This window comes from Melozone crissalis, unplaced genomic scaffold, assembly GCF_028551555.1.
Source record: "Melozone crissalis strain CALT ecotype California unplaced genomic scaffold, PUWL_Pcris_2 ptg000073l_1, whole genome shotgun sequence".
NCBI lineage: Eukaryota > Metazoa > Chordata > Aves > Passeriformes > Passerellidae > Melozone > Melozone crissalis.
In genome coordinates, this window is record NW_026535850.1 from 2,279,789 (window position 1) to 2,350,580 (window position 70,792).

General features: G+C 51.0%; 2 protein-coding genes across 2 annotated transcripts; both read right to left on the reverse strand.

Annotated features, from left to right (window-relative positions):
- Nucleotides 1–21,914: 21,914 nt before the first annotated feature.
- LOC128946040 (olfactory receptor 14C36-like) lies at nucleotides 21,915–22,748 on the reverse strand (the record flags this gene model as incomplete). The annotated part of the gene is made up of 1 exon (XM_054289976.1): nucleotides 21,915–22,748. A coding segment is annotated over one exon (834 nt), but the record flags the coding sequence as incomplete, so codon positions are not given.
- A 42,566-nt stretch (nucleotides 22,749–65,314) lies between these two features.
- LOC128946063 (gastrula zinc finger protein XlCGF17.1-like) lies at nucleotides 65,315–67,868 on the reverse strand. The gene is made up of 4 exons (XM_054289991.1): nucleotides 67,807–67,868; nucleotides 66,880–67,070; nucleotides 66,353–66,728; nucleotides 65,315–66,184 (listed from the first exon to the last, which is right to left on the reverse strand). Exons 1-4 carry the CDS (start codon nucleotides 67,866–67,868, stop codon nucleotides 65,722–65,724), a joined length of 1,092 nt encoding a protein of 363 aa, XP_054145966.1. The 3' UTR covers nucleotides 65,315–65,721.
- Nucleotides 67,869–70,792: the final 2,924 nt, after the last annotated feature.

Below are 70,792 nucleotides of genomic sequence, written 5' to 3' on the forward strand. Positions count from 1 at the left end.
TGCTTTTGCTTCTGCTCATTAGTTAGTTTAGCTAAGCACTCCGAATTTTTGCCTGGACTGTTTTCCTTTCCCTTTTTTGGAACCACTCAAACCTGCTCTGGACTGGGACCTGGGAAACACTGAGGGTTTGCCCCTTGTGGCTGCAGCAGCTGCCCCAGCACCGGAGGTACTGATAACAGAGCGACCACTCCCAAGAGAGACTTTCTGAATTTGTCATCTTTTTCAGAGTGGTGAAAGAGTGTTGTCACCTGGTATTGTTCATTTTGTGTGCTGGGGGTGCTTTGTCTGTTAAATGAACAGGTTCTTTCCACTTCTCTCCAAGGAATCCTTCCCGACCCGGTTAGGGAGAGGGGCTGTGTGTGTTTCCTTTCTGGAGGGGCCCCTTTGGAGGTTTTCTCCCAAATTTGCCCTAAACCAGGACAAAATTTGGTGCCCAATGCATGGGGCTTGAGAGAGAGTGAAAAAAAACCTGTTCTGACTGCATTTTGGTTGCCATTACTCTTGTGTTTGTATCAAGCAGTTAATGGCCATGTTTTCTGAATTCATAATGTCTCTTGGGGTGGAGGCTTGCATGCATTTCTGGTCCCTAAGTGCAGAGGATCATTAACGGGATATCACAGCATGATCAATATGATCAAGTGAAGCCAATTTATTACAAAAAGCAAGCCATTTTTACACTGTTCTCTATTGTTCACACCTCAAGCTAATATGTGATTGATTGGTTAAATCCTTTTTACCCATGCATTTTGACATTTCAGTTAATTTTAGTTAGTCTTTCTTCTTCATGCATCTTGCTGCAGGTTTTCTTGTGTTCCTTTGCATCCTGAACCATCTGCTGCTAAACATGTTCTTCTCCTTTTGTGTCCTTCAAGGGCATAGAGACCTTACTCAGTTTCTATGAAGGCTGGATTGTGCATATGTTGCATATGTCCATTGTGCTGCAAAAAACCCTCAGCACTCCTCCCAAGTTTTTCTGGTCATTCAAGTGCCCTTCAGCTGACTGGTTCCATGCTTTGAGCTTCAGGGAATTGCCCAATCTTTCTGAAGCTCAAATAAATATCATATTAGTCAACATCTTAATTGTGTTTATATCTCACAGAATTACCTTTTCTTTTGTGTTTGTCTGAAACTGTTGCTGTACAGAAATCTCTGGGTGATGGTGGACATGTCAGATGTTGCTTGGATATCCCAGAGCACGTGGACCTTGGCTCTGCACAGGAGAGCTCTTCATCTTCTTTCTCTCTTTTCCTCCCTCTGGGCATGGAGGGAGCTCCTGACTTCAGCGTGTGACTCGTGTGTGCAAAGAGCAAATCTGGGCAGAACTGGGGCAGGGAGGGTTTGGGGAGACCTTGGGATCTGTGCTGGGCACAGAAGATGTTTTCCATTGCTCTGAGACTGTCTGCTGTGGAAAGTGGATTTATTATCCCACAGAGGAATGACTGTTGCATTGATGGAGATTTGCCTTCCCTTGGCTTTGTTGGCTGACAATAAATAAACATCCCTCTGTGTCTCGGGCAGCTCCTTCTCCAAGGAAAGCAGGTAGGAGCTGGAACCAAGGAGCTGAAAGCTGCAGGTTCAGCCTGGGCTGGAGGGAGCTCAGATTTGCACAAGGCTGCTCTGAATGCCAGGCCTTGGATGGGGGCAATGGTGGGGTGGGGGTAGGGACAGAGTCTGATTGATTGTAAGCCATGAAGGGTCTTGATTTTCATATCTATTCAAACTGCATGAGGAGGTTCTTGGATTTAGTGTCAATTGGAGATTGCAGATATCAATTTATGAACAGGGAAAAAAACCTAAACGGGACCTAAGAAATCTTTTCTCACTGTTTTTAAAAAAAGAATATATTCAGTTTGAATGCACTTCTGAAATCTGCCTAATTAACCACACACAAGATTTGAAAACTGAAATCAAATTATCCCCAGAGGCTTGGCTTGTTAAAGTGTTCTGAATGTTAATGAGACCTGGGACACTGAATTCCTGCACTGAAGAGCTCAAGGCTGAACAAGCCTCTGCAGAAGGAAAATTCAGCAGCAGCCTCCAAGTTGCTGAGGATGTCAGCAGCCCCCACTGAGGCCATCCCTGCCCAGAGACCGTGGGGGAATGGGCAGACAAGGAGAGCGTCCCTGGGGCTGGGGCAGCACAACTCAGAGGCACCAGAGGCTCCAGCTGGGCAATGGAGTGTGGAATGTGGCTGGGAGCTCAAAAGAACAAAACAGCCTTTACTGGGAACTTTAGAAAAATCAGAGAAACTTTGGCAAAAGGTTTAGTATGACGTTCAATCAACAAAAACCAATTCTCAAAGCACTGACTTGGCCCATTCACCTTCACAAACTCTTAGCTTCATCAATTTTAAGTTGCTCAAATTCTACAAGAAGCGTGAATTAAAAAGAGAGAAAGACAAAGAAGATACAGAGGAGCACACACACAGCTACCAGCTCCTGGATTCCAGCAGTGTTCAGATAGAAGTTCCAAGAGGAGGTAGGGTCAAGATGTGTGCTTGCCTTGTGGTCAGCCTTAAATACCCCTTGGTCTCCCTGGGCCCTTCCCCCAGGTGGGCCTTGGGCTCATTTGGTCCCTCAGGAGCTGGGCTGGGGGCTGCAGAGGTGGCTGTGGAGCATTGCCTGTGCTGTGCCAGGGACTGGCAGACACTGCTGGGCTGGGATGGAGGCTCTGGGGGGATTGGGGTTCCAGGGCAGGGCAGGGGTTCCAGGGAAGGGCAAGGCTGGACCTGCCCCTTCTTCCCCCACACACAAAATGTTTCGAGCCAACAATCTCTTCCAGTCTGTCACTACAGGGAATGCTGGAAGTGAAATCCCATTTGTGGCCATGGGCACCTGGTTCAGAAGGACAGTTCTTTTCCATAGGAAGGAAAGCACAGAGCTCCAAGGTTTGGAAGGCAGGTGAGAGCCTCAGTAGGCCAAGGCCAGCCAGACGTGTCAGGAATGGCAGATTTTTTTTGGAAGCAGTCTTTGAATTTAGGGAATTTTGGAGGTGGAAACCCAATCTCGGCCATGGGCACCTGGAGAGGCAGGACAGTTCTTTCCCATGGGAAGGAGAGCATGGACCCTTCCTCAGTGTTTTGGGGACAGATGAGAAGTGACTATTGTGAAACCACTGCCAGCCAGACTTGTTCTGGCAATATTCCTATGGGAACAATCTCAGGATATATGGAAATCTGGAGGTGAAATCCCAATTCTGGCCATGGGTGCCTGGAGCAGAAGGACAGTTCTTTTCCATTGGGAAGGAAAGCACAGAGCACCAGTGTTTCAGCAGCAGATGAGAAGTGACCCTCAACATGCACAGGTCAGCTGGACCAGTCAGGCAGTCCATGGGAGGCCAAACCACACAGAGCTGTTCTGTGTTTCCTTGGTTTTGTGGGGCTCCATAGTGTCACAATGGTGCCTTGGATCCATGGAGCCCTGCCGTGTCATCATGGTGACTTGATTCCATGGGTTCCAGCAGTGTCACAATGGCCCCTTGATTACAAGAAGACCTGCAGTGTCACACTGGCCCCTAGGTTCCATTGGGTCCCACAATGTCACAGTGGCCCCCAGGTGTCATAAGGCCCCACAGTGTCACAATGGTCCCAAGGATTCCATGAGCCCTTGCAGTGTCACAATGGTCTCCATAGTTCCCCAGGCCCCACAATGTCATGGGACTCCTCTGTTCCATGAGGTCTGCAATGTCACAATGGACCTTTGGACCCTGGGGCTTTGCTGTGTCACAATGGTCTCCTTTAGTTGCCCAGTGTCACAATGGACCATTGATTACAGGAGGCACTTTGTGTTGCCCTGGAGCTTTGGTTCCATGCAGCCCTGCAGTGTCACAAAGGCCTCTTGATTTCATGAGGCCCCAGAGTATCTCAATGGTCCTCCCAGGGCCACCATGAGGAGGTCCATAGTATCACAATGGACTTCCTCATGGTCTCATTTGTTCCATGAGGCCTCCAGTGTCCCAATGGTTTGCTTATTCCACGGGGCCTCTTAGTGTCACAATGGTCTCCATGTTTCCATGAGGCCCAGCAATGTCACAGTGCTCTCCATGATTCCATGGTGCCCCACAGTGTCACAATGGTCCCTTGATGTCACAGGGCCCCACAGTGTCACACTGGCTCTTTGGTCTGACAGGGCCCCACAGTGTCACAATGTTCCCTTGGTCTCAAAGGGGCCCACAGTGTCACAATGCTCCCTTGGTCTCACAGGGCCTCACAGTGTCACAGTGGTCCCTTGGTCTCACAGGGCCCCACAGTGTAACAATGGTCCCTTGGTTCCATGGGCCCTGTGCTGCTGCATTCCCCCCTCCCCTTCTCAGGCCGCCCTGCCAACTGAGAAATGCTCCTTGGGGCTCAGCCTTGGCCAACAGCCCCTGGGCTCAGCCCCTCTGCAGCTCATCACAAACACTGTCTGCTCCAGCCACTGCTGCTGCCCAACCAGCTCCTGGTTCCTTTAGCAGCAGCCCTGGGAACTGTTTTTGTTCCCTCAGTGGCACAACATCCCTGTTCTCACACTGCCAATGAAAGCTGTTGATGCCAAGTGCGGCCAGGATGAACCATTGCTGGGACTGAAGCCCCTCTCTTGGGGCCCTGCAAACAGCGCTCCAAAAGGAGCCCTTGGAGCTCTCCTGGGCCAGCGACTCCCTCTGAGTGGGGCCTCTCCCAGCCGGGAACTCTCCCGTTTGCTGCACTCGGGGATCCCGAACAACGACGGAGCCTGGGCCGATCCCCCCACTCCTCCAGGCTCAGCCCTTCACCCACAGGGGAGATGCCAAAGGATCCACAGGGAGCATTTCCTGCCCTCAGGGGAATTTCTCACAGGTGCCTTGCCCTGACTCTTTGTGTCTGTGTGCACACAGGAGTGCCTGTGCTGGGGAAATGGGGCAGAAATGCTGCTCTCTGAGGGGCTGGAGTGCCTTGGATGGCTGAGTCAATCAGGCCTGTAGGTAAGGCTAAATCACAAGGTCTAAGCTATGTTAAATGCTGCTAAGAGTTATTCTTTTGCTAAGTCGTTATGTTTAATATAAGTTATAAGTTAAGTTGAATATTGTTAAGTGGTATTCCTCTGTTAAATTGTTAAGTCATAGTTTTTAAGTTACATTAAATACTGTTAAGTGCTGTTCTTTTGTTAATTTGTGAAGCCGAAGCTTAAGGTGTAAGTTAAGTCCTCTTAAGTTTGAACTCTGTAAGCTTTTGGGCCATATTCCTTTTTTCCTTGCCCTTGCTGTCCTTGTGTCACACACACACACACACACACACACACACACACAGGGACAGTTCTCAGTTCATTTCTGGTTTGATTGCCTGGATTCTGTTTGGTTTTGCTGTTGCTTTGTTTCCTTGCTGTGCCTGAAATATTCCAGTCAGGAGCAAAGTGACTCTTGCCAAGGAATTTCGTGGTGCTGTCGCCTAATATTAAATCTGGTTTTTGCTGCTCCCTTGCTGGGGATTTTTTCAGCGCTCTCAAGGCCTCGTTCGTAACAGGGTGAAGGAGCCCTGGCCCAGGCACTGGCCCTGGGGGACACTGGGACTCTGCCGGGGGGTCCCTGTCCCCCTGTCCCACCCCCAGGGCCCTGTCCCCCCGTCCCCAGGTTGGTCTCCTGGAACATCCTCTGAGGGAGGCTGCGGGGCCGGGGGTGGGGGGACCCAGGGGCACAGGGGACCCCGCTGTGCACGAGCAGGGTTGGATTGCTCTGGGGGGAGCTGTGAGGGGGGCCAGGGCAGAGTGACCTCCCCAGTGACCTCACACAACCCCTGTGATGTCACCCAGGCATTGTGATGTCACACAGCCATCTCTGTGACCTCACACAGCCCCTGTAATGACACATCACCATCTCTGATGTCACAGCCCCTGTGATGCCACACAGCTCTTTTGCGATGTCACATATTCATCTGTGATGTAACAGTCCACTCCGGACGTTACAAGGCCCCTTGTGATGTCACAGAGTCAACTCTGGGATGTCACCCTGGAATTTCAGTGACGCAGCTGCACTGTGATGACACAGAAAACACTGTGATATCAGAAAGCCAGTCTGTGATGACACTGTCTGTTCTGTGATGTCATAGCCTGCTCTGTGATGTTACCAGCCGCCCAGTGATGTCACAACCCTCTCTCTTATGTCACAAAACCCTCTCCGTAATGTCATACTCCCACTCTGTAATGTCACAGCACACCTTTTGAACACAAAGCCCACTCCATGATGTCACACAGTCATGCCATGATGTCACAGCCTGCTCTGTGATGTCACAGAATCCCCTCTATGATGCTGTAGCTGCTCAATGACCTCACACAACAAAATCTGTGATGTCATAGCCCAATCTGTGACCTCACACAGCCCACTCTGTGCTGTCATACAGCCCCTTGCTGACATCCCAGCTGCTCTGTGCCTCTGTGAGACAGCCCCAGAGGTGTTGCTGTGACACAGCCCCCTCTGGGCCATCCCACAGCCCCTGCCAGTGCTGAGCCCTTGTGAGCTCTGTCTGTGCCCTGCTGGTGTCCCTGAGGGGCCCTGGCAGTGCCCCAGCCCTGCTGGGCTGTGCACAGGAGCTGCTCCTGGCCAGAGCTGTCTCTCTGCAGCGCTGCCCTTGCCAGGAGCTGCCTCTGGGCCAGGAGCCCGGCCCAGCTCAGCAGCACAGACACAGCACAGGGACTTCAATGATCCTCTGGGACTTTGGTGCTCTTTGCATCAGACTCAGTCCCTCAGAGAGAGCTCAAAGAACTTCTCAGGCCCTCAAAATCAGATTCAAAGTCCAAATTTTCTTTTGCTTTTAATGGGTCCTATTGAGGGACACAACTCATGTGAAAGTGTCCCCAGGTTCCAGGTAGAGCAGAACACTGGAAGCAGTGATGACAGGTGGGGACAAACAAGGCAAAGGTGTCTCCGGTGCTGAGCAAACCTGGATGTGTTTCAGGAATGCAAAGGGCCAAGGCCTGAGCCCCAGCCCCTGGCCAGGCAGATCCTGTCCCTCCCTCCTTGCTCAGGGCTCTTCCCAGGATGGGCACTGGCATGTGGGCATGTGCAATGGCAAGGGCAGGAGCATGGGGTGGCCCCTGCCAGGCTGCTGAGCAGGGACAAGGAGGCAGGGATTACCCCACTGTTTCAGGTTGCAGTGTAAGATGTAACCAAATGCATGTTTTCAATTACCATCTTCATAAACTGTTATAAACAGGTGGGGCAGTGTTCTTTATCTCTTGCATGACTCAGCCCTGATAACGCCTTCCAGGGGAGATATCTTCTGTAAATGGGTCATTGAGTGTCACTGCAGGACTGATAAAATTCCATCATCCCATTGTGGGATGCTCCACCCAGGGGGAGGAGCCAAGCATTCCTACCTGGATATAAGCTGAGGCTTAAAATACCAGGAGCAGCTTGCCTACTGGATTCCCAGAGGACAAGATCTCCATAACCACCCCTGGACCTTCAGAGGAAGACCAGACCCTTCTATAGGATCACTGCTTCGACAGAATCATGTTCATCACTCCAACAGGGCTGCAGCCACCATTTAATGGGACTGCTGCCATCACCCTGACCAACAGGGTGTCAGGTTATATCCTGACTCTGTCAGTTTAGGCAGTGTTTCTGTATCATTGACTTGATCTAAATTTTTCTTATTAAATTGTAATTCTGGTTTAGACCATCTCCAGGTTTGCCTTTAAACCAGTACAAAAAAAAATTTGCTCATCCCTTGTTTTCCTCCCAAAACAGGATTTCCCACCCCCAAATCTTTGCCAGATGGAGGAGGAGGCTGCGAGGAAGAGGAAGGAGCCCTGGGACACCCAGGCAGGTGAGGAGGAAGCCAGTGCTCCTTTCCCCCTCTCTCCTGCTCCATCTCCCAGCCCAGCATGGCCCCTGGCTGCAGGACAACCCTGCTGCCAACGCCATCCTGCTGGAGGGATCTCCTTCCCCTTCCCTGTGGCATTGGGGCAAATTCCATCCTCTCCTTGTCCTTCCTCCCCCAGACAAGGAACTGAGGTTGGAGACTAGGCAGGACAAATCCCCATGGCAGAACCTCAAGGAAGAGGCCATTTTGAGTGACTCCAGGGAACTGGAATCCAACAGGGAAGAAAACTCAAAGAGACCCTGCATGAAGATGGGCTCCAAACGCAGCACAGGATGCTCTTAGGAGGAAAGACCCACCCTGAGCCAGGAAGGTGGACAGAGCTTGAGCCAGAGCTCGGAGCTGGTGGTCCATGAGCAGCTTCATGATGGGGAGAAGCCCTACAAGTACTTGGAGTGTTGGAAGAGCTTCAGGCAGAGCAGCACCCTGATCTGTCACCAGATAATTAAACCAGAGAATGGACCTGTGAGCGTGGGGAATGTGGGAAGGGCTTCAGCTGCAGATCCACCCTCGTCACCCATCAACGCATCTATACTGGGTAGAGGCCCTTCAAGTGTCTCCAGTGTCGGAAGAGGTTTCAGACCAGCTCCGATCTCTACAAGCACCAGCAGATTCACTCAGAGGAGAGGCCGTTCTGCTGCCCTGACTGTGGGAAGGGCTTCAAGCACAACTCCCTCCTCATCAGGCACCAGCAGATCCACACTGGGGAGAGGCCCTCCTAGTGCCCCACCTGTGGGAAGAGGTTTCAGACCAGCTCAAATCTCTGCCTGCATGAGCGCATTCACACCGAGGAGAGGCCCTTCCACTGCCCTGATTGTGGGAAGGGCTTCAAGAAAAAATTCACCCTCATCAGGCACCGGTGCATCCATACTGGGGAGAGGCCCTATGAGTTCTCCACATCATGGGAAGAGCTCCTCCATGAGCTTGGACTTGATCAGACACCAATGGAGTCACCAGTAACGGAAGTTCTGTAAGTGCCCCAACTGCAGGAAGAGCTTCATGCCCAGCTCCAGCTTCTTTCCCCATTGGAAGTCACATGTTGGGAAGAGTTCTGGGGACCCATTTTCCCTCTGGTCCATGCTAGGAAGACGCCTGTCCCTTTTCCTGCTCCTGCCAATGACATGATGTGGGGTGGAAGAGCATGAGGGTCTGGCCATGGCCCTGACATTACATTCACTCTCACCTCAGGTCATCACCAAGGGCTGGAAAAGGACTCTCTCCTGAGGAGAAGGGTGTCCTCTCCAGGAAAGGGAAATTGTGGCCAGGAAGACCCAGTGAGTTGTGTTGTAGTTTTCCCTTATCACTTCTGTTATCAGTATGGTTTCAGTTCTTGTTTGTTCCTAATCTCATTGCTGTTCCTAATAAATTGTTTATATCCCAGCCCAGGATCTTTGCCTTTTTTTGCTTTCCATGGGAGGTGGGAGGGCAGTGAGGGCAGCGCGGTTTTATACCAAGCAGGAAATTGGGGAATCCCATTCCCGAACCCTGGCCTGTGGAAACCGAGCATCTCAGCTGGTCCCAGCCCTGGTGGCCATGGCAACAACCTTGGGAGCAGGTCCCTGGCTTGAGCTGTAGGGACTTCTTCCCTCGGGTGCCCAGGGACAGGAGTGGAGGGAACGGCTACAGCTGAGTTGGGGCAGGCTCAGGTTGGATGTCAGGAAAAGGTTTTTGCCCAGAGGCTGCTGGGACCCTGCCCAGGCTCCCCAGGGAAGGGTCCCAGCTCCAGGGCTCTCAGAGCTCCAGCAGTGTTTGGACAGCGCTGCCAGGCCCAGCCTGGCATTGTTGGGGTGTCCTGTGCAGGGCCAGCAGTTGGACCGGAGGATCCTGATGGGTCCCCCCCAGCTCAGCCAATTCTGTGGTTCTGGGATCCCATGAGCCTGGGGATGGGGCTGCCAATGGTTGCCATGGCAAAAGGATCTGGATGCAGGCCTGAGCTGGTGTCCATGGCAACCACCCCTGGCATGGGGTCTCCATGGAGCTGCCGAGGGACTGACCATAGCAACAGGGGCTGGGGATGGTTGCCATGGAAACTGACCATAGCAACAGGAGGCTGGTGATGGTTGCCTGCTAAGGATCAGATTGGATACAGGCCCTAAGAGAGGTTCCATGGGGACTTTCCAAGAGTCTCCAGGCTGTTCCAGAGCTGGAATGTCACAGGCACAGACAGGGGCTCCATGGAGACCTCCCAGGTTTTTCTGGGGATGGTAAAGAGCCCTGTGGTCAGAGGCAGTCACAGCCATTCCATGGTGACATCCCAGGTGACCTTGGGCCGCAAAGGCACTGATCTGTCACAGGCATTCACGGGGGCTCCACGGTGACATCCCAGGAGTCCCCAGGCTGCCAAAGGGCCGGAATGTCCCAGACACTCACAGGGGGTCCTGTCATGGGCACAATGTGAGCTTCAGGAAAAATCTTTATTTCTTTATTGGAAAAATTCCTGCTTAATCATGAGGTGGAGAAATGACACTGAACAGCCACCATGGATCCTCAAACCCCTGCAGGGCCCCTAGACTTCTAAAATTCTTTCAAAGAGAGGAGACTGGGAGTGGCTGGATCCAATCCCAGCCCCAGAATTTGTCAAAGGTATAAAAGATTGAACAGGTGGAATTGAACCTTTAACCCAATTTGTCCCACAGAATTAATGATGGAATACCCGATAGATTTTTGTAAATATTTCTCTGATTGATTCTAATCATGATTAGAAGAAAGAACTTAAGCACATTCATTTACTCCACAGTTCAGGAGCTATAACAATTATTAGAATATAGTGCTTTAGGAAGCAGTTTTGAAGTTAACAGGGCCCTGCTGGAGTTGTTGGAGCCCATTGCAGGCAGAGCCTCCTGGTCCAGCAGGAACTGCCTTTCCTGTGCCATGAGCAGGGCAGGTCCCACTGCAGGAAAAGCCCCAGGCCAGCCCCAGCACAGGGAAGGCCTCGAGCACAAGGGCAGAGTGCCGTTCTGGGAGCTGTGCCAGGGAGAGCTTGAGGCACCAAAGGCACCTTGGCAGCAGCAGCTGCTTGCAGGCCATGGCCAGAAGCCTCCCTTGGCAGCCCAGCCTGGTGGCCACCACTGCAGAGCTGCTGCTTCAGGGCTCATTCCTGGCTGGGCCCTGAAAAGCCACTTCTGCTCCAGGAGCCTGACTGGGAAGCCATTGGCCCCAGCACCTCGGGGACAAGATATTAATGACAAAACTCTTCATGCCAGCAGAGCCAAGGCAGGGGCAGAGGAAAGGGCAGAGCCAGGCCCAGGGGACAGGGCTGCCATGGTGATGGCTGTGAAGTCACTGCCCCTGCAGCAGCCTGGCTGCCCTCAGCAGACCTTCTGGCCAGAAGCGCTGTGAGGGCACCCAGCACATCAGAGAACTCACAACAGGAATTCTGTCACTGGAGAGGGGAGGGTTTCACTGGGTCAGGTTGCACAATGTTCGTGCTCTTGGACAATTCCTGGGATGGAGAATGCACTTCTCTGGAAAATCAGCTGCAGTTTCGAGCCACCCTCTTACTTGTAAAATATTTCCTCCTTCTAAGATAAATAAATCCACCCTCATTCAGTTTAAAGATATTGGCCCTTGTTCTGTCATTGCAAGATTTGGGAGAAAATAACTTTGATCACTATTTTTCCATTTTCTCAGACCTTGGAGAAGACACAAAAATCTCCCAGGATGGGGTTTGGAGGCCTCATCACAAAACTAGCTGGTAGAGTGTGATGGCTCTGGGCTCAGTGGTGTGGAGACTGAGGGTAGAATAGGAGTAGCCTGGAAGGGATGGAAGGGTGGTTTCAGAGAGGCTGGAGCTTTTTCTTCATAGTGGGAATGAGCCTGAAGAAGACATATTAGCACCAAGGGCAGCTGGGGAGGCCCAGACTGGCACCAGGAGAAAGGAATTTCCCTGCCAGGGCAGGGCTGTGGTGCAGCACATCCCCCTGGAGCCTGGAGCAGCCCAAGGCTTTGTGTGGGCAGGCAGAGGCAGGCAGGAGGCAGAGCTGTCAGCAGAGGAAGGGGCCAGCCAGGTGGGGCAGCCGGGGGATGACGACAGCCTGCAGGGACAGAGGCGCAAGTTTGCTCAGTTTCAGAGACACCTTTCCCTTGCTTGTCCCCACCTGTCATCACTGCCACCTGTGTTCTCCTCTACCTGGAACCTGGGGACACTTTCTCAGTCCTGTCCCTCAGAAGGATCTATTTAAAATATGAGAAACTTCTGTGTTTCAATTTCTTTTTGAGTCCCTGAGAAGTTCTTTGAGCACACTCTGAGGGACAGAATCTGATGCAAAGAGCACCAAAGCCCCAGAGGGTCATTAAAGTCCCTGTGCTGTGTCTGTGCTGCTGAGCTGGGCTGGGCTCCTGGCCCAGAGGCAGCTCCTGGCAAGGGCAGCGCTGCAGAGAGACAGCTCTGGCCAGGAGCAGCTCCTGTGCACAGCCCAGCAGGGCTGGGGCACTGCCAGGGCCCCTCAGGGACACCAGCAGGGCACAGACAGAGCTCACAGGGGCTCAGCACTGGCAGGGGCTGTGGGATGGCCCAGGGGGCTGTGACACAGCAGCACCTCTGTGGCTGTGTCATAGAGGCAAAGGGCAGGTGGGATGTCAGCAAGGGGCTGTGTGACAGCACAGAGTGGGCTGTGTGAGGTCACAGGTTGGGCTATGACATCTCAGATTTTGTTGTGTGAGGTCATTGATCAGCTACAGCATCATAGAGGGGATTCTGTGACATCACAGAGCAGGCTGTGACATCATGGCATGACTGTGTGACATCATGGAGTGGGCTTTGTGTTCAAAAGGTGTGCTGTGACATTACAGAGTGGGAGTATGACATTACGGAGAGGGTTTTGTGACATCACTGAGGGAGTTGTGACATCACAGAGTGGGCTGTGACATCATAGAGTAGGGTGTGAGGCCGTAGAGCAGACTCTGCCATCATAGAGCGTGGCTCTGTGACATCAGAGTGTGGGTTGTGACATCATCAGGTGGTTGTGTAACATAATAGAGCAGGCTGCAGCATCACAGAACAGATTCTGGCATAACAGAATGACTTTGCGACTTCACAGTCTTCAGTGACATTGCAGCACTGCTGTATGGCATCACCGGGTGACATTATAGAGTTGGCACTGTGACATCTCAGATATGGCTGTTTGACATCCCAGACATGGCTGTGTGACATCCCAGGGGCTGTGTGACATCACAGGGGCTGTGTGAGGTCACTGGGGAGGTCACTCTGGCCCGGCCCGCCTCTCAGTTGCCCCCAGAGCAGTCCAACCCTGCTCGTGCACAGCAGGGTCCCCTGTCCCCCCAGGTCCCCCCGCCCCTGGCCCCGCAGCCTCCCGCAGAGGATGTTCCATGAGACCAACCTGGGGACCGGGGGACGGAGCCCTGGGGGTGGTAAAGGGGGACAGGGACTCCCCGGCAGAGTCCCAGTGTCCCCCAGGGCCAGTGCCTGGGCCAGGGCTCCTTCACCCTGTTACGAACGAGGCCTTGAGAGCGCTGAAAAAATCCCCAGCAAGGGAGCAGCAAAAACCAGATTTAATATTAGGCGACAGCACCACGAAATTCCTTGGCAAGAGTCACTTTGCTCCTGACTGGAATATTTCAGGCACAGCAAGGAAACAAAGCAACAGCAAAACCAAACAGAATCCAGGCAATCAATCCAGAAATGAACTGAGAACTGTCCCTGTGTGTGTGTAACACAAGGACAGTGAGGGCAAGGATAAAAGAAATATGGCCGAAAAAGTTAACAGAGCTCAAACTTAACAGGACTTAACTGATACCTTAACCTTAACTGACACCTTAAACTTCACAATTTAGCAAAGAACAGAGCTTAACAGTATTTAACCTAACTTATAACCTATGACTTAGCAATTTACCAGAGGAATAACACTTAACAATGTTCAACTTAACTTTTATTAAACATAACAACTTAGCACAAGAAGAATTCTTAGCAGCATTTAACTTAGCTCAAACCTTGTGACTTAACCTAACTTACAGCTATCCAAGGCACTCCAACCCCTCAGAGAGCAGCATTTCTGCCACATTTCCCCAGCACAGGCACTCCTGTGTGCACACAGACACAAAGAGTCAGGACAAGGCACCTGTGAGAAATTCCCCTGAGGGCAGGAAATGCTCCCTGTGGATCCTTTGGCATCTCCCCTGTGGGTGAAGGGTTGAGCCTGGAGGAGTGTGGGGATCGGCCCAGGCTCTGTCGTTGTTGGGGATCCCCGAGTGCAGCAAACAGGAGAGTTCCCGGCTGGGAGAGGCTCCACTCAGAGGGAGTCGCTGGCCCAGGAGAGCTCCAAGGGCTCCTTTTGGAGTGCTGTTTCTAGGGCCCCAAGAGAGGGGCTTCAGTCCCAGCAATGGTTTATCCTGGCCACACGTGGCACCAACCGCTTTCTTTGGCAGTGTGAGAACAGGGATGTTGTGCCAGTGAGGGAACAAAAACAGTTCCCAGGGCTGCTCCTACAGAAACCAGGAGCTGGTTGGGCAGCAGCAGTGGCTGGAGCAGACAGTGTTTGTGATGAGCTGCAGAGGGGCTGAGCCCAGGGGCTGTTGGCCAAGGCCGAGGCCCAAGGAGCATTTCTCAGTTGGCAGGGCGGCCTGAGAAGGGGAGGGGGGAATGCAGCAGCACAGGGCCCGTGGAACCAAGGGAGCATTGTGACACTGTGGGGCTCTGTGACACCAAGGGACCATTGTGACACTGTGAAGTCTTGTGAGACCAAGGGACTGTTGTGACACTGTGGGGCCTCATGGAATTGTGGAGAGCACTGTGACATTGCTGGGCCTCATGGAACCAAGGGGACTGTACTGACACTGTGGGGCTCCATGGAGTGTAGGGATCATCGTGACACAGAGGCCCCATCAAACCAAGGTCCATTGTGACACTGCAGTGCCTTATGGAACCATTATGACTCTCTGTGGTGTCATGGAACCAAGGGGCTATTGTAACCCTGTGACACCCCATGGAGCTAAAGGTCCATTGTGACATTGCAGGGCCTCATGGACCCATGGAAAGACCATTAAGAGACTTCACAGCCTCATGGAACCACTGAGACCATTGTGACCCTGGGGGTGCCCACAGAACTAAGAGGACCATTCTGAATACTCTGGGACCTCATGATACCAAGAGGCCTTTGTGACACTGAAGGCTGCATAGGGGTCATGGTGACATTGTGGGGCCTCCTGTCATCAGGGGTCCATTTTGACACTGTGGAGCCAAAGAAGACCATTGTGACACTGCAAACCCCCAGGGTCCAAAGGTCCATTGTGACATTGCAGGGCTCATGGAATAGGAGCCACATGACATTGTGTGTCTTGTGGAACCACAGACATCATCGTGGCACTGCAAGGCCTCATGGAATCATTGGGACAATTATGACACTGCAGGGCCTTCTGGAACCTTGGGGCCATTGCAACACTGTGGAATCCAATTGAAAGCAGGGTCTCTTTTGACACTGCTGGACCCCATGGAATCAAAGCACCATTATGACACTGTGGGGCCCCATGGATACAAGGTACCATTGTGTCACTGTGGGGTGCCATAAAAACAAAAGAACACGGAACAGGGCTGGCTTTTTTGTCTTTCTCTGTTTCTGTGCTCCTGCAGATTTTGATTAACATTAAATTGAACAGGCTTAGAGTTTGTGAAGTTGAATGGACCAAGTCAATGCTTTGAGAAGTGTTCTCTGTTGATTGAATATCTTACGTAGTTTGACATAAGAAGAATTTTAAAAAGTATTACAAAACTTTTTTGTGTAACTGACAATCTGTTGAACCACTAAGATGCTGAATATGCCTCTGTGAAACACATATGTTAAAGATTAAAAAACCCAGGAACCTCCTCTTTCTTTTCCAGTCAGCAAAGAAACAGTGGCCCCAGCCCTTGCCCCCAAAACTCTTTTTCTTTATAACACATAAAACTACAGAAAAAATTCAAATTAATGTCAAACAAAAAACCTCCATACTTAAATAAACAAATGTTAAAATAACTGTAATTTCATAAAAAGTTTAAAGAGGGTAAAAAAAATAGTCCAGTATCCTCAAAAAAAGATCTCTATTCCCAGAGATAAAAATAATTTTGAACTTAATAATAAAAACATTTACCTTTAAATGACTCATACTTAAAGCAATACCCCATAAGTCGACATGGCTCATCAACAAGCTGTAAAAAAGCTTGTAGCAATAAAAGTAACTTCACAATAACAAAGTTCTATAGACAACTGTTATCCATGCGAGAATTATGAGCATCAAAAAAATCCATTTTTTTCTCTTGTAAAAAAATCTCCATAATCTTAATAAGAAAAACTTCTCTCCCAAAGTAAACTAAAAAAGACTATTCTAGAAATAGTACCCTAACTAGAAATTTTAAGTTTAGTTTCTTTTCATTGTCAGTAAAAAAAAAAGTTGTAAAGAAAAAAGTGTTCTAAAGAGTTTAATTCTTACTACTTTTTTCTTTTTAATTTTACTTTTAAATAAAAATTTCTTTATATACTCTTAAAATTTTAGGCCTACTGTACCTTTCTCACAATCCTATCTCACAACAAAATTAATACATAAATAATTAATGGACACTAAAACCAACCACACTCATCAATACATTACTTAAGAAATCCCAGGATTTGAAAAATCTTAAATTAACAATCCAAAACCATTACAAAGCTATAATAAACCTTTTGCCAAAGTTTCTCTGATTTTCTAAAGTACCCAGTAAAGGCTGTTTTGTTCTTCTGTGCTCCTCAGAATCTCTTGTATTGGTATTTCTCCAGTGCTCCTAACTCAGAGCACACAAACAATTGTAATTCCTTTTAAATGTCTCCTTGAGAGAGTTGTTTGGGGAATAGGAATCAGGTCTTGTCTGTCCTGCTTGGCCCAGCCCAGGCAGGGCTTTCCCAGCCACATTCCACACTCCATTGCCCAGCTGGAGCCTCTGGTGCCTCTGAGTTGTGCTGCCCCAGCCCCAGGGACGCTCTCCTTGTCTGCCCATTCCCCCATGGTCTCTGGGCAGGGATGGCCTCAGTGGGGGCTGCTGACATCCTCAGCACCTTGGAGGCTGCTGCTGAATTTTCCTGCTCCAGAGGCTTGTTCAGCCTTGAGCTCTTCAGTGCGGGAATTCAGTGTCCCAGGTCTCATTAACATTCAGAACACCTGAACAAGCCAAGCCTCTGGGAATAATTTGATTTTAATTTCCAAATAACTTGTGGTTAAGTAGATCTCTGTAATGTATTCAAAGTCAATATATTCTATTTAAAAATACAGTGAGAAAAGATTGTTTAGATCCTGTTTAGTTTTGTTTTCCTGTTAATTTATTGTTATGTGCAATCTCCAATTGACAGTAAATCCATGGACCTCGTCATGCAGTTTGAATGGATATTAAAATTAAGACCCTTCATGGCTGACAATCCATCATACTCTGTCCCTACCCCCACCCCACCATTTCCCCCATCCAAACCCTGGCCCTCAGAGCAGCCTTGTGCAAATCTGAGTTCCCTCCAGCCCAGGCTGCACCTGCAGCTTTCAGCTCCTTGGCTCCAACTCCCACCTACTTTCCTTGGAGAAGGAGCTGCCCGAGACACAGAGGGATGTTCATTTCTTGTCAGCCAACAAGACCAAGGGAAGGCATAGCTCTGTAAAATGCAAAAGTCATTCTTCTCCCTACCTCTGCCCTGCACCTGATCCCCACAGCCTGTCCTGTTCCCTTCAGGAAAAAGTTTCCAGTCCTGGGGCAGCATCAAAGGCATGGGCATGCTGGGCTGCAGGGCACCTTATCTTCTATGACTTTTTTTTTTTTTTTTAGATCGTGGAGGGGCCCTCCCCTGTCTTTGCTGGGTGTTCCTAAAACAATGATAGGGGAGTTCCAAGGGCTGTTGGTTTTGGTGATGCGGCCCTTGGCAAGCTGCTCCTCCACGAGGGCCTCCAGTGCACGTAACTTTGTGTTAGAAAGAAAGGGGCCACTGGTCATTCCACACTGGATGTTGTTGTTTCCAGGTGAGTTGTGGGATGGTGGGTTTCACACACTTCACAGTGGCCCCCACTAAGAATCCCTACTGGGAATTTTTAGAGAGGCGCCCCATTGGGCTAGAAGGTCCCTGCCCCAAAAGGTGATCAGTGCCCTCACCACGAATGGCTGGATGGTTGCCATCTTGCCCTCGGGACCTTCTACTATAATATTTCTCTTACTCCTTACGGAAACCACTGCCCTTCCAATCCCTGAAATCATCCCCGCCACGGGCTGTAGTTCCCAATTTGCTGCCTATTCAGAGCGGGCTATGATGGTAACATCCACCCTGGTGTCCAGCATGCTCAGGCAGTAAATCTTCTCCCCTTTGCAGAACAGGCCACACTCCACGACAGGTTTGTTGGAGGCCACAACCTGCACCCACATGATGGTGGGGTTGAGGGGAACCTGTCCTGGATTGTCTTTAGGTAACGGGAATGCTTGTGCAATAGGAGTCCCTTGTGATAGATAAAAAGGAGGTTCTGTGCAACAGAGCTGTACGAAAATTTCTTCCCCTGGGCCAATGATCTGGACTTTGGAAGTGACATAAATTTGTCCAGGTCCATGAAAAGTGCCTCCCAGAATGAATATATTGGAAGGACCATCGGATGGCCCACATCTTCCCGTTGGCACGCGGTGAAGCATTCCCTGTTAGAGAAGTCTATGGACAGCTGAGTTACCAGCTGGTGCCGGGTTCCCACCTGTCCCGCTCCATGCGTTGGATCCCGCTGATGTCCCTTGGGATCCCTGCAGTGATGATGCTGCTCATGGTCGGCCTGCAGCTCCTGATGGGTGTCAGTTGTCACCATCTGTTCATATGAATGGGGGTTGTGATGGTTTGCTTACTGCTCTTGGAGTGCAAAACCAACACGGAAAGGGGATTGCAGTATCAATCAAAACAAATGCACCTTTATTGAATGACCACAGCAAATGTGTTAATGGAATTAGAGAAAGGAAAAGAATAGAAAAGAGGTGGAGAGAGAGAGAGGGAGCTACCAAACGTAGAGAGAAAAAGTCCTTGTAGTCCAACTGATGGAGTTCGCCTAGTCACATTGGGGAGATCTCAAAAGTCCTGGTAAACTCAAGGTTCTATTATAGTCCATTGCTGAGGAGGGGAACAAATCTTGAAATTGTTGAGGGGGAACAGATGCAATAAAGAATAAGTCTATTGAAATTGCTGAGGGGGAAAGAAGGTATTGAAGACAGGTACAGACAGTCTATGTTCTCAGCAGTAGGTGAGAACCATTGTCTTCTTGGTCCAATGGCCATACCTGCAGGCAAATACCTGGCTTTGGTCAGGTCAGCTCCCCCACACACCTCCCCCATGTTGAGGGTTTCAGTCTCAGTCCTTGGGAAGGGGGAGCTTCTCCATATAGGGTTCTCATATCTCAGTCCTTGAGGGAGAGTCTTCTCCCATCTCAGTCCGTCCATCAGGGTGGTTGAAAAGCAGATGATGGCTCTTCTGTGGGAGGGGGACCACCAAAGGTTACCCCAGAAAAGTCCAACCAGGCCAAGAGGTGGGGAAATCCACAAGCTATTGTCACAGAGCAGGTGCAAGTACATGGGGTGTGTCACCCCCTGGCAGGCCCTGCTAGAAGCAGTCACTGTAGACACAGCTGCAAACAATCCCTTGGCAGGCCAGAATTCTGCTCAGGAGCCTCAGGATTATTTGGCGTTCATCCACCACCGGCAGGCCAGAATTCCAATCCAGGTCCTCAGGGTCTCAATGTCTGTCCTGGGGATGGTCGTGAGGCAAATGAGGGGAACTGCAGACCATCTCTCACACCTTCATGTGCATGCTCTGGGAAGCCAGGAGCAAGCTGCTCCAGGTGCAGTGCCCCCCCTGCCTCCCCGGCAGGGCAGGGGTCAATGAGCCAGTGGTGGCTGTCCCTAAACAGATCCACAGCTGGCTGTAGCAGAGGGGCTGGTGGCTGCCCATGCCGGGGGACGCGCTCCTCCAAGTCTGACTGGGATGTGCCTATCAAGGTGGATTCGCTTTCCCATGGGGTCTGGCCCCTTAGAGTTCTGGAAAGCATTGACCAGATTGATAGTAGTCAAGGTACACTCACATCTCACCTCAGTTCCCCCAGACACAGAGACCCAGTGAGTCCCAGGCCTGCAGATCCAGTGAGATTTCCACATCCACGGGGAAACCATGAATTTTGGCCTAACAGAAAAGCCTGCAGAGAACATCTTGCAACATAGGAAGTCTCATGACAAGTCATAAGTTCCCACACTGCAAGGGTTTCATCTTCTGACATAGAAATTTGGATGCCCATTTCTGCAGGCACCTTTTCCCAACGCAAGCTCCCCCAGGTCACATCGGGGTTCACCTCTTGCCGTAACCAGGCGTCCCCAAAGGGGTAATATTTAGCATTGACTCCACAATTCTCAGAAGGCTGATCAATCACTTTATTATACTATGCCTTTTAAGACACCCATCGCCCTTAGAGACAGTCACCATACAGGTGGACCTAATTGGTCCTTGAATCCAAACACCATCACCAGTGGCCAATTAAGAAATCACCCTTTGGTAAACAAATCTTCATAACACATTCTACATGTTCACAACAGCAGGCGCAGCAAGTGAAGATAAGAATTATTTCTCATGAATTTCTCTGGTCTTCTCACAGCCTTCCCTAAGACAATACCTGGCTAGTTGTGCCTTGCTCCCTGTGGTCAGAGAGCTGCTGCCACATGTTTGCAGACTGCTTCCATGTCTGCCCTTCCCAGGTGCCCAGGATCCTCTGGGATGGCTCTGGCCTTTCCAAGAGCTTTGAGAGAAGTCTCACAGTGACACTGCCCAGCCTTCTCAACATCCCTGACACCAAAAGCCTTTTCCACATCCCTCAGTGCCAGCTTAGTGCCCAGGACACAGCAGAGCCCTGTCCAGGTCCTCAGGGTGGTTCAGAAGGGAGGCAGCTGTGATTTCTCCCCACAGAGTCACCACTCCAATGTCTCTCTGTGCAGTCTATGGCGGTCCTGAGCATTTTCCCTGGAGCCTCCCTGCCCTGGATGTTTCTTTCAATGCAGTCCTCAGCACAGCCAAGCAAAGAATTTAGGTGGTTTCCGAGAGGACATTCCTCTTGAGTGAAGTGGCCTCAAGGCACTGTTTGTGCCACTGGAATTGTGCCACCCCCGGGTGCTGCTGATGGTGTTTGTACTCACTGGGGTTCATCTCCCCACACACACATGATGCACTGCTGAGTTCTCCTCAGTACAGAGCAAACATGGCCTGCTGGCCTGGTTACTTGGTGTCCCTCTGTGCAGTGACAAACAACCTCCTGTAGGTAGGGAGAGGCCAGTGCTGGAAGTGGTGGTTGCAGGGGCTGGTGTGGGACAATTGCCCTGGGCCACCTTCCCAGGCTGTCCTGGAACAAGGACAAAGCCCAGGCCCTGCTCTGCTTCTGCCTCAGGTCCATGCCAGGAGCTCTGGCTGTGCCAGGACTCTGCTGTGAGCCCCCCATGCACACTCTCCCCCTGCCCCAGGCACTGGGCTTTGCTGTGCCAGGACATTCCTGGGGCACATTCCTGACAGCAGGAAATGGAGAGAGGGCAAAGCCTTCCTGCTCTGCCCTCAGGGGATGCCCTTTCCTGATGGAGCTGCTGTGCTTGAGCCCAGCTGTGTCCCAGCAGTGCCCATGGCCTGGCCCTGCCTGTGGTCACAGCAGGGACATGCAGCAGGACAGTGACCAAGCTGCCAGAGCACTCTGGCCTTGCACCCACAGCAGGGCTGGGAAAGAGAGTGTGGACTTGGGAAGAGCAGCTCTGAAAGGACCAAGTGCTGCTGCTCCCTGGCAGTGCTGCTGTGTTGGGACCCTTCCCTTTCCCCCCTATAACTTCATGCAGGTCCCAGAGTTGAGATCCCAAAAAAACAAGGCACTGCAAGGTCGTTTATTTTGTTCAAACAAAGCAATAGTACAGCTCCTGGATTACAGAGCTTCTGGATCAAATTCAAGAGGCAGACAGGGAATTAGGTGAGGGATGAATAGAAACATTTAATTGAGCACATTATGGCAAGAAGAATCCATCGGCATGACCAAATACCTGAGAAGGCAGAGACTGGGCCAGTCATGAGTTCCATTCTGAAAACTAAGCAGCAGAAAACAATCACTTCTTTGCTTCTGAAAAGTACCCAGTCATCTTTGTCCTCAGGGCATCCTTGAGCTCCTGGTTCCTCAGGCTGTAGATGAGGGGGTTCAGGGCAGGAGGCACCACCGAGTACAAAACTGACAGGGCCAGATCCAGGGATGGGGAGGACATGGAGGGGGGCTTCAGGTAGGCAAATACTGCAGTGCTGATAAACAGGAAGAGCACGGCCAGGTGAGGGAGACAGGTGGAAAAGGCTTTGTAGCGTCCCTGCTCAGAGGGGATCCTCAGTACAGCCCTGAAGATCTGCACATAGGAGAAAACAATGAACACAAAACAACCAACTAACAAAAAAGTACAAACTATGAGAAGCCCAAGTTCCCTGAGGTAGGAATTGGAGCAGGAGAGCTTGAGGATCTGAGGAATTTCACAGAAGAACTGGCCTAAGGCATTGCCATGGCACAGGGGCAGGGAAAATGTATTGACTGTGTGCATGACAGCGTAGAGAAAGCCACTGGCCCAGGCAGCTGCTGCCATGTGGACACAAGCTCTGCTGCCCAGGAGGGTCCCGTAGTGCAGGGGTTTGCAGATGGACACGTAGCGATCATACGACATGACTGTGAGAAGGGCAAGCTCTGATCCAGAGAAGAAGAAAATCAGAAAAACCTGTGCAGCACATCCAGTGTAGGAGATGGTCCTGGTGTCCCAGAGGGAATTGTGCATGGCCTTGGGGACAGTGGTGCTTAGGAAGGCCATGTCAAGAACAGAGAGGTTGAGCAAGAAGAAGAACATGGGCGTGTGCAGGTGGTGGCCGCAGGCTACGGCGCTGATGATGAGGCCGTTGCCCAGGAGGGCAGCCAGGGAGATGCCCAGCAAGAGGCAGAAGTGCAGGAGCTGCAGCTGCCGCGTGTCTGCCAATGCCAGCAGGAGGAAGTGGCTGATGGAGCTGCTGTTGGACATTTGCAGTGTCTTGGCATGGGGATCTGTAAAAAAAGTAATCATGGTATAGTTGTGTTTGAAGAGGACTTTAAAAATCCCAGCACAGACTGGGGGCACTTTCCCCCCACTTCCTGCTCAGGGCTCTGCTGCCTGGAACTGTCCATGCCAGCAGCTGCTTCCCTGTGCCCAGGACTGGGCCCTGCCAGTGCTGCCAGAGCCCAGCCCAGCCCTGGGGACTCAGCTCTGCCCTGCAGACCCCTCCCAGCTCTGGCACTGCCCAGGGGCAGCTCTGGCTCTGCAGGCTCTGATCGCAACGTCAGAGCAACCCTGAGGAGGCTGGAAAAGCAACAAAGATGCCGCCGTCTGAGGGGCCCTGTGATGATTTCTGTCACTGCATGGTTTATTCTGGTCTATTGGGTTTTTTTTTATTTATTCTCCACCTGAACTGAGAGATGAATATCTATATGCAATTTCCCATTCAGGCAAAACAGAGCAGTAGAATAAAAACCCAGGCTTTTCCCATTTATTGAAGCCATTCATTACAATGAACAGTAGTTTCTGAGAAAGAAAAGAATTAAAAGACCTGAGGAATAAAAGAATTAAAAGACACTCTATCAAGGGAAACACAGAAGTTAATAAATAACCTAAAATACATTGTTTGGGAAAACTTTGATTAGATAAGTTAATAAATAATCTAAAATACACTCACAAAAGAGACTTTGGAGTTAGAATATTTGAAGAAGCGAAAGTAGAAGCCAAAAAGTTAAGGTGACCTGCCAAGCCGTCAGAATCAAGCCAAGTGCAACAGTGATTTCTGCCAAGTCATGGAAAAACATGCCAAGGATGACAGGAAGATGCCCAAATTAGGAGAAGCTTAAAATTTAACTAAGGAAGACCAAGAGTTCCTGGAAAACCCCGCCTATACTCCTGCCTGCTTATTAATATGCATATAATAAATGATGTAATCCTTGTTCAAAATTGTATAAAAACCTGCTTTTGCTGTACCTGATTTAGAAATCCACTTGGTGATTTCTCCAACGCGTTGTCAATAAATACCTCCTGCCTATAGACCTCAAATCTAGTCTCTGGGCAGCTTATTATCGCCTTTTGGGGCAAAATTCGGCATCATTTTTGGCGACCGCGGCAGGACAGAAAGGGTCCTCCCGAGCCTTGGCTCGAGGGGGACCGGGATCTCTTCGGGGCCCTTGACGGAATTCTGTCAGAAGGGATCCCCATCCCCCAGCCAACGCGCAACGGTGGACAAGAACTTTCTGCATCTCCTGCTCCAAATTAAGAGGTATTTATCTTTGCTTAAGGGGTTTATGGTAAAGCGCTTTATTGGGAAACGAGGGTCAGACGTGACCGCTCGAAGGGAAGCCGGGGGACGCCCTGGTAAAGAATCCCAGTTGTGTTAGAGGTACGGTAATAGTAACGCAGGTTAGAGTCCTGCTGTGAGGAATATTTGTTTTTCGTAACGCAGGTTAGAGTCCTGCTGAAAGGAGTATTTGTTTTTCGTTTATCTTGGTATTCTTTGGAAGGAATATTGTTTTTCGTTTATCTTGGTATTTTTGGTTTGTTCTTATTATGTGGGAAACCGTTTTAACACTGTGTTTAATGTTATAATACTGTGAATTAAGGGTCAAGAACTGAAATTGTTCTCTGAGACCGGAAGAGAGGTCGGTCAGTTCGTGGTATTTTTGTGTCTGCTCTATGTGTCTGTTGCAAAATCTTACAGGAGGCGTCTTGTCACTCTTCATGTAATAGACGCACGTCTCAATCCCGGGAAGAAATTTGTCACCCCCTGCAATTGTTACGGTGCTTTGCGATTGCATGAATCTGGCAAACCGGTATCTCACGGTCTGTAGGCGACCTCTCGTGACCCTACCTGGTAAACAATCCGTTCTGATATAGACCATAAGGTAGGAACTATTTCATAAAGGTGTGTGGGTGAGAGTGAATGAGACGCAGCATCGCTGCGAAGCGAGAGGGAGTCCCACTCCGCATTTCCTGTTCTTCGCGAGAAGCCAGGTCGGAAACGGACAAAGTGATTGGAAATTGCGTGTATGAAGTGTTAAAATCAATTGGCATATAGTATTTGCGAGAAAGAGACTGTTCCGGTTAAACAGAAAACGCAGACACAGGAAATAGCAATGGGAGGTCAACAGAGTAAGGACGTAAATATGAAAACCCCCGTAGGATGTATCCTAAAGCACTGGAAGGACTTGGGAGGGATTCCGGGGGGAAACATAAGTAAAAAGACGCTCCTTAAATATTGCACACAGTGGTGGCCATTGTATAAGTTAGATGACGATGAGAAATGGCCACCGGAGGGAACAACTAATTATAACACTATTTTACAACTGATGCTTTTCCTCCGTCGACTTAATAAATGGGATGAAGTGATGTATGCTGACATGTTCTTTACCCTAAGAAATAAACCAGAGTGGTAAAAAAGAATGCGGGGTAAATGTAGCACCTCAGGACCCCCTAGTACTAGCTCTAGAAAAAGATAAGAAAGGTTCAAAGCCTAAAGAACGTTGCTGTGATGCATGTAGCATTGGGGAACAATGTCTTAAGCTAATGAGAAGAGATAGTGGAAAGGAGAGCGAAATAAGCCTGTGGGAATATCATCCATTCGCCCCAGGACGGGAAGGGCCTCTACACAGGCCAAAAGAGGAACAAGGGGGCCCTAGCCCATTAAAGGAACTGGAACGATGGTGGAAATCTAAGTTTGGGCGCAGCCCTCAGAAGCTAGACAACAGTTGGCAAGAAGGTAGCCCATCAAAATCGGGGGTTGAAAAGAGGGAAAGCAGCCCGCAGGGACCAGATAGTCCACAGGGGTCGGGGAGCTACAGGGATGCTGACAGCCACCCAGACTAGAAGTTGAGAGGGAAGAAGCCAGTCCACATGGAGCTGAAAGCCGAGGGGAGACACGCAGCCTGCCCGAACTAAGTCCATGTAGGGCTAGTAGCACACCTAAGGATGGAAGTTTAAGGAAATCAGGTACCTGTAGAATGGAAACTAGCACACCAAGGACTAGAGACAAAAGTAGCTCACTGGGAGGTGATGTCTCTGAGTTGAAATATAGTGAGAAGAATGACAATGAGGCATGCGAAAGAGAGGCAGAGAACAACTCACAAAAGCTGAATATAGTAATCCAGATAGAGGATAAGAGAGACGGAAGGGGAACAGAAGATGAGGAGGACAGTAGCCCGGAACAGGACAGGCGTCGGCAGATGCGGGAAGAAAGGCGACAGATGCAGAGCGAGAGGCGGTTGGACTGTGTAAACCATGTTAGGGGAGTAGTAGGAAAAGAGTTGACAGAAATTGAAAGTGAAGATGAAGAACAGGGAAAGGGAAAGAGAAAAGAGAAGAGAAAGAATAGGGAAGACACTGAGGCGCAGGAAGAAGATCCCGGGGAGGGGATCAGTCACTCGTATTATACCAGACCTGTGGCACGGAGGGAAGCAAAGCAAAGAGAGGAAGGTAATCATACGATAGCTCCTCTCCGACAAATTATGCCAATGGTAGGGGAAAGGACTAGGGTAAAGGTGCTGTTCTCCACGAGTGACTTGAACAATTGGAGGGATGAGGCAAGGAACTTCAGGAGGAATCCAGAGGGAGTAGCAAAGAGGTTTGAATTAATGGCGAAGAATTTAGATATTGATTGGGAAGACATAGAGGTGATGCTTTCAGAATTGACAGATACCGAAAGGGAACTCGTATTAGAAACAGGAAAACGACATGCTCAAGTATTATCAGGGAGACTAGAAGATAATTTCCCCAGCAGTAAACCAGAATGGGACCCGGGCAACGAAGAGCACTATCGGAGGCTGGTGCAGTATAGAAAACTGATAGCGATGGGCTTGCGTAATGCGATCCCCAAGGCTATCAACTGGTCGATGCTATATGACATCAGGCAGGGAAAGGATGAGACCCCATCAGAGTTTTTGGATAGACTTAGGGCAGCCATGAGACAGTATACACCCCTGGACCCAGCAACGGAAGAAGGGAAACAACACCTGTTAGGATTAATGATGGGGCAGAGTAATCCAGACATCAGGAAGAAATTACAAAAGCTTGAGCATCCAGCAAATAAAAACCTGGAGGCATTGCTGAATGAGGCATGGAAGGTGTATAATAATAGGGAAATAGAGGAAAAGAAAAAAAGAAGATAAGAGGCTAGCTCGAATAGTGGCTGTAGCAGTAGGAGCTCAAAATACAAACTATGTGGGGCCTAACACCAGGGGTAGGGGTAGAGGCTACCCAGTGAGAGGGGGAGGGAGGTTCCAACCCCACCCAGCTAGAATAGGGCCAAACCAGTGTGCCTATTGCTTCCAAACGGGACACTGGAAACATGAGTGCCCTCAATTAAGAGAAAGATCAATGGACACTACTACTATCGCACATCAGGGCTGTGAATGAGGGGGACCGGTGGGCCGTACCCTAGCAGACCCACTGGTTAAAATGGAGCTAGGGGAAGGTAAAAAGGAATTGGATTTTTTTGATTGATACAGGAGCAACATTTTCGGTTTTAAATCAGGAATTGGTACCTAAGAGTGATGAATTTGTACAAGTTGTGGGAGCAACAGGCCAACCAGAAAAAGCTTACTTTTTGAAACCCATTAAATACAAAATTGGGAAACAAATGGGAATTCACCAGTTTCTGTATTTGCCAAATTCACCAAAGCCTCTACTAGGAAGAGACTTACTGGAGAACTTGGGAGCCATAATAAAATTCAATAAAGACAAATTGGAATTTCAAGAAAGTGAAGAGCAACTGATTACAGCCTTAAGCCTAACAATCAGTTGTATAGAACCGAAGCCCGAAGGCCACAATATTGAGCGTATCCTGAGTGAAACATATCCATTAGTATGGGCTACCGATATACCTGGGAGATCAAAACAAGCAACACCTATCATTATTGAACTTATACCAGGAGCGAGGCCGGTAGTTAGGAAACAATACCCACTGAGGTTAGAAGATAGAAAGGGAATTGAGCCTATAATCAAAAGGTTTTTAGAATTAGGGTTATTGATAGAATGTGAATCAGATTTTAATACCCCAATTCTGCCAGTAAAGAAGCCTAATGGAGCTTATAGACTAGTCCAAGACCTGAGGGCAGTAAATGAGATAACCAAGATGCTACATCCGGTAGTTGCTAACCCTTACACACTCTTAACTAAATTAAAAGATAATTTGACATGGTTCACAGTGTTAGATTTAAAAGATGCATTCTTCTGCCTTCCTTTAGCTCCGGAGAGCCAAAAGATCTTTGCGTTTGAATGGGAATCTGTAGATAGGGGAAGAAAAGCCCAACTCACCTGGACGGTGTTGCCACAAGGATACAAAAACAGCCCTACAATTTTTGGGAATCAATTAGCCAAAGAATTAGAACAGTGGGAAAGGCTGCTGGGAGATGGTACTCTTTTGCAATACGTAGATGACCTCCTAATAGCAACAGAAACGGAGGAAGAATGCATTGAATGGACTATTTCCCTGTTAAACTTTCTGGGTTTAAGTGGATATCGAGTTTCTCAACAGAAAGCACAGCTGGTGCAAGAAGAAGTGGTGTATCTGGGATATGAAGTTTCCAGAGGACAGCTATCCCTGGGAGCAGCCAGGAAAGAAGCCATCTGCCAAATGCCTAGACCAGAGACGGTGAGAGATTTGCGCGCTTTCCTGGGGATGACCGGTTGGTGTCGGCTATGGATCTATCAATACGGAATACTCGCCAAACCACTCTATGATTTACTGAAGGAAAGTAAGGGTGTTCTAGTTTTGACCCCCGAGGCAAAGGGAGCCTATAAGAGACTGAAACAGGAACTCATGAGAGCACCAGCCTTGGGTCTTCCAGACGTGACAAAACAATTCTGGCTGTTTTCTCATGAGCGACAAGGAATGGCCCTAGGAGTCCTAGCACAACAGTTAGGACCACATAAAAGGGCTGTGGCCTACTTCTCCAAGCAGTTGGATGAAGTGAGTAAAGGATGGCCTGGCTGCCTGAGAGCAGTGGCCGCAGTGATAATCAACATTGAAGAGGCCAGAAAGCTCACGCTGGGCCAGAAAATGACTGTGTTAGTGGCTCACACTGTGTCTGCTGTGTTAGAGCAGAAAGGGAATCACTGGCTGTCACCTTCCAGATTCCTAAAGTATCAAGCTATTTTGGCTGAGTCAGATGATGTTACTATTCAGGTAACTAACGTTGTGAACCCAGCTTCATTTCTAGAAGGAAAGACCTCAGCAGAACCCGTCGAGCACGATTGCCTGGAAACAATCGAAGCCGTTTACTCCAGCCGCCCGGATCTCAAAGAAGAGCCATTCGAAGATGCAGACGATTGGTTCTCGGATGGTAGCAGCTTCGTAAAACAAGGGATAAGAATGACTGGTTATGCAGTAACTACTACAGAAAAGGTAATCGAGTCAAACCCTTTGCCTTCAGGGACCTCAGCCCAGAAGGCAGAGATGATAGCTCTGACTCGAGCCCTGGAATTGGCAGAGAACATGCGAATAAATATTTGGACAGACTCTAAGTATGCCTTCTCCGTTGTTCACGCTCATGGAGCCATCTGGAAAGAAAGAGGACTGTTGACTACTCAAGGGAAAACAGTCAAACATGCAGAGGAGATTCTACGATTGCTAGAAGCAGTCCAACTCCCAGCACAAGTGGCCATAATGCATTGTAAAGGACATCTAAAAGGTAACACTATTCCAGAAGTTGGGAATAGAAAGGCAGATGCAGAAGCTAAATTAGCTGCTGAAAGGACCGGAAAGGTAAATATAACAGCTCTGATACCAGGGGAGCTGGATGTAAACCTCCAACCAAACTATCAGGAATCAGATCATAGATGGATTCAAAGGAATAAAGGTAAACTGTTAGACAGTGGATGGGGACAATTAGAGACAGGACAGTTGGTAATACCAGGGAACCTAATGTGGCAGGTTGTAAAGACGGAGCATGAAAAGGCCCATTGGGGTCTAGATCCGCTTTACCAATATTTGTAAGCCAGGATAGCAGGACCGAAATTATTTACCACTATAAAGCACGTCACATCCCAGTGCGAGCGGTGTCTGAAAAACAACCCGAATACGGGAACCAAGGTACACCAAGGAGCCATAAATCGAGGTAAATTCCCAGGTGAAGTATGGCAAATTGATTTTTCTGAACTCCCAAGGAAAGGGGGGTTTCGGTATTTGTTGGTATTAACTGATACATTTTCTGGGTGGCCTGAAGCATTCCCTTGCAGGACAAATAAGGAAAGAGAAGTGACTAAAGTGCTGTTGAATGAAATTATTCCACGGTTTGGGGTACCGAAAAGCATTTCTTCGGATAGGGGTACACATTTCTGCGCAAAAGTGGTAAGAGCAATAAGCAAAGCATTACAAATCAAATGGCAATTACACACGCCTTACCGTCCACAGGCCAGTGGGCAAGTGGAAAAGATGAATCATCTCATCAAACAGCAAATTGCCAAAATATGCCAGGAGACTAATTTGCAGTGGTATCAAGCTTTGCCTATTGCTCTGCTTAGGCTGAGAGTCAAACCAAGATCAAAAGAAAAGTTAAGCCCATTTGAAATTTTGTATGGTAGACCTTATGCTATGCAAGCGGTAAATGGAGACGCTATAGACCAAATCGGTAATCAGTACATTTATGATTATGTAATTATGGTGGGGAAACAGTTCGATAAGAATGCTACTGTGGTGATGGAGCACCAGCCTAAACAACCTGATTGCAAATTGCATCCGTTTAATCCCGGTGATTGGGTGTATGTTAAGAATCTTTTAGGAAAACCCCTACAAGAAAGGTGGGAGGGACCTTTCCAAGTGCTGCTGACTACCTTCACCGCAGTTCGGATCAAGGAGCGACCTACATGGATCCATTACTCACGGGTCAAGAAAGCTCCGGGGAATAAACAAGAGGAGCAGACACCATGATCCTGACTTCACCTCAGACCCTCCTGATCATTGGACTGATAAGTATTCTTCCCTGAGACTCCGCCTCAATAGACCCATGGTCTAATGCACACCAGTGTATTCACCCGGAATTGGAAACGGAATCGAAGGGACCCTATTTTGAGGTATATGCCTTACGTAACCAACAGCCATACGCGAGTGAAGTATGGAATCAGCCTTCCATGGTAGCATACAAGGGAGACCAAATCCAAATTGGGTGTCGAGAACTTGACCCAGTAGAAGGAAAAACAAGGCGGCTAGTATTAACAATTCAACCCTCGATAGCAGCCTCTGAAAATAACCTAATTACCTTTAGTCCAGTGAAAATGGGCAAGCCCACTGTCTGGATCCAGCAAAAGGGCCCAATTTCATGTCAGTGGAGTGAGGGAAGATCCACCCGGAACACAAACACAACCCCAAAACTCGGTAATCTATACAGAAGATTCGCTTGGGGAACTATGCAAGCAATGCTTGCACATCCTAAAATAGAAAAATTGGCGCGGAAGGTGAATCAAACAACTAAACGAATGGTATGGCAGGTAGAACATAATTCAGAAAAAATAAAGAATGTCCTGACCGAAGTAGAACAAGTAGGCCAGCATCATTGGTGGGATATCTTCACAGGACACTCCCCAACAGCTACACAGGTCTTTAACTACCTGGTGCACCCAATGCTAATAGTAGTTGTAGTTCTGTTACTATTAACTTTCACAAATATTTGTATGTGGTGGAGACTAAGAATCATAATGAAAAGGACCCAAATGATTTGGGCTATGGTGCGAGCGTACCAGCGCCCTATAGGATTAGAATTTGACGAAAGAATTCGTAAGTTATAAGAAAAGGGGGGAATGAAGCCATTCATTACAATGAACAGTAGTTTCTGAGAAAGAAAAGAATTAAAAGACCTGAGGAATAAAAGAATTAAAAGACACTCTATCAAGGGAAACACAGAAGTTAATAAATAACCTAAAATACATTGTTTGGGAAAACTTTGATTAGATAAGTTAATAAATAATCTAAAATACACTCACAAAAGAGACTTTGGAGTTAGAATATTTGAAGAAGCGAAAGTAGAAGCCAAAAAGTTAAGGTGACCTGCCAAGCCGTCAGAATCAAGCCAAGTGCAACAGTGATTTCTGCCAAGTCATGGAAAAACATGCCAAGGATGACAGGAAGATGCCCAAATTAGGAGAAGCTTAAAATTTAACTAAGGAAGACCAAGAGTTCCTGGAAAACCCCGCCTATACTCCTGCCTGCTTATTAATATGCATATAATAAATGATGTAATCCTTGTTCAAAATTGTATAAAAACCTGCTTTTGCTGTACCTGATTTAGAAATCCACTTGGTGATTTCTCCAACGCGTTGTCAATAAATACCTCCTGCCTATAGACCTCAAATCTAGTCTCTGGGCAGCTTATTATCGCCTTTTGGGGCAAAATTCGGCATCATTATGAAACCCCTGCCAAGCTCTGCTCCCTGTATGATCTACTTGGAAATGTTCTGCAGTTAAATGCCATGATGGGACCAGTCCTGAACAATGCAGCATCCTCACCACACAAGGAGAACACTTCCAAGCCTTACCAGCTGTCTCCTCCCGCCCAGATCTTGTCCCCCAGTGCCAGGAGCAGCTGCCAGGGCTGGCTGAGAGCAGTCCTTGGCAGGCAGCAGAATCTCTGTCCCAGCACAGCGACCTGGGCTGCGGGACCCTGCTCTGCAGGACAGCCCTGGGCACCCCTGCCTGCTCTGCACAAGAGACAATCAGAGAATGTACTCACAGGGTCTGTAGGCACTGGGATGTTCCAGCTTCAGGAGATGGCTCCAGGTGCTGCAGCTGCATTGTCCTGCAGCCAGAGGTTCCTGTGCCAAGGGCTGGCAGTGATTCTGCCCCAGGCACTTCTCAGCACCTTCCCAGCCCTGACTGATTGAAGCTCTCTGTGCCTCTGTGCTGTGCCTGGGCTGGCTGCAGGCAGTGCCCCAGCCCTGCTGGGCTGGCAGAAGAGCTGCTCATCAAGAGAAATGTGCTTTTGAAGCTCTTCTTGGTTACCGGGAGCTGCCTCTGTGCCAGGAGCCCAGCCCAGCTCAGCAGCACAGACACAGCACCAGGACTGTAATGAGCCTCTGGGGCTTTGTGCTCAGGCCCTGAACATCAGTCCCTGAGAGGGAGTTGAAGAAACCTCTCCAGAACTCCAAGTCAGAATCCAACTCCAAAGTTTCTTGGAGTTTTAATGGGGCCCACTGAGGGACACAACTGAGAAAGTGTCCCCAGGCCCCAAGCAGAGCAAAGAACTGGAAGCAGTGATGACAAGTGGGGACAAAGAGAAGCCAAGTCTTGGTGCCCTTGGGCACAGCAGCAGGGTCTGTGTCACCAAGGGCCAGGAGGAGACACCTTGTCCTGAGGCACTGGGGTCTCCTGGCACAGCCCCAGCCAGGCTGGGCACTGTCATCCCCTTGTCCTGCCCTCCACATCCCCCCCCTAGTCCACATCCCAGTGGCCTCAGGGATCTGCTGGAAGGAGTCCCTGGGGAGCCTTGCTCAGCAATAGCCCTGGGGGCTCCTGAATGCTCCCTGCAGGGACTGCAGGTTTTTCAAAGGACTTTGGGTTTGGCTTTTTCATTGGAGTCTCTGAGAGGTTTGTGTAATCATGGCCTCTAATTATCTGCTTTAATTAGTCCCTGGAGAGTCTTTGTCAATAACAATACTTAGTGGGGCTCATTAATGCTTCAAGGTACTTCAGTTATTTTTGGTACTTGGTGTTTCCATTTTGATAAAGACTCTATTAGATTTTTGTGCAACCATGGTCCCAATTATCTTCTTTAATGAGTCCCTGGAGAGCTTTGTACTGACACTCAGTGGGGCTCATTAGTTCCTTGAGATACGCAAGGATTTTAAGGTATTTTATGGATTTAAGAATACTTTTAGGTACTTTTAAGGATTTTCCTTTCCACACTGAGTCTCTGAGAGGTTTTTGTGCCATCCTGGCCTCCAGTTCTCTCCTCTAAGGACTCCATGAGGATCCTGTGTTGGGTATCTTCCCCCTTTCTGTTTTGCAACAAAGATGGAACTGAAAGAATTTTGTAAGACTTTCTAAAACCATCCAAACAAATATGGGACAATTAACAATACAACAACCACCACTAAGAGAATAATAATCTGGTTTTAGTTAGACCTCATCCAAACCTTAAGTCCTTGGGATTGGAAGAGTTTATTGACCCAGTCTTTGTGTTCCACTTGAAGTTTCTTGAACCCTTCCTTCAGAACCTGAATGCTCATGTGGATTGACTCACTGTGACTGGAGAGGTTCATGCAACACATGCCCTCAGAGTCTACACACCCATGCTCATGTGCCCAGAGTAAAAACTCTATCGCTGTTCTGCAAGGTGGCATGTCTGATGGTCTCTATGTCTGAGAGCAGGCCACTCAATGTGAGGGACATAGCATTGGTTTGCTTACTTAGCAGGCACCCAAGATGGTCCAATTGTCCTAAAGCTTTAGCTGCAGCCACCCAAGGTAATCCAAACTGGGGGTGCTACCATCCGATACCTGGATTAAAGCTTTCAAAGCCATCTCTTTGATATCATCCAATACTTCTCTGAGGATACCTGCTGTTTGATCATCTGGTAGGCTGTATTGTCTTTCTCCAGCTAGATGGTTGATTGTCAATTCCACCCTTGCCTCATTATTAGCATAGTCTGCTATTAATTGATTTAGTAAACACTTCCATCCCCCTTCCCACAGGGTGTGTTCTGTAGGTGACAACAACATGGTCATATTATATTTTAAATCATAGGGGGTTAACATATGTACTGTAAACATGGCCCTCATTAGACCATTAAAACAAGGTAAGTCCCTCCTATGGTCTTTAGCTGCCCTACACAGATCCTTGATTTCCTTGCAAGCCAATGGCTGATACCTGGGATTCTGCCCCCTTCTTTCATAACATACGGGGGCAACGAGGAGTTGTTGAGACTGTTTGCCAGTCTCCTTCCTTAACTGCTTCTTCCCGGATCCTTTCCTGGGGATCTTCTGGGGCTGAGGGGTGAGGTGGCTCTGGGGAATCCAAACTGTCTTCTGGGGATGAAGAGCAACTTGGAGCAGAAACATTTGGATTAGAAACACTGTGACTGTTGGGTTTATTATCTTTGATCATGGGGTTATATTGTCGCCAGAGGGGGAGGCAAAGGGCACTGCCATTTTGTCAGGTGTTGGGAGGAAGGGCCTTGATTTAGGGTGGCGGACTTCCGGGGTGGAGTTCTGGAGGCATGGCCCAGGGTGAAGGTGGAATGACTGACAGTGAGGCATGACCCACAGTTGTGGGGGTGGAGTCTGGAGGTTCATTCAGGGCGGAAGAGAAAGTTTTGGTAGCAGGAAGTGGAGGAGCCAAGATGGAGGGAGGATGGTGAGGCTCAGGGGCATCTGGAGAATTTTTAATGATCCGCCTCAGGATTGATTTTAACTTGTTCTTTGAAGATATTTGGTCACGATCTGTGAAAATTAACTTAAAGCATCGATACACACACCTTTCTACTTTGGACATCTGGCTGCCCATTTTTCTCTTTCTCTGCCTTACGTAGAACAGCCACTGGAACACCCTAAATCAGTTATGGGACGTCGGTGTGTATTGTAAAAAGACAGTGACAAAATGGGCAATAATTGTCCTGTGTGTCCCCAAACCCACCTGCAATCCTATGCAGGTGAAACTGTCATTTTCCCTTGTGGATCCTGGCCAAGGTCCCTCAAAGAAATGATGAATCTGCCAGCCTGGCACAATCCACAATCCTGGGGAGCACTGGCCTGTCCATCAGCTAACCCCAGCTGACATGACTGAATGTCAGGGTCCCTGTTCGGGTGCCAAATGTCGCAATGAAGGTGGCTGTGACAAACCTTTCTGGTTCCCCAACTTCAGGGCAAGTGTGGTGAAAATGAAAAGGAGCAGATGCAAGGGAAGATGAAACAGAAAAGCCTTATAAATATGATTGCCTGGCAAAAGATTTTGAAAATATGGAAACTGTCAGATTGAAATGAAAGCAAGCTTTGAGATACCAAGCCTTAGTTACTGAACAACTGGAAAACAATGGTATGGCCAGCTGAAGGTAATCCCCTTCTGATGAAAGAACTCCCTCTGCTTGCAGACAGGTCCAAGGGTCAGAGCAGACCCTACTAGCTTGGCAGAAGGGGTGCAAAGAGTAGTTTTTAGGGTTTAAAATGTAACACAGTATGGTAATGTAATGATTCTTATAGGCTGTATGTAAATGCTGTAAGATTTGTATCTTGTACTAGATTAGTTACTGAAAATTAGAATATGCAGCACAGAAGATTTATTGTATTGTAACGGGAACTCCCCTCTTCTTTTGGGCATCCATTTTGGGCGCCTCTTTCAAGCTCCTCTTTCGGGCCTGCTCCGAGCTGTGGCTGGCAGCTCCAAACAAGGCCCCTGCACCCACACCCTTTGCAATAAACCACAAGTTGAAAGACCTGGCCTCAGAGATCTCTCACCTCCGTCCGTCCCAACCGTCCTACCCACCAATGCTACAACAAGCAGGATCAATGGAGTTGCCCAAAAAGAACTTTAGTAACAGGGTGAAAAACAACAAACATGGAGAAGTCAAGCACAGGATGAGGGATGGGATTCAAAGACCTGAGAAAAAGGCAAAGCAACAATATATACACTTGAGGGTAGAACACTCTAGAACAATAACCCTGTAGGGGATACAAGTAACCACTGGAGGAGAAGAACTTGGACTACTTAGCATAACAACACTAAAGGCTTATGGGGGAACTCTCAAACTTACCCTAAGTTAAATGAATGATTCCCAGGGCTTGAAACTCACGCCCAGTTCTTTGGGATAAAATCCATCTGACTCTGAGTTACAGCTGGGCTAACTTCCACACCGCTGCTTTGCTCTGGTCCCTTGGGCCCAACAGAGCCACAATGATCTGCAATGGTTCCACAAGGCTCCACAGTGTCACAATAGTCCCTTGGATCCATGGTGCTCTGTAGTGTCACAATGGCCAAATGAAGGTTTCACAAGGCTCCCAAGTGTCACATTGGTCTCCATAGGAAGGAAACCACTTAGCCTCATGTTTCAGAAGCTGATGAATGGCAACCACCAGAGGCCAAGGCAAGCCTGACCTGTCTGTCCTGGCAGGTTTGCTTGGAGCAACTCATGGATATTTGAAATTATGAATGCGGAGTCCCAGTTTCAGACATTTGTGCCTGGAGAAGAGGGATGGGAGTTTTTTCCATAAAAAGAAAAGCGCAGAGCCCTTTCCAGTGTTTGGAGTATAAGTGAATGCTGTCCCTCAGGAGTCAAAGACCAGCCCGACTTGTCTGTCCTGGTAAATTTTGTCTGGGAGCAATCCTTTAATACACAAAAATTTGGAGGTGGAATCCTAATTTTGGCCATGGATGCCTGGAAAAAATGGACAGTTCTTTTCCATAAAAAGAAAAGCCCAGAGCCCCAGTGTTTCAGGGGCAGATGGGAGCAGCCTTCCACATTCCCAGGTCAGCCAGACCTGTCAGGTGACGCCTGGGAGGCCAAGGCAGCCACACCTATTTCATGTTCCCTTGGTGCCACAGGGCCCTGCAGTGTCACAATGGTTCTCTTGCTTCCATGAGGGTTTGCAGTGCCACAGTGGTTCTCTGCTTCCATGATGCCCTCAGGTGTCATAATGGCCCCTTGGTTAGACAAGTCCTTAAGGATCTTAATGGTCTCCATGGTTCCACAAAGCTCCACAGTGTCACAATGGTCTATTGGTTCCATGAAGCCTTGCTGTGTTCAATGGCCCCCCGCAAAGTTTCCACAACTTCCCATAGTGTCACAAAGGCCCCTTCCCTCCATGAGGCCCCACAGTGTCACAAGGGTCTCCATGATTCCATGAGGCCTTGCAATGGCACAATGCTCCCCATGGATCCACAGTGCCTCGCAGGATCACAATGGACCTTTAGCTCCACAAGGCCCTGAAATGCAGCAATGGCCTCTTGGTTCCACAAAGCCCTGCTGCTTCACACTGGCCCCTTGGGACCATGCAGCTCAACAGAGCCACAAAGATATCCTTGATTCCACAAGGTGCCACAGTGTCACAGTGGCCCCTTGGATCCATGGTACCCTGCAGGGTCAACATGTTCCCCTTGGTCCCACAAGTTCCTACAGTGTAACAGATTCCACAAGGGCCTGCAGTGTCACCATGGCCCATTGCTTCCACAATGCTCCGCAGTGTCACAATGGTCTCCATAGGAAGGAAACAAGTGAGCCCCAGTGGTGCAGGGGCAGATGAGAGGCAGTCACCAGAGGCCAAGTCTAGCCAGTCTTGACTGTACGGGCAGATTTTGTCTGGGAGTAACCCTTGCATATAGAGAATTTTAGATGCAGAATCTCAATTTTGGCCATGGGTGCCTAGACAAGAAAGACAGTTCTTTCCCATAGGAATAAAACCACAGAGCCCCAGTGCTTCATGGTCAGATGGGAAGTGGCCCTTGCGATGTCAAATTCAGTGGGACCTGTCAGACAGCACCCATGAGTCCAAACCAGGCAGACATGTTCCATGTTCCCTTGACTTCATGGATCCTAACACTGTCACAATGGTGTCCTTGATTCCATGAGGTCTGGCAATGTCACAATGGCTTCTTGGTTTCATGAGCCCCAACAGAGTCACAAGGGTCCATTGGCCCCATGCAGCCCCGCTGTGAAACAATGGCTCCTTGTTTCTATTTTAAATCAATCACAATCAAACCACAGTTCGATCACTGATCCTTGCTTCCATAGGCCCCCTGAGCTGCACAATGGTCTCCTTGATTCCCTGATGCCTGGATTCCACAGTCTCACCATCATTTCCTTGGACCTCCATTGTCACAACTGACCCATGGCTCCATGAGGTTCTGTAGTGTCATCGTGGTCACTGTCAGAGGCTGGATGAGATCAATGTCCCGAGACACCTTGGGATGCTCGGAATGCGTGTGTGGGGCCAGGGCTGGGTCAGGCCTTGGTTTGTGGTGGGACAGAGCCCTGCCCCCAGCCCTGGCCTGGCAGAGCTGTCAATCACACAGCAGGGGGTGATGTCAACCCAGCTCTGATTGGCCCAGCTGTCAATCAATCACACACTAGCAGCAGGTGCTACCCTGGCTCTGATTGGACAAGCAACTGGCAGTCCCACCCCAGGGGTGGGCCCATGAAGGCCCAGGGGGTTAAAAGCCAGAGCACGAGGCCCAGGGTCTGGATCCTGCTTTCTCCTTGTGTTCCTCTGTTAGTGATGCTGGAACCTGAGCTGTTGGTACCTATGTGTGTGTCTTTTTACGGATCTTCTGTCTTTCTGTTCTTCTCTAGTTCTTCTCCGTCAAATCCTACTTACCTGGAAAATTTTTGGGTAACTTCACATGTTAAGGGTTAATAGATTTTAGAATAAATGTGTGGGAATCCAAGGCACAGGGAATATTTCTGTCTGCTCTGAGGGGTCCTGACCCCCAGAGAAACACTGCCTTTCACCTTCGCCCACGGAGAGGACTTCCAGGAATTTGAGAACTATTAGAATTTTCCGAAGTGTGACATAGTTTAGAGGGTAGTATGATATGTTCCTTGGGTGAGAAATTTAGGTTTTGGGGTTTTTAGTATGGTGTAGAAAGGCAGCAAGATGGAGGAATTGGGGTGTAGTCCCAGTCATCTTCATCTACTCCATTTTCTGCAGTGTTGGTGGCACAGGGTGATTGGTCAAGGAAAGCACAGTGAAGACGTTATGTGGACAGTCAAGGGATGAGTTATGTGTAGATAAGTAGAAATAATACACATTTTAGGAGTTGATTGGATGAGACAACTTTAAAAGACCGTGAAACCGTACATTTTAGAGCCATTTTGAGGTGTTTGTTTCAGCATTCTGAGCCTCCTGTGGACAGTAATGCAAAACTTTAGGTAAGATAACAATAAAGAAGAAGCTGAAGACTGTAAAAGTCCCATGCACTTCCTTTTAGCTGGCACAGAACTGCTACAGGAGGGTTTCCCACATCGAGAGAGCCCCCAGAAAGACCCAACATAAAACAACCATCAATACCTGGTGCCCTGAAAATGTTTGAAATAAGTAGGCTTTTTTCCATAAAGTTGTTTACTGAAGGGTGTTGTCTTAATTAGCCACTCATGTGAAATGTGTTGATTAAATGACCAATGAGGTCCACCTGAAGCAAACCAAGATGTAAAAGTCGATGTTTGAATAAATGGGTAGGTTTTAGCCCTTAGCCTTCTGATGTGAGTCTGTGTCATCTCTGACTAAGTGGTGATATTTGGGGATCAGTGGGGGCTGCTGGGGATCCTTTCTGCACTTCATGACCCAACAGGAGCTTCTCTAATATTAAACTTTGCCTGAAGCTCCCACTGTGCCCATGACAGGAACCCCTGTGAGTGTCTGGGACATCCCGGCTCTTTGGCAGCCTGGGGACTCCTGGGATGTCACCGTGGAGCCCCCGTGAGTGCCTGTGACAGATCGCTGCCTTTGCAGCCCAAGGTCCCCTGGGATGTCACCATGGAATGGCTGTGACTGCCTCTGACCACAGGGCTCTTTACCATCCCCAGAAAAACCTGGGAGGTCTCCATGGAGCCCCTGTCTGTGCCTGTGACATTCCAGCTCTGGAACAGCCTGGAGACTCTTGGAAAGTCCCCATGGAACACCTCGGAAGGCCTGTAACAAATCTGATCCTTAGCAGGCAAATATCAGCAGGACCCTGTTGCTATGGTCCGTTTCCATGGTAACCATCACCACCCTCCTGTTGCTATGGTCAGTTTCCATGGCAACCATCCCCAGCCCCCTGTTGCTATGGTCAGTCCCTTGGCAGCTCCATGGAGACCCCATGCCAGGGGTGGTTGCCATGGACACCAGCTCAGGCCTGCACCCAGTGCCCGTTGCCATGGCAACCATTGGCAGCCCCCATCCCCAGGCTCACGGGATCCCAGAACCACAGAATTGGCTGAGCTGGGGGGGACCCATCAGGATCCTCCAGTCCAACTGCTGGCCCAGCACAGGACACCCCAACAATGCCAGGCTGGGCCTGGCAGCGCTGTCCAAACACTGCTGGAGCTCTGAGAGCCCTGGAGCTGGGACCCTTCCCTGGGGAGCCTGGGCAGGGCCCCAGCAGCCTCTGGGCAAAAACCTTTTCCTGACATCCAACCTGAGCCTGCCCCGACTCAGCTGCAGCCATTCCCTCCACTCCTGTCCCTGGGCACCAGAGGGAAGAGGTTCCCACAGCCCCAGCCAGGGACCCGCTCCCAAGGCTGCTGCCATGGCCCCCAGGGCTGTTGCCATGGCCACCGGGGCTGGGACCAGCTGGGATGCTCGGTTTCAATGGGCCGGGGTTCAGGAATGGGATACCCCAATTTCCTGCTCCTGCTAAAACCACGCTGCCCTCGCTGCCCTCCCGCCTCCCATGGAAAGCACAAAAGGCAAAGATTCTGGGCTGGGATAAGAACAATTTATTGGGAACAGCAACAAGATAAGGAACAAATGGAACAGAAAAACTATTGATCACAGAAGGGATTAAGAAAACTGTTTACAGGGAAAACTAAAACACAACTCACTGGCTCTTCCCAGCAACATATTTCCCCCACCTGGAAAGGACACCCTTCTTCTCAGGGAGAGAGAGAGTCCCTTTCCTGCCCCTGGCAATAACCTGAGGTGAGAATGAATGTAATGACAGGGCCATGGCCAGACCCTCATGTTCTTCAGTTCTACTCCATGTCATTGACAGGGGACGGTATTGGGGCAGTTGTCTTCCCAGCATGGATCATAGGGAACATGGATCACCCGCGCTCTTCCCAACGTTAGACCTCCATTGGGGATGAAGCTGGAGCAGTTCACAAAGCTCCTCCTGCAGCTGGGGCACTCACAGGGCTTCCCTTAGTGGCACCTCCGTTGGTGTTTTGTCATGTTAGAGCTATGGGTGAAGCTCTTCCCACACTGGGGACACTCGTAGGGCCTCTCCCCAGTGTGGATGCGTTGGTGGGTGATGAGGTGGGAGTTTTGCTTGAAGCCCTTCCTGCACTCAGGGCAGCGGAAGGGCCTCTCATCCGTGTGAATCCGCTCATGCAGGAGGAGATTGGAGCTGCTCTGAAACCTCTTCCCACAGGTTGGGCACTTGTAGGGCCTCTCCCCAGTGTGGGTGCGCTGGTGCCTGATGAGGTTGGAGTTGTTCTTGAAGCCCTTCCAACACTCAGGGCAGCGGAAGGGCTTCTCCTCTGTGTGAATCTGCTGGTGCTGGAGGAGACTGGAGCTGGTCTGAAACCTCTTCTGACACTGGGGACGCTCGTAGGGCCTCTCCCCAGTGTGGATGCGTTGGTGCCTGATGAGTTCTGACCTGTAGCTGAAGCCCTTCCCACACTCCCCACACTCGCAGGGCCATTTCCCGGTGTGGATGCGTTGGTGGCGGATCAGGGTGCTCCTCTGCCTGAGGCTCTTCCCACACTCCAAGCACTTGTAGCGCTTCTCTCCATCATGAAACTGCTCATGGACCACCAGCTCTGAGCCCTGGCTGAAGCTCTGTCCACCTTCCTGGCTCAGGGAGGGTCTTTCCTCCTCAGAGCACCCCAGACTGGGTTTGCAGCCCCTCTTCCTATGGAATCTCTGGGGAGTTTCCTCCCCGTTGGATTCCTGTGCCCTGGAGTCACTCATCACGGCCTCTTCCTGCACGTTCTGCTGCAGGGATTTGTCCTCCCTGGTCCCAATCCTCAGCTTCTTCTCTGCGGGAGGAAAGACAAGGAGAGGATGGGATTTGCCTCCGTGCCAGAGGGCAAGGGAAGGAGATCCCCCCAGTGCATCTCCAGTAGGATGGTGTTGGCAGCAGGGTTGTCCTGCAGCCAGGGGCCATGCTGGGCTGGGAGATGGGGCAGGAGAGAGGGGGAAAGGGGCACTGATTTCCTTCTCACCTGCCTGGGTGTCCCGGGGCTCCTTCCTCTTCCTCACAGCCTCCTTTTCCATCTGGCAAAGGTTTGGGGATGGGAAATTCTGTTTTGGGAGGAAAACAAGGAATGAGTGCATTGAGTTTTGCACTGGGTTTAAGGCAAACCTGGGGAGGGTCTAAACCAGAATTACAATTTAAAAGAAAACTAAGATCAAGGCAATGATACAGAAACACTGCCTTAAACTGACAGAGTCAGGATATAACCTGACACCCTGTTGGTCAGGGTGGTGGCAGCAGTCCCAGTAAATGGTGGCTGCAGTCCTGTTGGAGTGATGAAGGTGATTCTGTCAAAGCAGCGATCCTGTAGAAGGGTCTGGTCTTCCTGGGGAGGTCCAGTGGTGGTTAGGGAGCTCTTGTCCTCTGGGAATCCAGTAGGCAAGCTGCTCCTGGTGTAGCAAAGTGTCAGCTTATATCCAGGCAGGAATGCTTGGTTCCTCCCCCTGGGCAGAGCATCCCACAATGGGAGGATGGCATTTTATCAGTCCTGCAGTGACACTCAATGGCCCATTAGCCCAAGATATCTCCCCTGGAGGGCGTTTTCAGGGGTGAGTCATGGAAGAGATAAAGAACACTGCCCCACCTGTTTCTAACAGTTTATGGAGATGGTGATTGAAAACATGCATTTGGTTACATCTTGCATTGCAACCTGAAACAGTGGGGTAATCCCTGCTCAGGGGGGTGAACACCACCCCCCTTACCCAAACTGGCTCAGGTGTAAAACCCCCACACACAGGGGACAATATCACACTTGCCCTGCTCCAGGGGAGGTCTCTGTCCCTTGTCACTCATCTTTTCTCTTTCTTTCCATCTCTCTACCTCACATTTACTGTTCAATAAAATCCATTTTGGATTTGGTGTCGTTAGCACCTTAATTGGGGCAGAGGAATCTCTCTAACAATTTGCATAACCAGACTGTGACATTATTTTTGCACAGTGTGTTTAGGCGCTGTTCTCTGAACCCAAGTGCCTTTGACAACAGCATGGCTCCCTCCACGGACGAGGTTGTGGTTCTCTCTGGAAGAACTCTTGGAAACTTGGACACAGTCTCTCCTTCCTCCTGCGGAGCTTATGGAGCTTATAAAAGTTTTTTTTCTTTATGGGAGAAATGATGAGGAAAATGGCTTTTATGGCTGGCCAGTGTAAAGAAAATAATTTGCTGCCTTTCCTTATAAAGTTGTTAAAATCACTGGAGGAAACGGAGCAAATCTTACCAGTGAGACTGACAAGGTTCAGTCACCCCATGGTGAGGAATGCAAGGCAGCTAAAAGTCCCAGAAGAAGCCCAGCTCGAGTAGATAAATTTCCGAATAAGTCCTGAATTCCCAGGCTTGGGGGCTTTACCAAATGTGACAATCATTTTTCTCTTTATCCCTATCACCTTTGTGACTGTTACACAGAGCTTTCCATTCCTTTTAATAATCTGTATTGGGCCAAATTTCCACTTTCCTTTTATTGAAACCTGCCAGCAGCTTAGCTGGAGCTGTGCAGGAAGCAATGAATATTGGAATTGCCACTTCACTGCTTGGATTGTCAGTTTATTCATGTTTGGGATTTGTTTGCACTTTCATCACAAGTTACTTGTGGGAAGACTATATATTCTTCACAGTGATTTTGCAGAGTCAAATTTGATCTCTGCCAAGTTTATTTTGTCCAGTGCCCAGAGGATGCTCAAGGGGTCTCTGTGCCTCTCGCACTGGGGGATGCTTGGGAGGGGTTTGGCGGGGGGGGGGGGGGGGGGGGGTGGTTTCCTCTCCCTGTCAGCCCAGACTGTTCCCCAGGGGGTTTCCCTGTCCCTGTCACCCCAGGCCATTCCCCAGGGGATCTCCATCATTCTCACCCCAGGGAATGCCTGGGGGGTCTCCCTCCCTCTCACCCCTGTGCCTGGGGGTGCTCGGGGCAGTCTCTGTCTCTCTCAGCCCAGGGGATGCTCGGGGGGTCTCCATCCCTCTGGCCCCAGGCAATGCCCGTGCAGGGCTGGGGACCAGGGGCTCTGTGTCCCTCTCACCGCTGAGGGTGCTCGGGCTGGGGGGGCTCTCCCACCTTCTCATCCCTGGGGAGGCCAGGGGGGGTCTCTGTCCCTCTCAGCCCTGGTGTGAGCCCACCCAAACATCATCGGGGTCACAGGGACAGAGACACCCCCAAACCCCCAGAAGGGCTGAACCTGGGATTTGTTTTGGGGCTTAGGGTTTAAGAAGGGGCTGGAATTGGGGCTGGTGTTGGATTTTGGGCTGAGATTTGGATTAGAGCTGGGTTTGGGGTTAAGGCTAGACATGGGATTGGCTTTAGGGCTGGGGCTGGGATTGAGTCTTGGGATAGACGAGTCTGAAACTGGGATGAGATTAAATACAGAACTGTGAGTGTGTCTAAACATGGAGTGAGATTGAGACCAGGATCAGGGTCAGGTTTGGGATTGAGCTCACCCAGAGTGGGACAGGGGGGATGTTACGGTGGGAAGGTTTGGGGAAAATCCTGATTTGGGGAAAAACAAGGTGTGAATGCCTTGGGTTGGGGATTCCTCCCACCCACGTCCATTTCTATAAGTCACCTGATGTTCAAAATTCAAGAGTGAATCAAAAAAGCCACCAGGAGTTTCCCATTTCCAGTCTCATCCCTCTTGGGTTATGGTTGGTGTCCCATCTCAGGGCTGCTGGCGATCCCATGGGGCCTGGCGATCCCCCCTCTCCAGGGTCCTGCTTTTGGATTCTGGGAGGTTCTGCGGTCCCAAGGTCCCCCTCTCCAGCCTCCCCTCAATCCAGCCACTTGGTGTTGGAAAAGAAATGAAATTTAGCAAAATGTGTAATTATAGTTTAGTTATGAGTTGTGTGAGAATTGGTTTGTTAAAAGCAGTTTTGCAGTTTTGCAGCCGTTGATAGTGTTTGTGTTTGGTTTGTGTGTAACTTAGCAGGTAGTCTTAGGAATTTAGTAAATAATTAAACTAGTGCAGGAGAGTAAGAATGCTAACCTGTCTGGAGGCAGCATACAATGCTCTTAGAATAAGATAAGCAGAAGATTTATGATCTTGCCTGTGAACTAAGGAATGTATCACAAGGGAACTGTTTCTTGGAGACTTTGTTGTGAATCGCATGTATAAGAGGGAAGCACCCATATGTGAAATCGGGGACTTGGGTTTTTGGGACGTGAGTCCCCCAGCACCCCGGGCCCGTAATAAAGCACCCACAAAACTTATCCGAGTTTTGTGTCATTTATCAATCGGGCAACATTGGGGTTCCCCCTTCTTTCTACCACCTTGTACTGGATTAGGGCAAATTTGGTTGAAACCCTCCAAAAGGAGTTTCCTCTAGAATGCCGATTCAGCAGCCCGACCTTCAGCCAGTTTGGGAAAATATTTCCTTAGAGAAAAGTTGAAAAAAACCCGTTACTTTACAGGCAAAGCATTTACTAGCACAAAAATTGAACAATATTAAGCAATAAAACCTCTTGCTGCTCCAAGATATATGACAAACTCTGAAAGTTCCTCCTTGGGTTGTAGCTCCGAGCACTCAGTGTCTTATCAGTCTCTTATCAGTCTCTTATCAGTCTCTTTTCAGTCCCTCCAGCACTGGAAATGCTGTGGCCCAGGCTCAGCCAGGTGGGCCACAGGTGGGAGCTGCTGGTGGTGTTCTGGGTGTTCAGTGCAGAGCAGATTTAAACAGCTCCAAAGAAAAAGAAAAACCGCAGTACAGGGAACTTCTCTGCCTCAGCGAGCTAAAAACTAAAAGCAAAGGAGAGCTCTGTCCTGCTCTCTGTCCATCCAGCAGCTGGAATGTAGAGGAGTGAGTGAAGTTTCTGAAAACAAACTGCGGCTTCTTCTTCCTCCCCTTCGCTCTCAGAACCAGCCTTAAAGGTGCAGAACTCATTTCTGGGCTAAACAGACCGATGGGGTACGAGCATCATGAAGTCACCCCAGGACACCCCTGTCAGGGTCAGGGGGTCCCGTCCCCGCCTCATCTCCGGGCTGCCGGGGGTGCCCCAGCTCCGGTATCGCCCCTTCCCCTCTCCCCGCCCCGGGGGTCCCCCGTTCCACAGCCCCGGCTCTCATGGGGATCCCCAAAACCAATGTCCCGCCCCGTCGGTACCGGGCCATCCCCACGTGGACCCCCCGGGACCCTCCCGAGGGGCGATTGCGGCTCCTCTCCCCCCGAAAAGCTCCTCTTGGGGAGCCCGGAGATATCCGGGGCTCGAGTCTGGGATCTGCCGGCTCCGAACACTCTCCAAAAAATCCTCCCGGAGACCCCGGGCTGGAGCCGGGGCGAGCTCGGCCTCCGCCCGCACCTGCGGCTCGGGGCTGGGGGCGATGCTCCCGGGGCAGGGGGTGCTGCAGGCTCGGCGTGCGGGCGCTGCGAGCGCCGCGATTCTCCCGCTCCCGCTCCTGCTCCTCCTCTCCCTCCTCTTCCTCCCGCATTTCCTTCGCTCCAGCCCGGACCCCCCTTTCCCACCGCTCTGCCCCGCGGCCCCGCAGCACCGGCTGCTGGGTGGGGGAGCCCCCGATCGGCCCCAGGGCTGGGCAGGGGGCTCGGGGGCCCCCCCGGGGCGGATCCGTCCCCCCGGCCCGAGCCCCAAATTCCGCTCCGGGGCCGCTGGGCTCTGCGGGCCCGCCTGGCAACCGGTGAGTCATCGGCGAGAAAAGCTCTGGTTGGCTAGAAATTGTTTACCGCGTCCTCTGATTGGCTGGAATTGGAAAAGGCGCTACGCCCTGCGGGTGTTCGTGGGCGCTGTGGAGTCCTGGCGGGAGCCTTTTCCCATTTCTTTGTGTTCTCTGAGACCTCTTCCCGATTTCTTTTTCTCCCTTTCTCCTCCCCATTTCTTGTTCCGTTCAGTCCACGTTCAATAATCGTCGGTTGCGTTCCCATGCTCTCATTCGCTCCTTCACTGGGGCAGAGACGTCTCTCCCTCGCGGGGTCGTAATCCATGGACAGGGTCCCTTCCCACCCCAGTCCCTGGAAAATGTCCATCAAAGCCACCTTTGCTGTGTGCTCTGGGAGCCCACAGAGCTGCTGGATCTTCCCCCCTTGGGAGAGAAGCTCCTTGGGAGGCACGGCAGGAGCAGCACCCTGGGAGCCTCGGGAATGCCCCTCTGGGATCCACGGCACACACTGCCAGGGTCTGGAATTCCAGTTCTCCGCTATGAAAAGATGTTCCTGCCCTTGAGGGCAAAGCTGTCAAGAAGGAGCTAAAAGACAAGTGGAGCAAGATCTTACAGTGGCATTTCACTGCGAGCCTTCATAACTTCCCCCATGGTTGTTGTAGCTCCTGAATTGGGAATTAAATCCAGGCACGGTCTTTGGTCTGAGCTGCCCTGGGTCAAGGGAGACACTGAGAGAGAAACAGAGCAGGTAAAGAGAGGCAGGAGAGAAAGGAGGGCACAAACACAATCAGTTGAGAAGGTGGCAGTCTGAAAACAGACCAGAACTGACTGAAAAGGAATATAACAGAAAGGAATAATTTTGCACCTTTTATTTACTATCAAAATACAATTTCTTCCCCTTCTCACAAACCTCTTGCCAGTGTCATTCAGCAGGGCTGTCAGAAAATCCTTCATTCTGGGTGGATGTTCCAGGCTGCAGCCACAAGGAAAGAGGGAATGGGGATTTTCCTGCTCCTGGAGAGTTTGACAACCTCAGCTGAGGAGAGGAGGAGACACCAGAAGAAAAGGGCAGCTGGGCTTCCCCCTTCCACAGGAAAAACGGGACCGGGGGAATCTCTCATCCTGTCTGCCGCTGCTCCCACAGGGATGTGAGGGCTGATCCCAGAGCCCCAAGGGTCACAGTCAGGGCTGCCCTCAGGGAATGCTCGCTTGGTATTGAGGGGCAGCGTGGGAGCACCTGGATCTTGGGGCACCCAGCTGTTCCCCATGTTTGGAGGTGCCTGAGGAGGGCTGGGATGATGCCAGGGACATCCTGCAGTGACATCCCCCCTGTCCCGCTCTGGGTGAGCTCAGTCCCAAACCTGACCCTGATCCTGGTCTCAATCTCACTCCATGTTTAGACACACTCACAGTTCTGTATTTAATCTCATCCCAGTTTCAGACTCGTCTATCCCAAGACTCAATCCCAGCCCCAGCCCTAAAGCCAATCCCATGTCTAGCCTTAACCCCAATCCCAGCTCTAATCCAAATCTCAGCCCAAAATCCAACACCAGCCCCAATTCCAGCCCCTTCTTAAACCCTCAGCCCCAAAACAAATCCCAGGTTCAGCCTTTCTGGGGGTTTGGGGGTGTCTCTGTCCCTGTGACCCCGATGATGTTTGGGTGGGCTCACACCAGGGCTGAGAGGGACAGAGACCCCCCCCGGCCTCCCCAGGTGTGAGAAGGTCAGAGAGCCCCCCCAGCCCCGAGCACCCTCAGCGGTGAGAGGGACACAGAGCCCCTGGTCCCCAGCCCTGCACGGGCATTGCCTGAGGCCAGAGGGATGGAGACCCCCCGAGCATCCCCCAGGGTGAGGGGACAGAGACCCCCGAGCATCCCCTGCGCTGAAAGGGACAGAGACTGCCCCGAGCACCCCCTGGCACAGGGGTGAAAGGGAGGGAAACCCCCCAGGCATTCCCTGGGGTGAAAATGATGGAGATCCCCTGGGGAATGGCCTGGGGTGACAGGGACAGGGACAGCCCCGGAGGAATGGCCTGGGGTGACAGGGACAGGGACAGCCCCTGGGCAATGGCCTGGGGTGACAGGGACAGGGACAACCCCCCCAAACCCCTCCCAAGCATCCCCCAGGGCGAGAGGCACAGAGACCCCTCGAGCATCCCCTGGGCACTGTGAAAAATAATTTGGCAGAAATCAAACTTGACTCTGCATAAATCACTTCGATGAATATTTGATTTTCCCACAAGTCAGATGTGATGACAAACAAATCGCAAACATTAATAAACTGACAGTACAAGCAATTTTGTGGCAATTCCAAGTTCCACTGGTTCCTGCACAGCTCCAGCTCAGCTGCTAGCACATTCTGATAAAAGTGTAAATTCAGCCCAATACAGATGTCATTAAAAGGAAAGTAAACTCTTTGTAGCTGTCACAAAGGTGACAGGGATGAAGAGAAAAATGATTCTCACATTTCACAAAGCACTCAAGCCTGGGAATTCAGGAGTTATTTGGGAATTTAGCTACTTGAGCTGAGCTTCTTGTAGGACTTTTAGCAGCCTTGTGTTCCTCACCATGGGGTGAATGAACCTTGTCAGTCTCGCTGGTATCATTTGCTCCCTTTCCTCCTGTGATTTTAAAAAACATTTCAAGGAAGGATGTCACAGACATTTTTCATAAAATCCTCTCTTTTAGGATTTGTCCTTTCTGGGAAGCTGGGGCCCCAGAAGAAAAATGCAAACAATAATTATCTGCTGATGTGGAATGTAACAGGAGCATCTGTGATTGGTCTTCTGTGAGTGTTTGGATTTGCTGACCACTCACGGGAGAGTTGGTCCTTGCTTTCTGCTGGACACAGAACTTTGTTATTCATTCTTTTCTTTCTATTCTTAGCTTAGCAAGCCTCTGCAACTTTTCTCTTTATTCCTTTTAGTATAGTTATAATGTATTATATATCATATATCAATAAATCCAGCCTTCTGATCATGAACCAAGATTCTCGTCCACTTCTCTTACCCTGAAGACCTTCATCAGGTCGCTGTAATAGAAGGACAACAAAATATTTTCTTTACACTCCGGGCCCACAAAGGCGATTTACCTCATCAGTTCTCCCCTAAGTCACTCAGAGGAAGCTGCAGCCCAGTTTCAAAGAGTTCCTCCAGAGAGAACCACAACCTCCTTAGAGGAGGGAACCATGCTGTTGCCAAAGGCACTTGGGGTCAGAGAACAGTGCCTAAACTCACTGTGCCAAAAGAATTTCACAGTCTGGTGAGTCTGGTTAAGAAAAGTGTTAGAGAGATTCCTCTGCCCCAATTAAGGTGATAATGAGACCAAACCCAAAATGAATTTTATTGAACAGTAAATGGGATAGAAAAGGGGGGACAGGAAGGGAATGACAGGAAAAAGAGCCCTCCCCTGGGGCAGGGTAAGTGTGACATTGTCCCCTGTGTTTGTGTGGCTTTCCCAGGGTGAGGGTTTTACAGCTGAGCCAGTTTGGGTAAGGGGGGTGGTGTTCACCCCCTGAGCAGGGATTACCCCACTGTTTCAGGTTGCAATGCAAGATGTAACCAAATGCATGTTTTCAATCCCCATCTTCATCAACTGCTATAAAAAGGCAGGGCAGTGTTCTTTATCTCTTCCATGACTCACCCCTGATAACGCCCTCCAGGGGAGATATCTTCTGTGAATGGGCCATTGAGTGTCACTGCAGGACTGATAAAATTCCATCATCCCATTGTGGGATGCTCTGCCCAGGGGGAGGATCCAAGCATTCCTACCTGGATATAAGCTGACATTTTGCTACACCAGGAGCAGCTTGCCTACTGGATTCCCAGAGGACAAGAGCTCCCTAACCACCACTGGACCTCCACAGGAAGACCAGACCCTTCTACAGGATCGCTGCTTTGACAGAATCACCTTCATCACTCCAACAGGACTGCAGCCACCATTTACTGGGACTGCTGCCACCACCCTGACCAACAGGGTGTCAGGTTATATCCTGACTCTGTCAGTTTAAGGCAGTGTTTCTGTATCATTGCCTTGATCTTAGTTTTCTTTTAAATTGTAATTCTGGTTTAGACCCTCCCTAGGTTTGCCTTCAAATCAGTACAAAAGACAATGTGCGCACCCTTTGTTTTCTTCCCAGAACAGGATTTCCCATTCCCAAACCTTGGTTGGATGGAGAAGGAGGCTGTGAGGAAGAGGAAGGAGCCCCGGGACACCCAGATAGGTGAGGAGGAAGTCAGTTCCTATTTCCCCCTCTCTCCTGCTCCATCTCCCAGCCCAGCACAGCCCCTGGCTGCAGGACAACCCTGCTGCCAACGCCATCCTGCCGGGGATGCACTGGGGGGATCTCCTTCCCCTTCCCTCTGGCACGGAGCCAAATCCCATCCTGTCCTTGTCCTTCCTTCCCCAGGGAAGGAACTGAGGATGGAGACCAGGGAGGAAAAATCTGCATGGCAGAACCTCGTGAAAGAGGCTGTTTTGAGTGATTCTAACACACAAGAATCCAACAGGGAAGAAAAACCTCAGACATCCCCCATGAGGAGGGGCTGCAAACCCAGCCCAGGGTGCTCTGAAGAAGAAAGAGCCACCCTGAGCCAGGAAGGTGGACAGAGCTTCAGCCAGAGTTCAGAGCTGGTGGTCCATGAGCAGCTTCATGATGGGGAGAAGCCCCACAAGTGCTTGCAGTGTGGGAAGAGCTTCAGGCAGAGCAACCACCTGATCAGCCACCAGATGATCCACACTGGGGAATGGGCCTATGAGTGTGGGGAATGTGGGAAGGGCTTCAGCTACAGATCCAACCTTGTGACCCACCTATGAATCCACACTGGGGAGAGGCCCTACCAGTGCACCACATGTGGGAAGAGGTTTCAGACCAGCTCACATCTCCTCCGCCACCAGCGGATTCACACAGATGAGAGGCCCTTCCACTGCCCTGAGTGCGGGAAGGGCTTCAAGCACAACTTCACCCTCATCATCCACCGGCGCATCCACACAGGGGAGAGGCCCTATGAGTGTCCCCAGTGTGGGAAGAGCTTCATCACCAGCTCTAACTTGCCAGACACCAATGGAGCCACCAGTAAGGGAAGCCCTGCAAATGCCACAAATGCAGGAACAGCTTTATGTACCACTTCAGCTTCATCCCCCATGGGAGATCCCACATTGGGAAGATCCCTGGTGATCCATGTTCCCCATGATCCATGCCGGGAAGACACCTGTCCCGTTTCCTGCCCCTACCAGTATCATGATGTGGCATTGAAAAACATGAGGGTCTTGCCATGGCTGTGTCATTACATTCACTCGCACCTCAGAGAATTTCCAGGTTCATAAAAGGACACTCTCTCTCTCTCTCCCTGAGAAGAAGGGTGTCCTTTCCAAACAGGGGAAATTGTGGCCAGGAAGACCCAGTTAGCTGTGTTTTAGTTTTCCCAGTAAACTGTTTCATTTATCCCTTCTATTATCAATATTGTTTCAGTTCTGTTTGTCCCTTATCTTGTTCCTGTTCCTAATAAATTGTTCTTATCCCAGACCAGACCTTTGCCTTCTGTGCTTTCCATGGGAGGCGGGAGGGCAGTGAGGGCAGCACGGTTTTGAGGGGAACAGGATATTGGGGAATCCCATTCCTGAACCCCTGCCCGTGGAAACCGAGAATCCCAGCTGGTCCCAGCCCCGGTGGCCATGGCAACAGCCTTGGGAGCGGGTCCCTGGCTGGGGCTGTGAGAACCTCTTCCCTCTGGTGCCCAGGGACAGGAGTGGAGGGAACGGCTTGCAGCTGAGTCGGGGCAGGCTCAGGTTGGATGTCAGGAAAAGGTTTTTGCCCAGAGGCTGCTGGGGTCCTGCCCAGGCTCCCCAGGGAAGGGTCCCAGCTCCAGGGCTCTCTGAGCTGCAGCAGCGTTTGGACAGCGCTGCCAGGCCCAGCCTGGCATTGTTGGGGTGTCCTGTGCAGGGCCAGCAGCTGGACTGGAGGATCCTGATGGGTCCCTCCCAGCTCTGCCAATTCTGTGGTTCTGGGATCCCATGAGCCTGGGGATGGGGCTGCCAATGGTTGCCATGGCAACGGGCTGTGGCTGCAGGCCTGAGCTGGTGTCTGTAGAAGTCCATCCGAAAATCCTTCATTTTTTGCCTCACAATTGTCATGAGAACTACCGAAGGGTTAAAACTGCTGAGCCAGTTGGGAAAGAAAGTCTCCTGCTTATCTAGTGTGCTCACAAGTGATGTTTGCAGAACACGCCATGCTGTACTCGAGGGGGGCATGCTGCCCTTTTCTGGACAATTGAACTGGACTTTCTTCCAAACTCCTGATCTGGCTGGACTGAGCTCTGGGGTGGCTCCCCCCTGCTCCATGAGAAGACCCCTCTTGCCTGTCTTCAACCACCGTGACGGACCAACAGAGATGCGAATCCCCTCATCAAGGAACCAAGAACCCCTCTGGCACCCTATTGGCACCCCCATGGCACCCCCATGGCAACCTCCTTCCAGAGACTGGGACTGTACCCCCTCCCAACTCAGGGAGGGGGAAAAACCTAACGTACCTGTGAGCATTCGGCCACGAAAACAATGGACTTCTCCCCTCCTTAGAAACCTGATTTCAGCTACCCTTCCCCCAAGCAAGAACAGTATATATATTGGGGTTCGGTCCGACTGTGCTTTGAGTACTCCCCAAGACATGTACGAGTGAGTTTCGGCGGCGGGACCCTGAAGACCTCACGTTTTGGTAGCTATACCCCATTCCCTGACCTTCTTTCCTTCCTTTTTTCCTTGTCTTACCCTTCTCTTCCCTGGATCCCTTAACCAAACGCATATTTAGCTGTGGTAATAATAAAATTGCACCTTGTTGATTTGTTACTGCAAAACCCCTGTGCCTTTTGTTGGTTATTTTTGCACCCAAAAATCATTCATCACCTGTTCATTTCGGGCGGACCTTCACAGGTGTCCATGGCAACCACCCCTGGCATGGGGTCTCCATGGAGCTGCCAAGGGACTGAGCATAGCAACAGGGGGCTGGTGATTGTTGCCATGGAAACTGACCATAGCAACAGGGGGCTGGTGATGGTTGCCATGGAAACTGTCAGGTGCGGGAAGACTTGGACACTCAATATGAGATCAGGAAGCTCCGTTTCTTTAGCAAAAGCTTTAAACTTTTATACACACAAGTAATAAGCTTCATGAATATTCTGCAAGCCAAGCAACCCATTGGTTAAGCTATACCACCAACTCTTCCTCATTTCTTCAGACCTACATTCCCTTTTCCCATGTCTCTCTGTCTACTTGTTATCATACTCAGCCAGGCCCAAGGACATGCTATCTTGCAGGTGCAAAAGCTCAAACTAGCTGTGTTCGGTACTTTCCCAGCCCCTGGTCGGCTAACAAGCGAATGTCTGTGTGACCCCTGTCATGTAGCCATTTCTGCACACACAGTCATCTGAGATGTCACCCTGTGATGTGATACAGCCATCTCTGTGATGTCACAGAAGACACTGTGATGTCATAAAGTCACCATTTGATGTCACTGTCTTTTCTGTGATGTCACAGTCTGTTCTGTGAGGTCACAGCCTGCTCTGTGATGTTACACAGCCACCTGATTATTTCACAAACCAATCTCTGATGCCACAGATTCATGCTTTATTATGGCAGAGTCTGCTCTATGGCCTCACATCCTACTCTGTGATGTCACAGCCAGCTCTGTGATGTCGCAACTCCCTCAGTGATATTACAAAACACTCAAGAACTCAGTTTCATCAAAATGCTGAAGTTTATTGCACTTTGAAGAGATCCCGCTCAGGGCCACAACTGAGAAATTGTCCCCAGGTTCCAGGGAATGCAGAACACTGGAGTCAGTGATGACAGCTGGGGACAACCAAGGCAAAGGTGTCTCTGTGCTGAGCACACCAGATGTGTGTCAGGAATGCAAAGGACCAAGGCCTGAGCCCCAGCCCCTGGCCAGGCAGATCCTGTCCCTCCCTCCTTGCTCAGGGCTCTTCCCGGGATGGGCACTGGCATGTGGGGATGTGCAATGCCAAGGGCAGGAGCATGGGGCGGCCCCTGCCAGGCTGCTGAGCAGGGACAAGGAGGCAATGAAGCCCCAGCCCTGCAAGGGTCACTTGTCCCCTTGTGGCCTCAGGCCCACGCCCAGCAGCCATGGCCAAAGTGCTGCCCAAGTTGGCTCTGTCAGGGCTGTCTTGCAGCTGCTGCCCATCCCTGTGCCCTGTGCAGCCCAGGCTGTGCTACGGTGTCCCTGCCCTGTGCCTCTGTCCCTGCAGGCTGTCGGCATCCCCCGGCTGCCCCACCTGGCTGGGCCCTTCCTTTGCTGACAGCTCTGCCTCCTGCCTGCCTCTGCCTGCCCACACAAAGCCTTGGGCTGCTCCAGGCTCCTGCTGGGGACGTGCTGCACCACAGCCCTGCCCTGCCAGGGAAATTCCTTTCTCCTAGTGCCAGTCTGGGCCTCCCAAGCTGCACTTGGCATTAATTCTTTCTCTCTCTCGCTGTTTTCCACTATGTCAAAAGAATCCACCATCACTGAAATCGCTCTTTAAACACTCTCCTGGCTCTGCTCCACTGTCCTCAGTCTCCACCCCACTGAGCACAGAGCTCCTTTGTCCCTATACAGTGCTCATGTGCCCAAGGCCTCCAAACCCCTCCTTGGGACACCTCTGGGCCCTCTCCAAGGTGTTTCCAAATAATAACATTCAGCTCACAGTCTAAGAAAAGCACCAGAGGACAGGGCCAGCCTGACCTGTCTGTCCTGGCTCCTTTTGTCTGGGACCAATCCTTGGATATACAGAATTTGGGAGGCCAAATTCAAATTTTGGCCATGGTCCGTGGACAAGAAGGCTGGTTCTTTCCACAGGATAGAAGGAGCAGAGCCCCAGTGTTTCCAGGACAGATGAGAGGGGACCATCAGAGGCCAAGGCCAGCCAGAGCTGGCAGGTTTTATTTTGTGAGATACCCTTGCAAATAGGAATTTTTTAGGGAGAGTACCAATTTTGGCAATAGGCATCTGAAAAGGGGGACAGTTCTTTTCCATAGCAAGGAAAGCATGGAGCCCCAGTGCTCCAGGAGCTGATGAGAGACAGCCCTTGACATCCCAAGATCAGCCACAGCTGTCAGGTGGCCCCTGTTAGGCCAAGCAAGCCAGAGCTGTTCCATGTTCCCTGGGTTCCATGGTGCCCCACAGTGTCCCAATGGTCCCTTGCTTACAGGTGGCCCTGAGGTGTCATAATGCCCCCTTGGTGACATGAGACCCTGAAGGGTCACAATGGTCTCCAAGGTTCCATCAGGCCCCACAGAGCCATAATGGCCTCTGGGTCCATGAAGCCCCGCTGTGTCACCAAGGCCCCTTGGTTCCATGGGCTCCAGTGGTGCCACAATGATCCCCTTGGTTCCATGGGCTCCAGTGATGCCACAATGATCCCCTTGGTTCCATGGGCTCCAGTGGTGCCACAATAATCCCCTTGGTTCCATGGGCTCCAGTGGTGCCACAATGATCTCCTTGGTTCCATGGGCTCCAGTGGTGCCACAATGATCCCCTTGGTTCCATGGGCTCCAGTGATGCCACAATGATCCCCTTGGTTCCATGGGCTCCAGTGGTGCCACAATGATCCCCTTGGTTCCATGGGCTCCAGTGGTGCCACAATGATCCCCTTGGTTCCATGAGGTCCCCACAGTGTCCCAGGGATCTCCATGGGAAGGAAAGAACCCAGCCCCAGTGTTGCAGGGGCAACCACCAGAGGCCAAGGCCAGCCAGACTTGACAGTACAGGCAGATTTTGCTGGGAGCAACCCTTGGATATTAAGAATTTTAGAGGTGGAATCTCAATTTCAGCCATTTCTGCATGGATAAGAAGGATGGTTCTTTTCCATAGGAAGGAAAGCACCCAGCCCCAGTGTTTAGACAGCAGGGGAGAGGCACCCCCAGGAGCCCAAGGGCAGCCAGACCTCTCTGTCCTGGCAGCTTTCACTTGGGAGCAATCCTTGGATGTACTGAGCTTTGGAGGTGAAATCCCAATTTTGGCCATGGTCAAGATGGGTGGTTTTTTCCAAAGGAAAGTAAAGCACAAAGTCCAAGTGTTTTGGAAGCAGATGAGACGTGGCCACCCTCAGGCCAAGCCAGCCAGACCTGTCTCTCCTGGCACCTTTTGTTTAGGAGCTGTCCTTGGACATTGGGCATTTTGGAGGTGGAATCTCAGTTTTGGCTGTGGGTGCCTGGACAGGAAGAAGAGTTCTTTTCATTAGGAAGGAAAGCACAGAGCCCCAGTGTTTCAGAGGCAGATGAGGGCCAGTCCTCAGGAAGTCAAGGCCAGCCAGACTTGTCAGTCCTGGCAGCTTTTGTCTGGGAGCTATCCTTGGATATAAGGAATTCCAGAGGCAGTTGCCCAATTTTGGCCATGAGTGCCTGGTCGAGATGGATGGTTTTTTCCTATAGGAAAGAAAAGCAGATGGTCCAAGGGTTTCAAAGGCAGATGAGAGGTGGCCCCAGGTAGCCAAGGCAGCCAGATCGGTCTCTCCTGGCAGATTTCATCTGGGAACAATCTGTGCATGTAAGGGAATTTGGAGAAGGAATCCCAGTTTTGGCCATGGGCCCCTGGAGGAGGATCAGGACAGTTCTCTCCCATAGGAAGGAGAGCCCAGAGCCCCAGTGCTTCAGGGGCAGGTGAGGAGCAGCCCTCGACATGCCAAGGTCAGCCAGACCTGTCCAGCAGCCCCCGGGAGGCCAAACTAGCCACATCTGCTCCCTGTCCCATTGGTTCCATGGGGCCCCACAGTGTCCCAAGTGTCTCCTTGATTCCAGGAGTCCCTGCAGTGTCACAGTGTTCTCTTTTCTTCTGCAGCGTCACAATGGCCTCTTGGCTTCCCTGAGCCCTTCAATGTCCCCATGGCCCCTCAGCTCCCTGTGGCCCCGCTGTGTCACAACGGCTCCTTGGTTCCATGGGCCCCACAGCTTCATCCTTGGCCCTTAGTTCCATAGGGGGCCTGAGTTTCACAATGGTCCCCCTGATTCTGTGAGGCACCAGAGTGTCACAATGGTCTCTTTGCTCCCATGAGGTTCCATAGTGCCACCATGGTGTCCTTGGATCTGCATTGTCACAATGGCTCTTGGTTCCATGAGTTTCTGTTCTGTCAGCAATGGTTTCTTTGCTCCAGAGGGGCCTTGATGTGTCACAAGGGTTCCATGGTTGCGGTTTGTGTCTCATCCACACTGAAACCCCAGCAGTTGGTAGCCATGTGCATTTCTTTCTATAGAGCTTCTGTCCTCCTGTCTTTCTGTCTTCTCCTTCTAATGCTCTTGATATGGAACATTTTTTGGTACCTCAACAACTGAAGTGGTTAAACGTTTCCAGGTGCAATGGGCTGAGTTAAGGAAGTTACTGCTATGGTGTTTTATGTTGAATTAGATGTTTTATTAAATCTTTTTCCAAAGTTTCTTGATTTTCTGTACTTTACCAGTAAAATTTTGTGTCATTTTGACCTCTTGAGAAAATATGGTTGGTGTTTCTCCTGTGCACCAAACTCCAGTAAAGGAACCTTTGGTTATTGTGAGAAACGACTGCTGACTTTGAAAATTTTAAAAGGTTTATTCAACCTTAACAAAAATGACAAGAAAAGGACTAAGTAAGGAAGAACAGGCCTGGGAGCTTCCCTCGTGGCTGCCTACCACGTGCCTGGCTCATCCTCAAGATGGACGCTCCACATTTTATACCCCGAGGATTGCATCAGCCAACCCTGGCCCCTCCCACAGTCTGTCAGTCAACTCTTCTTTGCTGTTTATTGGTGGAGTCTGCTTTCTTGCAGCTTGATTGGAGGGTCAGGTTGTGTCATGCCACGCCCCCTCCCCGAGAAACAAGTTTTTGTACTCGCCTTCTTTCCACTTGTCCTGGATGGCTCAGGCTGGCTGATGGTAACAATAGGGGGAAAGGGGACTGTGGGGAGAACAGAGGGCATCTAAACAACAGACTGCAATAACGTAATCACACATCAGTAAAGCTTCTCTTAATATTGACACAATATTCATCCATTAATTGCGAGAGCCAATCATCTCATTAGCCATCTGTAAGACAAAGGGACTAAAATCACCGTTAGAAGGCTTGGTTCAACCTAAAATTACCCAAAGATGCCTAAAATCCAACCATACAGGCCTAAAATCATCCAAAGTTATCTAAAATCCACCTTAAAACTGCCCAGTTCCTCCTAAAACCACTCAAACAGGCCCAAACCCCACCCAAATGGGTTTATATCATCCAAAGGGATCTAAAATCCACCCTCAACCCTCCAGATTTGGCATAAAATCAGCCAAAGGGGCATAAGATCCACCCCAAAAGACTTGAAATCACTGTAAGGGATCTGAAACCCACCCTAAACCTGCCCAGATTGGCCTAAAATCACCCAATTGGACCTAAATTCTCCGGGACCAAGACCAAACACAGCAGCAGAACCGGCACCAGCAGCAAGACTGAGACCAACACTGGAACTGGGATTGGTAGCACTACAGGATTGGCACCGGGACTAGGACCAAGACCCAGACCAGAACCAGCACCAGAACTGGAACTGGGACAAAGCCTGACACTGGGACCAGCAACAGGAGCGCTTTGGAACTGGGACTGGCACTGGCAGCACTCCAGGACTGGGCTCAGGAACGAGACTGGAACCTGGCACTTGCACCGGGACTGCTCTGGGACCGGGACCAGGACCGAGACCAGGAGCCCACCAGGACTGAGATGGAGACTGTCACCGGAACCAGCACCGAGACCGGCAGCACTCTGGGGCCGGGACCGAGACTGAGATTGGCACTGGGAGCACTCCGAGACCAAGACCGGCACCAGTAGCAGCACTGGGTCCAGAACTGCTCTGAAACCGAGACAGAGACGGGGACCGGCACCGCTCTGCGATTGAGATTGACACGAGAACCAGAATCAGCACTGGGAGTGCTCCAGGACTGAGACGGAGACCGAAGCTGGCACCGGGACCAGGATCAGCGCCAGGATGACTCTGAGATTGGCAAAAGGATTGGAAATGGGATTAGAAATGGGATTGGAATTGGGATCCCTCCTGAAACTCTGCATTTGTTCCAAGGAGCTTTGGCTGCACCCCCAGGCAGGGCGGGACCCCCTTGGTTTACATCGATCTGGTGCAGCATCCTAGTCCATATGGTCCAGTTTGTATGATCCCAGTCTCTGCTCCTAATCCCTATGGTCCCAGCCTGTGAAATCCTGGTCCACGTGATCCCAGTTTGTATGGTCCTGCACAGCACACACTCCAAGGACCTGGAATTCCATTTCCCAGCCAGGAAAAGATATTCCTGCCCTTGAAGGCAAAGCTCTTAAGAAGGGGCAAAAAGCCAAGTGGAGCAAGATCCTACAGTGACATTTCACTGCCAGCCTTCAGAACTTCACCCATGGCTGTTGTAGCTCCTGCACTGGGAATTAAATTAGGGCAGGGTCTTTGGTGGCAGCTGTCCTGGCTCAAGGGAGGCACTGAGAGAGAAAAAGAGCAGGCAAAGAGAGGCAGGAGAGAAAGGAGGACACAAACACAATCAGCTTAGAAGGTGGCACTCTGCCAATAGAACTGCAACTGACTGAAAATGAAAGGGACAGAAATCAGTAACTCTGAAAGTTTTATTTGCTATCAAATACATCCCAACCAGCCAGCCCCACATAATCCCCATCCCACCGCTCCAAATTGGGATCCCACTTCTCCCAATCTCCTTCCCACCCCATCTCACCATGCCATCGGTGGAATCAAGTGAGTTTGGCATGGGATTGAGTTTATTTTAAAGTGGGAACAAGCTATTTTGATGTGGGATTGAACCCATATGAATTAAAATTCAGTTGTTTAACACTACTATAAAAGTGTGTAAGCTGGATCAATAAATCGGAGTTTGATTTATTGATCCAGCTTACACACTTTTATTGTAGTGTTAATGAAGTTCATACATATTGCAAAACCCAAGCTCATTATTGGCTACAGATTACACACCAACCCCTCCTTTTGTTGTCAATATCTGTGGTTCCTTGTTGAGACTAACATTTGTTTTTCTCATCCTGTTGTTGACTTGTTATTGACTGTTCTCAAGGCCTCCATGTTTTCCATCATGTTTTTTCTCATCACTTTACTCAAGGACACGGTGTTTATTGTTTAAGGAAAAAGCCTGAGAACTTGCTGCTTATAGCTGCCTTTTACTTTTTAACCAGCTGTATATTTTCATGGCCCCTCTATAAGCCATGTCTGAACAAAATTCTGCAACAGTTGTTTTCAGTGGGATTCAGTTGTTTTGAGGTAACCCTCTTGGCTTTTGGAGCGCAAAGAGATGGAAAACACTGCCCAAAATCCCCCCACAGAACCCACAAATCCTCCAGAATATTGTCCCTAAACAATCAATTCTCCCTTAAAAACCTCTGAAATTGTGGAACTTTAGACATCTTTGATCAATTTATTTCATTTAACCCTGTTTTGGCTGTTTTTAAGGGATGAAGATGAAGCAAAAGAAAATTGAGGCCAAACCAAAAGGAGAGAAGCAGCCAGGTGTGTTCCCAGCATGGATCACAAGGAATGTAAGTGACCAGGGATGTGCCCAAAGTGCCTCCTCCAGTGCGGGATGGAGCAGAAGCAGCGCACGAAGCTCTTCCCGCATTCAGGGCACTTGCAGGGCTTCCCTTAGTGGTGCCTCCGTTGGTGTTGGGGCAAGTGAGAGCTCTGTGAGAAGCTCTTCCCACACTGGGGACACCCGTAGGGCCTCTCCCCAGTGTGGATGCGCCGGTGCCTGATGAGGTGGGAGTTGCGCTGGAATCCCTTCCTGCACTCGGGGCAGCGGAAGGGCCTCTCCCCTGTGTGACTCTGATAGTGTCAGAGGAGATGGGAGCTGGTTTGAAACCCCTTCCCACACTTGGAATACTCGTAGGGCCTCTCCCTGGTGTGGGTCTTCTGGTGCGTGATCAGGTGGCAGCTATGGCTGAAGCTCTTCCCACATTCTCCACACTCGTAGGGCCTCGCCCCGGTGTGGGTCCTCTGGTGCTGGATCAGCTCAGAGCTCCACCTGAAGCTCTTCCAGCACTCCACGCACGTGTGGTGCTTCTCCCCATCATGGAGCACCAGCTCCGAGCTCTGGCTCCATCTCCGGCCGCCTTCCCGGCCCAGGCTGGCTCTTTCCCCCTCAGATCCCCGCCAGCTGCGTTTGCAGCCCCTCCTCGTGCGGCATCTCCAGGGCTTTTCCTCCCCGTTGGCTTCCTGCGCCGTGGAGCTGCTCAAAACGGCCTCTTCCACCAGGTTCTGCCATGGGCATTTGTCCTCCCTGCTCTCCATGCTCAGCTCCTGCTCTGGGGGAGGAAGGACAAGGACAGGATGGGATTTGCCTCTGTGCCACAGGCAAGGGCAAGGAGATTCCCCCAGGGCTGAGCTGCAGCCGGGGCCGTGCTGGGCTGGAGATGGAGCAGCACAGATGGGAAAGGGGCACTGACTTCCTCCTCACCTGCCTCAGTGTCCCGGGGCATCTTCCTCTTCCTCACAGCCTGCCAAGGGTTGGCAATGGGAAATCCTGGTTTGGGGAAAACAAGGGATGAGCACGGTGAGTTTGAAGGTCCCTCTGCACCAGTCCATCTCTACAAGTCACTGGACATCTGGGCTCCAGAAAACCTCCCAAACACCAAGATTCAGCCCTGAAAAAGCCTCCCAGGTCCCTCGCCTCTGGTGTTACAGTGTTCCCCCCTGTCCCAGCTGCTGGGGTCACGCTTGGATTGGGGGTCCCCCTTGTCCTCGGTGCCCGCCCTGCCCAGGCTGCTGGGAGACCCAGCGATCCCAAAAGTTCCCCGTTTTCCATCTCCCCACTTTGGGATGCCGGGGCTGTTTGGGCTCCCGGGCTCCCTTCTCCCCTCATTCTCTGCTCTGGGCTGCAGCGGCTCCAAGGAGTCCCCCCTGCCCCTCTCCAGGCTCTTGAGGCTCCCGCCAATGGCGGCGCTCCCCCCTCTCTGGGCTCCCCACTTTGGGCTCCTGGGGGACACAGGGCTCTGCTCCTCCAGGCTGCCTCTGCTGGCAGCCGCCACCGGCACCCCCCGAGGTCCCCTCGAGGGGCCTTTTCTGCTCAGTCTTGGACTGCTTCATTCTCCAAATATCCCCCCAAAAACCCCACCCAGGGACCCCCCGGGATATCTGGGCCGGGCTCCCCCTCCCTGCTCACCAGCACGATGGGGGGGGGGGGGCGATGATCCCACAGGTGGGGGCTGCAAGTTCAGGCAGGGCTGCAGCGCATGGTTCCATCTGCTCAGCCTTGATCCGCCTTTGTCCCTCCTCTTCCTCTTCCTCTTCCTCCCGCTCCTCCTGTTCCATCCCCTCTCTTCCTCCTTCTCCCTCACCGCACCTCCTTCTCCTCTTCCATCCCTCCTCCCCCTCCTCTTTCCCCACCTCCTTCTCCTCCTTTGTCCCTCCCTTTCCCTCCCTCCTCCTCCTCCTCCCTGACCCTCCCTCCTTCTCCTCCTTCTTCCCTCCCATTTTACCCCTCCTCCTCCTCCTGCTCCTCCCTAACCCCACCTACTCCTCTTTTTTCCATCCTTTCTTGATCTCCGTTATCCCTCCTCTTCCATGCCATCCCTATTTCTCCAGTCCCAGTCCATGCGATCCCAGTTTGGTGGGATCCCAGTCCATAGAATCTCAGACCAGTTTATCCCAGTGTGTATGGCCCGGATCCATATGGTCCCAGTCTATAGGATCCCATTTCACAGGGTTCCAGTTTATACAGTCCCAATCCCTACTTGGTCCCATTCCAGTTTATCACAGTCCAGTTTATCCTTTTCCGTAGGATCCCAGTGCAGGCTATCCCAGTCCAGTTTATCCCAGTCCATAGGATCCCAGTTCCATATAATCCGAGTCCATAGGATCCCAGTCTGGGCTATCCCATTCCAGTTTGTCCCAGTGCATAGGATTCCAGTCTCTCAGGCATCCGCTGAGTAGGGAACTGGGATAACTGGGGGGCACAGGATAGCGGGGTGGGGGGGAACTGGAAAACGGGGGAAACTGGGATAACAGGAAAAATGGGATAAGGGGAGAACTGGGATAATGTGGGGGACTGGGATAATGGGGGGAACTAGGAGAGTGGGATAATGGGGAACTGGGATAATGGGAATTCTGGGATCAAGGGGAAATTTGGGATAATGGGAATTCTGGGATCAAGGGGAAATTTGGGATAACGGGAATTCCAGTCTAACAGAAATTCCAGATCAATGGGAAATTTGGGATAACAAGAATTTTGGGATAATGGGGAAATTTGGGATAACGGGAAATTTGGGATAATGAGAATTTTGGGATAACAGAAATTCCAGAATTATGGGAATTTTTGGATAATGAGGAAATTCGGGATAGTACATATGATCCCAGTCCCTATTTGATCCCAGTCCATATTTGATCCCAATCCATTTGATCCCAGTCCATATCTGATGCCAGTCTGTATTGCTCGGCATACATTCCAAAAGGCTGGAATTCCAGCTCCCAGACAGGAAAAGATGTTCCCGCCCTTGAAGGCAAATGGAGCAAAATCCTACAGAGACATTTCCCTGCCAGCCTTCAGGACTTCAGCTCCTGGGACTGGGAATTAAAATAATATTTGGGAAATAAAATAATAAATAATATGGGGAGGGTTTTTGGTGGCAGAGGCGTCAATTAAAACAGGGCAGAGGTCAATTAAATCAGGGCAGGGTCAATTGAATGAGGGCAGAATCTTTGGTGGTCACTGGGGCAATAAATCAAAGGAGGGTATTTGGTGGTCCCTGAGGCAATTAAATATACGGAGGGTCTCGGGGGGTGCCTGGGTCAATTAAATCAGGGGAGGATCTATGGTGGTCCCTGGGTCAAGAGAGACACTGAGAGAGAAACAAAGCAGGCAAAGAGAGGCAGGAGAGAAAAGGGGACACAAACACAATGAGCTGAGAAGGCGGCACTCTGCAAACAGAACTGCAACGGACTGAACATGAACGGGAGAGAAATCAGTAAGTCTGAAAATTTTATTTGCTATCAAATGCATCCCACAGACCCAGCTCCACACAATCCTCATCCCACCGCTCTAACTGAGATCCCACTTCTCCCAATCTCCTCCCAGCCCCATCTTACTTAGGTGGCTGAGGAATCAAGTGAGTTTGGTACGGCACTGAGTTTTTTTGAGGTGGGATTGAGCCCTTTTGGGTAAGATCGAGTTGTTTTCACTGGGATTTCAGTGGTTTTCAGGTGACAGATCCATCTCTCTTGACTTTTCAAGTGCAAAGAGATAGAGAAGCTAGAAACATTAGGGCCAAAACAAAAGTAAAAGCTGCCAGGTGTGTTACCAACATGGATCACAAGGAATGGGAGTGACCAGGGCTTTGCCCAGAGTGCCTTCTCCAGTGGGGGATGGAGCTGGAGCAGCGCACGAAGCTCTTCCCGCACTCAGGGCACTTGCAGGGCTTCCCTTACCGGTGCCTCCGTTGGTGTCGGGTCAAGTCAGAGCTGCTGGAGAAGCTCTTCCCACACTGGGGACACCCGTAGGGCCTCTCCCCAGTGTGGATGCGCCGGTGCTTGACGAGGGTGGAGTTGTGCTTGAATCCCTTCCCGCACTCGGGGCAGCGGAAGGGCCTCTCCTCTGTGTGAATGCGATAGTGCTGGAGGAGATGGGAGCTGGTCTGAAACCTCTTCCTGCATTTATCACACTCGTAGGGCTTCTCCCCAGTGTGGATGCGCCTGTGCCTGACAAGGGTGGAGTTCCACCTGAATCCCTTCCCACAGTCGGGGCAGTGGAAGGGCCTCTCCTCTGTGTGACTCTGATAGTGCCGGACGAGATGGGAGCTGGTCTGAAACCCCTTCCCACACTTGGAACACTTGTAGGGCCTCTCCCCAGTGTGGGTCCTCTGGTGCGAGATCAGGTGGGAGCGCTGGCTGAAGCTCTGTCCACACTCCCCACACTCGAAGGGCCGTTCTCCAGTGTGGATCCTCTGGTGTTTGATCAGGCTGGAGCTCCCACAGAAGCTCTTCCCACACTCCCCACACTCATAGGGCTTCTCCCCAGTGTGGATTCTCTGGTGCTTGATCAGGTTGGAGCTCCACCTGAAGCTCTTCCCACACTCCCCACACTCATAGGGCTTCTCCCCAGTGTGGGTCCTCTGGTGCACAATCAGGTCGCAGTTCCACCTGAAGTTCTTTCCACACTCCATGCACGTATGGGGCTTCTTCCCATCATGGAGCCGCTCATGGAGTACCAGCTCCGAGCTCTGGCTCCATCTCCGGCCGCCTTCCCGGCCCAGGCTGGCTCTTTCCCCCTCAGATCCCCGCCAGCTGCGTTTGCAGCCCCTCCTCGTGCGGCATCTCCAGGGCTTTTCCTCCCCGTTGGCTTCCTGCGCCGTGGAGCCGCTCAAAACGGCCTCTTCCACCAGGTTCTGCCGCGGGCATTTGTCCTCCCTGTGCTCCATGCTCAGCTCCTGCTCTGGGGGAGGAAGGACAAGGACAGGATGGGATTTGCCTCCGTGCCACAGGCAAGGGCAAGGAGATCCCCCAGGGCTGAGCTGCAGCCGGGGCCGTGCTGGGCTGGAGATGGAGCAGCACAGATGGGAAAGGGGCACTGACTTCCTCCTCACCTGCCTCAGTGTCCCGGGGCATCTCCCTCTTCCTCGCAGCATCCCAGGGGTTGGCAATGGGAAATCCTGGTTTGGGGAAAACAAGGGATGAGCACATTTGTAGGAGTGTTGAGGGGTAGGACGGTCGGGACGGATGGAGACGAGAGATCTCTGCAGCCAGGGCGTGGAAGTTGCGGTTTATTGCAAAGGGCCTGGGTGCAGGGCCCTGCTTGGAGCTGCCAGCCACAGCTCGGAGCAGGCCCGAGAGAAGAGCGGGGTAGAGAGGATGAGAGGGTGAGAGAGTAAGAGGGGAAGAGCGTAAGAGAGTAAGCTTCCCGTTACAATACAACAAATCTTCTTCTCTGTTGAATATTCTATTTCTCACTAACCAATCTAGTACAAGATACAAATCCTAGAGCATTTACATACAGCCTGTAAGAATCATTACATCATGATACTGTGCTACATTTTAAACCCTAAACACACCGCTTTGGACCCCTTCTGCTGAGCTATTAGGGTCTGCTCTGACCCCTGGGTCTGTCTGCACGCAGAGGGAATTGTTTCAACAAAAGGGGATTACCTTCAGCCAGGCCACACCATTGTTTTCCAGTTGTTCACTAAGGTATCTCAAAGCTTGCTTCCATCTCAATCTTGCTTAGAGTTTCAATATTCTCAAATTCTTTTGCCAATCATATTTATGAGGCTTCCCTGTTTCATCTTGCCCAACACATGTTCAGTTTGAATGTCCCTCTGCCCGAGTCCATCTCTACAAGTCACTGGCCACGTGGGCTCCATAAAAACCTCCCAAACACCAAGATCCAGCCCTGGAAAAGCCTCCCAGGAGTTCCCTGTCCCTGGTCCCTCCCCTCTGGTGTTCGGGGGTTCCCCCCTGTCCCAGCTGCTGGGGTCATGTTTGGATTGGGGGTGCCCCTTCTCCTTGGTGCCTGCCCTGCCCAGGCTGCTGGCAGTCCCAGCAATGCCAAAAGCTCCCCCCTCTTGGCTCTCCCCATTTCGGGATGCAGGGCTGTTTGGGCTCCTGGGCTCCCTTCTCCCCTCATTCTCTGCTCTGGGCTGCAGCGGCTCCAAGGAGTCCCCCCTGCCCCTCTCCAGGCTCTTGAGGCTCCCGCCAATGGCGGCGCTCCCCCCTCTCTGGGCTCCCCACTTTGGGCTCCTGGGGGACACAGGGCTCTGCTCCTCCAGGCTGCCTCTGCCGGCAGCTGCCACCGGCATCCCCCAATGTCCCCCCGAGGGGCCTTTTCCGCTCAGCCTTGGACTGCTTCATTCTCCAAACATCCCCCAAAAAACCCCACCCAGGGACTCCTCGGGATGTCTGGGCCGGGCTCCCCCTCCCCGCTAACCGGCACGACGGGCGCGGGGGGGGGGGGGGCGATGATCCCACAGGTGGGGGCTGCCAATTCAGGCAGGGCTGCAGCGCGGTTCCATCTGTTCAGCCTTGATCAGCCTTTGTCCCGCCTCTTCCTCCCGCTCCTCCTCTGTCTTATCCCCACCTCCTTCTCCTCCTCCATCCCTCCTCCCTCTCCTCCTCCCCTGTAACCCCGCCTCCTTCCCTCCTCTTTCTCCTCCCCTTCCATCCCTCCTCGAGCTCCTCTGTGTTATACCCACCTCCTTCTCCTCTTCCATCCTGCCCCTTCCATTCCTTCTCCTCCTCCTCCTCCCCCTTCATCCCTGCCCTTCCCTCCCTCCTCCTCCTCCCCCAGCAGCAGCCACACCCTCGCTGCCCATTCCCGCAGCCCTCGCAGCCCGTGGCAGGAGCGGGGATGGAGCCGGGACAGGTCGGGATGGGCAGCGCGGGGCTCTCGGCTGCTCCCAGTCGCTGTGGGCGGGGGGAGCCCAGCCCGGGCCAAAGGAGAGGCAAACTGGGCAAACTGGGGGCTGCACATCCAAACTGGGCCTTGCTGGGGACCCTGCCTGGCCACTGCCAGCCCTTGGGGCTCCTCTCGGCACATCCGCCAGGGGGGAACGCACACAGGGCTGGGGGATCCCAGCAGTGGCAGCACCGCCAGGGACTGGGGTGGACTGGGCTGCACTGGGGTAACTGGGAATGACTGTGAGCATGCTGAGAGACACTGGGATATACCAGGAGTGTCTGTTAACCATCCTCGGGTGACTGGAACCACATTGGGAATAGGTGGGACCATGCTGGGGAGAACTGGGACACCATGCTGGGGGTACCTGGGAGCGAGTGGGAATGACTGGATGTACACTGGGGACAACTGGGCATGACTGGGACCATGCTGGCAGGGACTGGGATCATCTATGGAGTACCTGGCACTATACTGGGACAACTGGGATCACACTGGGAGGAACAGGGAGTGAGTGGAACCTTGCTGGGGGCTACTGGGATCCTACTGGGATCACAGTAGGAGGAGCTGGCCAATGCTGGGAGTGACTGGCATCATACTGGATCATACTGGCAGCAACTGGGACTGCACTGAGGGTGACTGGGAGTGGCTGTTAGCAACTGGCATCAGGCTGGAAGCTACTCAGGGCAGCTGGGAATGACTGGGAACATGCTGGGAGCAACTGGGATACACTGGGAGAGACTGAAACCACAAAGGTGGTAAATGGCAGCAACTGGAGCCACACTGGATGATCATGGGAGCAGCTGTGCCCATGCTGGGATCCTACTGGGATCCTATGGAAAATGGCTGGGATCATACTGGGAGTGACTGGGAAGGCGCTGGTTCTGACTAGAACCATACTGGAAGTGACTGGGAGCAACTGGGCCCACACTGGGAGTGCCAGGGAGTCACTCTGAGCATGACTGCAATAACGCTGGGAGTATCTGGGACTGACTGGGGTCATACTGGGGGTGACTGGAACCATACTGGGAGTGACTGGGAGTGGCTGTGAGCAACTGGGATCATGCTGAAAGCAACTGGGGGGAACTGGGAGTGACTGGGAGCATGCTGGGGCTGACTGGGATATACTGGGGGAGACTGGGAATCACTGGGATCATACTAGAGCCTCCTGGGGTCATGCTGGCATTGACAGGGAGCAACTGGGATCATAATGGGGGCCACTGGCATAATACTGGGAGTGACTGGGATCATCCAAGAAGCGAGTGGAACCATACTGGGAGTGACTACTGCTCCTGCTGGGGTCACCCTGGAAGCCACTGGGATCACACTTTGGGCAACTGCTAGAAACTGGGATCATCCTGGAGGCAACTGGGAGGAACTGGAAAAGACTGGGATCATTCTGATCTAACTAGAACTGTACCAGGCCAACTGGGATAAGCTGAGACTGTCTGTGACCATACTGGGGGGACTGGAAGCACACAGGGAACAGCTGGGACCATGCTGGGGGCAACTGGGAGTGAGTTGGACCTCGGTGAGCGGGACTGGGACTATTCTAGGGACAACTGGAACCATGCTGCGAGGAACTGGGAACAACTGGAACTACTCTGGCAGCAACTAGGATCATACTGGTTTGACAGTGGGAGCAGTTGGATCCATGCTGGGTGAGACTGGGATCACACTGAGGGTGACTGGAGTCATACAGGGATTGACTGGGAATGGCTGTGAGCAACTGGAATCATGCTGAAAGCAACTGAGGGGAACTGGGAGTGACTGGAAGCATGCTGGGAGGAACTGGGATATACTGGGAGAGACTGGGAATCACTGGGATTATACTGGAAGCTCCTGGGGTCATGCTGGCATTGACAGGGAGAAACTGGGATCACACTGGGGGCCACTGGCATCAGACTGGGAGTGAGTGGAGTTACACTGCAAGTGACTGGGATCATACTGGGAGTAACTGGGATCATACTGGGACTGACTGGGATCATACTGGGAGTGACTGGGATCATACTGGGAGTAGCTACAATCGGACTGGGATTGCAGGGGGTGTGATTGGTCCCTATCTGGGGGGTGCTGGGAGCTGCCAGGCGCATGCTGGGAGCCGACTGCGC

Coding starts and splice junctions, on each gene's coding strand:
- LOC128946063 (XM_054289991.1), bottom strand. CDS start 67,868: ATGGGGAGAGCCAAGAGGGGGGAGCTTTTGGCATTGCTGGGACTGCCA. Junction 66,729..66,879: donor GCCCCGGGACACTGAGGCAG/GTGAGGAGGAAG, acceptor TTCCTCCCCCAG/AGCAGGAGCTGAGCATGGAG. Junction 66,185..66,352: donor GAGTGTGGGAAGAGCTTCAG/GTGGAGCTCCAA, acceptor ACAGAGCTTCAG/CCAGCGCTCCCACCTGATCT.